Raw genomic sequence first — 62,109 nt, 5'->3', positions numbered from 1 at the left:
TTTGGAGGAGCTGGTCTACTGGAGGAGTCTGTAAGGGTGTCCCACAACAAGGCTGCTTCAACAAAACTGGGGTCTTGAGCTCCTACCAAACCTCTTCAGCATTCAGGGACAGTCTCCTTGACTAGTCCACTGGAAGCTAAACACGAGGACAGAAATGCAGGTAAAGCTCCCTGCATTGCCTTGCACACCCCTATACCTCCCAGTTGCACTGGAAGGGTTGCCTGATTCCATTGCTGATCTTCCAGTGACAGATTCAGTGCCTTCTTAAAGACTGATCTCAGGAGAGTCATATTCATTGAGTGTTGGGTTGTCAAAAGAGGCTGCACACCTCAGTAAGTGAATCTTGGCAGAGTAAAACACCTTGTGAGGAAATACAAGTCATCATGGACATCAAGATCTCTTATTCTTTCCTCCATTCTCTTCAGATCATTCAGTTTGTCCTTGAGGACTGTGTCAATGGCTTGATGACCCAGCAGTGCTCCCAAGAGGGTTTACCTGGAGAGAGTTTCGGGGGTCAACGCCCCCACGGCCCGGTCTGTGACCAGGCCTCATGGTGGATCAGGGCCTGATCAACCAGGCTGTTACTGCTGGCTGCACGCAATCCAACGTACGAGCCAAAGCCCGGCTGGTCAGGTACCGACTTTAGGTGCTTGTCCAGTGCCAGCTTGAAGACAGCCAGGGGTCTATTGGTAATCCCCCTTATGTATGCTGGGAGGCAGTTGAAGAGTCTCGGGCCCCTGACACTTATTGTATTGTCTCTTAACGTGCTAGTGACACCCCTGCTTTTCATTGGGGATGTGTTGCATTGTCTGCCGAGTCTTAGATAGGAGTGAATGGAGACGAATGGTATTTGGGACCTGACGAGCTGTTGGAGTGTGAGCAGGGTAATATTTAGTGAAGGGATTCAGGGAAACCGGTTATTTTTACATAGCCGGACTTGAGTCCTAGAAGTGGGAAGTACAATGCCTGCATTTTAAAGGAGGGGTTTGGGATATTGGCAGTTTGGAGGGATATGTTGTGTATCTTTATACGTATATGCTTCTAAACTGTTGTATTCTGAGCACCTCTGCAAAAACAGTGATTATGTGTGAGTGAGGTGAAAGTGTTGAATGATGATGAAAGTATTTTCTTTTTTGGGGATTCTCTTTCTTTTTGGGTCACCCTGCCTCGGTGGGAGACGGCCGACTTGTTAAAAAAAAAAAATGTGTAAATTATCCAGGATAACACAAAAAGTGAAATTAACTTATTTCCATTGGGTGTTATCTCTTGGGTTTAGGCTGTGTAGGCGCAAATTTGTCAACATACCTGGAGAGGGTTTCAGAAGTCAATGTCCCTGCGGCCCAATCTGTGACCAGGACTCATTGTGGATCAGGGCCTGATCAACCAGGCTGTTACTGCTGGCCGGACGCATCCCGATGTACGAACCACAGCCCAGCTGGTCAGGTACTAACTTTAGGTGCCTGTCCAGTGCCTTCTTGAAGACAGCCAGGGGTCTATTGGTAATACCCCTTATGTATGCTGGGAGGCAGTTGAACAGTCTTGGGCCCCTGACATTATTGTGTTGTCTCTTATCGTGCTTGTGACACCCCTGCTTTTCAATGGGGGGATGTTGCATCGTCTGCCAAGTTTTTTGCTTTCATAGGGAGTGATTTTCGTGTGCAAGTTTGGTACTAATCCCTCTAGGACTTTCGAAATGTATATAATCGTGTATCTCTTACCTGCATTCTAGGAAGTACAGGTCGAGGAACTTCAAGCATTCCCAGTAACTGAGGTGTTTTATCGCAGTTATGTATGCCGTAAACCTAGGTAGTAAGTTGGTAGACAGCAACCGCCCAGGGAGGTACTACCGTCCTGCCAAGTGAGTGTAAAACTTTCTAGGTAAGCAATTTCAATAAACTTGCAGTTTTTTCTGTGCAATAACTGGATTGTGTACATTTATAAAGTGCTAAACTCACAAAAGTCATGCAGCACCTAGGGGAATGTGACACATTCAGGTTACAGTTCAGTGGAGCCTTGGTACTTGGTACTCAAACTCTTTGTTCAGCAAATAAATCGCTCGGTAATCAACCATTTGCTCAACACTTGACTAAACAAACACAACCTACCAGAACATCGCTGTAAACTATTTTGTGTTTCCTCACATTTTTTTTTTTTTTATATTATTTGTATAAATAAGTCACCATGGGGCCTAAGAGGGTTAGTGATAACAGCCAGCCAAAAAGAAAATTGGTTGGGAAAAATTAGTTCGGTACTTGAACAGCCTTCTGGAACGAATTAAGTTCGAGTGCTATGAGGTTCCACTATACATGTATATCCAAGGTAGAGGGGGCAGGTCCAGTTCCTTGAATTAAGAGCTGTGTAATAACTAGAGAATGAATCATCTGGTCAGTTTCAAACATTTAGCACTGGTGTGTTCACCAAAGGGAAGGTTCACCTTGATTTTGGTTTGATTTTTAATTTGCCAATTTTATCATACAAATTCATTTTTTCTGGTTGACTCCAAACCAACAATCAGATTCAATCCTAGGAGACAAGATAGGTAAAATATCTTGGATCAAGAGCCCCTCCATCAAGACACCTTTCTTGAGGGGTCAGGCAAGTGAGACACTGTGTGGTGCATACCTATCTTCTGATTAATCTCTGAAAAGTACCACAAGACAATAATGAAGAGCACAGATATTACACTGTGCTTTAAGAGAAGTAGGTGGGGCACAAACCCATGAAACGCCAGTCTAAAAACCAACAAGCCAATACTCTCACCAATGGTCCACTAAGTGGTCCAGTAGCAAGAGTACTGGTCTGCTAGTGTTAGGACTGACTTGCAATGAATTTAAGTCCCCACCCATTCCCTGAGTTGTTTAACAGTGTTATTACAATTTTAGCAAAACTTAGTGACATAAGATGGATACTCAATAAAACCAATAAAAATTAGGCATAGCTTTTATCTGCCCCATGTTTTTGAGACTTCATTTTTTAAATCACAATATTCTTCAGATCACCAGACATATGAGCCATACAAATAATATATGAAAAAATAATTTGGGGAGGTGCCATGCATATGAAAATAACTGCAAGTAATACATTAATTATAAAACAATCATGATACTATGCTTCAATGCCCAGGAAACAAAATACAGCATTATTATATAGAAAAGTAATGCAGAGTAACTGAGGCATTGTACCTGTGATTTAAATTATGGCAGCTAGTTTCCTTTCCTTTGAGAGAACAGCAAATTTCAGAAAGCAAATAAGAATTTCACCAATGTAATACAACTACTATATAACCCAAAAAATAACAAAAAACAATTTGGTTGACAACAAATTTGCAACACAAAAACTCATAAAACTCAGTATAGTACTCATTACAGATGCTCCTCGCTTTATGATGGTTCGACTTATGATATTTCAACTTTACGATGGAGTGATAGCAATGCCCATTCAGTATTGTACAGTAGTGTACATTTATTGATAAGATAACCTTTTTTTATTTACTTATTTTTCAATACTGGTATTTAGTTACAGTAATTGTTTAATTATTCAGTGACAGTTATTTACTTAGTATTTTTGAAAAAAAAAAAAAAAAAAAAAAAAAAAAAAAAAAAAAAAACAAAAAAAAAAAAAAACTGACATATTTTCAACTTACAATAGGTTCATCGTAACATAACCCCCATCGCTAGTCAAGGAGCACCTGCAAAAATAATCATTAGTCAGAGAAGGGACAATTAGGCGAGTACAGTTAGGTAGAGCATCTCATGATTCACAGACGGAAGACTGATCCTCCACCACACCTTATTATGAATAACCCCTGTAGATTTAGTGCTTCACATAAAATAATATTAATAACTACACTCGGTGGGAGACGGCCGACTTGTTAAAAAAAAAAAAACTACACTCAGAATTCATAGCAGTAACAAGCTTAAGTTGACATTGCTAATAAAACTATGACATCACTGAGATGGAAAGTTAATAAAAATGTAGGGTGGGGGAAGGGTGCACATTGTCTAGTAAAATTCTTGAAAGTGAAAAACACACAATTGAAAATACTGTACATTAATACTGAGCAAAATTTTATTTATCATACTTTTTTTTTTTTGCTAAATTTATGTTTAATAAGTTGATTTTGCAATTTATAAAGCATTAACCTCCTTCTGCTATAACCTGTTTAAAATTTTACATTACCCTATACAGTACTGTATAATGTTTCTGTATGATTCTTAGTGTCACACTAACACAAATTCAGGAACTGAAATTTTATAGTGCATATAGGAACTGAACTCAGGTCAAGGGTTGATAAGTTAGTCATTACCACTGTACCATCGAGATGATGCAGTACAAATATTAGTTTGTAGGATAAGACCTGACTTTGAACCTCACAAGTACTTTACTCTAAAATTTCACGACTACATGTACATATAGAGAAAATAAGAGTCTCAGAGTGTCTTACCACTATTCCTTTTAAAAAGAATATATTAATCTTAAAGGTTATAAAAATATCTCAACATCACATACTGTACAAGATCAGATAATTATCTTTACAAATAAATTACAGAACTACTGAGAGAAACAAGTTTCATGACAATTTATGTAATACATTCCTTGGTCCTCTGGTGGGATACAGCCAGTTTGTTGAAAAAAAAAATTCCTTGCTCTTGCTGGAAATAAAAATTCATTACACTAACAATGATCCCACTCAATTATCTACAAAACATTCTCAAATCACAACTACACTGCAATTATTGTGGTGTCTCTTCTCTCAAATTTGTATACATCCCTGCTTAGAAACTTTCTTAAGGGATTGTTTTAACTCGTCTTTGAAGCCGTCAGTCTTTAGACAAATACTACATCCATATCTCAGTACAGTAGTATTTCAAAAGACTGATGATACTAAGATGTGTGTGAAATGCTGTATATACCATGTGAATTTAGGTGCTTGTTTTTTTTATAATCTAATATTTGATATGTACATAAATGCTAAACAAACAAATAGAATTATCAAGCAAGGTTCTTGTGTATTGCTGATGAAGCATCATAATTTAAATGAACACATACTGACTTCCTTGTTCTGGATGATAATACGTACTGTATATACCCAAGTAGTTCTCAGTGGTGTGCATAGCTTGATGCCTGATATTTTGCCAGCAGGTGTGCATGAGCGTGTTTGATAGGAGTGAATGGAGACATGGTATTTGGGACCTGACGATCTGTTGGAGTGTGAGCAGGGTAATATTTAGTGAAGGGATTCAGGGAAACCGGTTATTTTTATATAGCCGGACTCGAGTCCTGGAAATGGGAAGTACAATGCCTGCACTCTAAAGGAGGGGTTGGGGATATTAGCAGTTTGGAGGGATATGTTGTGTATCTTTATACGTATATGCTTCTAAACTGTTGTGTTCTGAGCACCTCTGCAAAAACAGTGATTATGTGTGAGTGAGGTGAAAGTGTTGAATGATGATGAAAGTATTTTCTTTTTGGGGATTTTCTTTCTTTTTGGGTCACCCTGCCTCGGTGGGAGACAGCCAACTTGTTGAAAAAAAAAAAATTATATACTGTACTTCATCTGATGTATAAGTCTATCCTAGGTCATGACAAAAACAGAGAATCAGCCCAAACACTCAATAAACATAAAATACAGGAGCACTGCAAAAGATCTACATCATACTAGACAGGTCCTACTTGCATCCAACCATTAGATGAGAATGCACAGAGGAGCACTGCAGTAACAATATTATATTCACAGAAGCACTAAACCCACATGGGGTCATTCAGTACTACAAGCACTGCAATAATAATAATTTTATTTCTTTTCTGCAGTATACAAGTAATGTAGTTTACGTGTAATCAAACTGGGATACTAACCCATGCTGCTCACATTAGAAATGTTTGTTTGGTATAGACTGGCACTGTAGATATATTATTTATGCTGCTCAGTTTGTTGGTACAATTACCCACATAATGAATTGGTGTTTGATGAGTGGGGGGAGAAAGGAGGGCTATCATTCAGGGATGAGGGGGTGACCCCCTCGCTTAACCTGGCCCAGTTTACTGTACTTGCCTTCTCTTCCCACACCATAATAAATTGAATAATATTTTCTTTACATTAGTCTATGCCACCAATGATTCATATTTCATATTAATACACTAAAAAGAAATAAAATATTGGTTAATTTTGAGGATGGTAAGTGGTCTCCCCCTTCCCCTGGCAACTCGAGAGTGATCCCCTGAATTATAAATAAACTGAAAAGGATGTTGTTTTCCACTGCATACATAGATTTGTTATGCTTTTTGTAAATTGCTGTGTTGTGAATATTTTAAATATAATTGACTTCAACTTTAAAAATTTAATCAAACATAAAACACCTGGTCTCCCTGGAGTCTGACAAATGAAACTAGAGGATATCATATTTATTTGTATATTTAAGGTGGATTATGGTTATCAAATGTGGTATTTTTTACTCTTGAAGCATCAAAAAATAAGAATTTAGCACACTATAGACCCTCAGTATATTAGGGCTGCAACCTCTCCAAAGTATTACGTACTCATGAATAGATCAACCCACTATTTTTGCTTAAAATTTAGGTCTTTATACCTTGACCTATACCCGAGTATATGCAGTATGTTTATTGTAAAAACAATGTAGACAAAATGAGAGCTTTATTAAGCTCTATTAGAAAGTTAAGAAAATGCAGTAAGCTGCAGGATTCAAATTTTCTTACTTTTCTGAATAAAGCAGAAGCTGCACTTAGGAGTAACTTTTTTCCTGAGAATCTTTACTTTTCAGAAGTGACCAGTACAGAGAATTTTTAAGCTAAAAGAAGTATTTTTCTTAACACGGTGTCTACAATATCCGTTATGACTTATATAATAGATTCCATATTAAAGCAATAAAAAATCAGGTACCAGGTAATGACTTAATAATACACTACATTCCTTTTAAGCAAATATAGCAAGGAAAGTAACTAGTTCCTTCCATTTTCATTATAATAAAGTAGTCAAGAAGTACAATTTGATCAGGTGAGTGCCAGCTGACTGACAATACCTCGTACTGTCTGGATAAGAGACTGGTGCTGCTGCGGATTATTGACGATGAGTGAATGAAGCTGTACCATGTAACTGTCGATGCTCTCTTCTGTTGGAGTTTCCTGGGTTCCTGATGGGTAAGGAAAGTAAGGTATAGTAGTGTCTTAAAACTCAATGTGTGCTCTGAGCCTACAGTTCAACTACAAGAGCCTCATCACACAGTTCAACTACAACAGCTTAATCATGCAGTTCAACTATAACAGCTTAATCATGCAGTTCAGCTATAACAGCTTAATCATGCAGTTCAGCTACAACAGCTTAATCATGCAGTTCAGCTACAACAGCTTAATCATGCATTCAGCTACAACAACTTAATCATGCAGTTCAGCTACAACAGCTTAATCATGCAGTTCAGCTACAACAGCTTAATCATGCAGTTCAACTATAACAACTTAATCATGCAGTTCAGCTACAACAGCTTAATCATGCAGTTCAGCTACAACAGCTTAATCATGCAGTTCAGCTACAACAGCTTAATCATGCAGTTCAACTACAATAGTCTTATCACACAGTTCAACTACAATGCCCCTGTCACACAAGGTAACTAGTACATGTACTAACAAATGTATAGAGAAACATGCAATTTATGTGACACTTTTAATTTGATAAGATATTTTGTTCACTAGGCACTTCTTCAATTCAATACAGAGTACATAAAATCTAAGAATATAGGTGAAGGAAGGTCAGTCATGAGAGAAGTGACTGTAAAATTAACTTGTCCAAAACTTTTGATATACTGTACAAAAGCTTCCAATGTTGTGCACAACTTTATTGCTAAGATATTTTATGATGAACTTAGCCTAGAGTCACTTCATAAGATATCTATTAGTATTTCTGCATATGATATAGGCATTATTTTTATCATCAATGTGCCATGCATAATTATGCTCAGTGATAGAAAATCTTTTTCTGAAAGTAATGACACCAAAAGTACAAAATTTGACAGCAAAGTTACAGAATTATGCAGGTGCAAAGCTGGCAAAATTAGCAAAATTTGAATATTCATGCTACTTTAAGCCCAATTTCTAGCTACTTCCAGTCTTGAAACCAATCAAAATCATCTGTGTCAGTAGTATATCTTCCATTATATCAACAATACCAAGAAACAGCTAATGAAGCCATAAAACCCATCCTAGAAAACACTCCAAAGTCACTATTGTAAACCAAACACATGGTCAGTTTTGCTTTTCCCATCATGCACCATGTGGAGCAGATGGGAAAAGTAAAACATATACTGTACGCACTCGCCACACAGACCCATTATCTTATATCTAGGCCAAAATTTACCGCTCACAAATTATCTGAGTGAGCAGAGCTCATGACATAGAACTATGTGAGAGACCCCAGCCTCAATGACATAGTTCTATGTAACGGCCACTGAAAGGGTTAAAAGGCATATGCAATCATCATTTCTGGGAAAAGGTGAGCTGATAAAATAACATTCCGATACAAAGACGTACTTTTAATACAAATATTCAAAGTTAGTAAGGCAGTTTTGAGAGGCAGTCTTATTGTGAAATCAGATCTTCAAAATATTCTTCAAAATATACCCACCTAAGCTCTATTGTATATTTTATGATACCGTCAGGAAAGAAATATATTGAGTCTTAACATTTGTCTACAACAGAAAACAAAATGAAGGGCCTATCTTACCAGGAAGAGGTAGGGACATAAAAGCTTTAGTAAGTGTTCGTCTGAGGGTTTCAATATGCTGCTGAAGTGCAGCATTGTTGCTGCGCTGCTGACTTGTTTCACATTCTAGTCTGTCCACTGTGCACCTGTAACATTGCCATCATCATAACATCTTTTTCTAGTCCACTGACAATATAAAATGTTTTAAAATGTTCTGGTAAGTAACAGAAGCTCTAATCTATACTGTTGTTTCACTGATAAGTTTAGTATTTTACTATGATTTTACTTGATAGGTAAAAGCTGAATAATTTATTGAGTAAAAAATACTGGGTACAGTAAATGATGAAATAAGTAAACAGTGGAAAATATTCATATTACTTGTGGGTTTTTTAATCTTACACAGAAAACATTTACCTAATTCATCAGATAAAAGAATGCAATTTTAATCTGTAGATTTGTATGGAGGGTGGTGACTAACCTAATGACATCCATATACAGTTACTTTTAGACTCAGTAAAAGACTGTAGCATATTCTGACAGAAACTTAAATATCCACAAGTACCTCTAGCCTGGAAGCTGTGTATTGACTCACCATCATTTCAACTTTTCAGGAAAAATACTCTTCACCTGAGCTTATAAGCTATTTTCATTAACTTAAATTTCCAACAGTAGACTGCCACCATGCAACACATTCTTCAAGTTATTATTAAACTGTTTCCTCTACCATCAGCAATTTCTAGATGAAGAAAGTTTCATCCCTATTATAAGGTTCACTCTTTCAAATTTAATGTACTAAGTTGCCTCCTCCATATGTCCTGCTTTACTGTAATTTCATATAAAGAACTTATTATTTTCTTTTTTCCATTCCCTCTTAAAATCCACTATCTACATTCCAAGGAATTTCACTCTCCATGAGCAAACAAACTATGGCACTTTGTATATGCCTTTAAGTATTTTTTATAACACATCCATAGCCGGACTCAAGTCCTGGAAGTGGGAAGTACAATGCCTGCACCTTAAAGGAGGGGTTTAGGATATTGGCTGTTTAAAGTGACATCTAAACTGCTGTATCTGAGTGCCTATGCAAAGACGGTGATTATGTATGAATTATGGTGAAAGTGTTGAATGATAATGAAAGATTTTTCTTTCTTTTTGGGTTACCCTGCATTTGTGGGAAATGGCTGACATGTTAAGAAAAAAAATCCAGTATATAATGATGAAAGTGGTTTAACAATAATTTGACAGCATTAATTAATGGCCAGTAGACATTCAAAATAAGTAAATCTTAGGATTAGAAAAACGAAGTATTAAAAATAAAATGAATAAAAGTGTCAAATTTACAGTTTGATGCTAATGGCTGGTCAATGTCCTACCACAAGATGTGCACAGCACTCTAAATCTACTGTTTATGCAGTTGCATTTAAAACTAATTAATATGGTATGTGGTTCATAATATAGCAACCATGGTGCATGCATTGTTGAAATAAAATTCAGTTTCTCTTCTGGAGAGAATCCTAGGAATGGAGCATTGGAGTTTTTTTTTTTTTCAGACAAGAGCCCCCACCTTAGCAGGAAACAGTCAATTAAATATTTTTAATAATGGGAATTAAAATATTAGGTGATTAGTGAAGGTATACCAGATGCTTACTTCATGCTTTCAATATGCTTCTGGAGGATGGCATTCTGTTCTTCGTAATCTGTATTAGACTTGCGCAGTTGCCTCAGCTCAGCTTCACGAGCTGGAGAAAAATGCACAGATTATTAGTTGAAAGACTCATGTCTGCAACCATACAAGATTTATATTTCAATTACAAAGCACAACATTTTCCTAACAATGAAACTATGCATTACTTAATATATGAAAAGAGGATTTAACAATTCTATATACAGTAGCATGAAACTGCACTTTCAGATGATCTTCAACAATCTAGAGTCAAATACATATGACCAAATTGTGAAACATGGTGTCAATTTTTTTTTAATTAACACACTGGCCGATTCCCACCAAAGCAGGGTGGCCTGGAAAAGAAAAACTTTCATCATCATTCACTCCATCACTGTCTTGCCAGAGGCATGCTTACACTACAGTTATAAAACTGCAACATTAACACCCCTCCTTCAGAGTGTAGACACTGTACTTCCCATCTCAAGGACTCTAAGTCTGGTCTGCCAGTTTACCTGAACCCCTTCATAAATGTTACTTTGCTCACACTCCAACAACATGTCAAGTATTAAAAACTATTTGTTTCCATTCACTCCTATCAAATATGCTCATGCATGCTTGCTGGAAGTCCAAGCCTCTCACACACAAAACCTCCTTTACCCCCTCCCTCCAACCTTTCCTAGGTTGACCCCTACCCCGCCTTCCCTCCACTACAGATTTATACTCTCAAAGTCATTCCATTTTGTTCCATCCTCTCTACATGTCTGAACAACCTCAATAACCCCTCCTCCTCAGCCCTCTGGATAATAGTTTTAGTAATCCCACACCTCCTCCTAATTTCCAAACTACGAATTCTCTGCATTATATTCACACCACACATTGCCCTCAGACATGACATCAAGTTTATTCTCTATAAGGGTTACAATGTGGGGTTTACAGGTTTTGGGTATTGTGTGGTTTACATGTTATAAAATACTAATTACAGAGGGGGCCACTAGGACACCTAGCATGGCTAGGCATTTCGAGCAGACTTAGATTAATTCTTAATATTAAATCCTTACAGATTATGGTATTAAGGCTAAGTGACTACATCATAATTTGTGAGTTTAGCAATGTGAATGCTTTTGTTTTGGCACAATACAAGGTGTCTATATTGGAATATCATAGGCAAACTTATGACTAGTTAGGATTTATTATTTTAAGATTAAGATTAGTATTTCTGGGTTTATAGTCAGTGGGTGAGTGAGTGTAATTGTGAACCACCAGGTGGTTATCATGTAGTTAGTTGTCGGGGTGGATCAGGGAGATAAGATGTTTTCTAACTGTAGTTTTGAAAGTGATGAATGTGTCTGCAGTTCTAGAGTTTTCAGGTAGGGTGTTCCAGATTTTAGGTCCTTTGAAATACATTGAATTTTTGTAAAGGTTTAGTCGAACACGGGGAATGTCATAGAGATGTTTGTGTCTGATGTTATGCCTGTGGATCCTGTCACAACTATCAAAGTGTTTTAGGTCAAGGTTAATATTGGAATTTAAGGTCTTGTAGATACAGATTGCACAGTAGTAAGTGTGGATGTTCTGAACAGGAAGTAAGTTTAGATCTTTGAAGAGTGGAGGGGGGGGGGTGTTGCCAGGGTTGGAATTTAGTAATTATTCTTACTGCGGCTTTTTGTTGGGTTATTATTGGCTTTAGGTGTGTTGTTGCAGTTGAACCCCAAGCACAGATAGCATAGGTGAGGTATGGATATATAAGTGAATGGTATAGTGTGAGAAGGGCAGTTTGCGGCACGCAGTATCGTATCTTGGAGAGGATCCCCACCGTTTTGGATACTTTTTTTGTTATGTGTTGGATATGGGTGCTGAAATTTAGGTTGTTGTCGAGGTATAGGCCAAGGAATTTGCCCTCATTATGTGCCTCCAGCCTTCTCCTTGTTGCAACATTCACCACCCATGCCTCACATCCATATAAGAGTGTTGATATAACTATACTCTCATACATTCCCCTCTTTGCTTCCACAGACGAAGTTCTCTATCTCCACAGACTCCTAAGTGCACCACTCACCCTTTTCCCCTCATCAATTTTTTTTACTACTGTACAAATTCAAACTTACTCTACTAAACTTCACATGCTGTGATGGAAAGTCTGAAATACCTTTGTTATGGTTTAGGAACTCCTCTGTGAAGATCGGTATCTCCAAAGCAGACTGGGGATTCATTGGTTCCTATAAAAGAAAACAATTATAAATTCAATAGCTATAACTCGTGATACTTACTAGGTAATCAACATCATTACATGTGCAGTAATCTTATTTAACCCTTTGACTGTTTCAGGCCCCTTTCTGAAACTGTCATTCTCTATGTCGCTCAATTTTTGAAAAAAAAAAAAAAAATTTCTTATGAAATGATAGAGAATCTTTTCCCGATGGTAATGACACCAAAAGTTCGAAATTTGGTCGAAAACTCATGGAATTATGCTCCCGCGAAGTTAGCGGTCTCGGCGACATATGCGTATCGGCGATTTCACCGACTTTGAGCCCTATTTTCAGCCAATTCCATTGTTCCAGTTGACCAAACTCATAGCTATTTCTTTAGAACTCCATTTTATCTATCAGCTGAGTACAAGAAACCTCCCATTTACTAATGTGGACTACCCAATATGGTGGTCAGAAATTGGCAATTTGGCCAATTTCATGCAAACTAAAAAAGATGCCAATTTCAAAATAGGGTCCAGAATAAACAAGGTAGACATTCGTGGCACTAAAATAACATATGCTCTGTTCATTAGTCACATCTCTAGGCCCCTCTTATATTATTATTGCTTTCTATTTTGATTTTTTATTCATACAAAAAAATACAAAATTTACTGTTATGCAGACTACTGCATTATTGTAAAAATGGTATAAATAATATCAGTGCACTAGTGAAAGAATATTAGACTCCCCAGTTGATGTGTATTGGACATGTGGTGTGATTTATTTACTCCTGAACATTGGTAAAAATCGAACATTTCCGCTACTTTGAGCTCAGTTTCAAGGTCGTTTTCATCATCAAAGTAATGAAAATCATCTCTATTTCTGTAATATGTTTTCCATTTTATCACCTAAGACCATGAAAACGCGAATACAATGATAAATACTATACGAAAACACACCTCAATGTCGGCGTTTTATTCCAAAAAAACGATCAGTTTTTTTTTTCTCATTACGCAATGTGCTGCAGGATTTTTTTTATGTGGTGCACACTGACCACACAGACCCATTCTCTCACATGTGGGCCTACCAGCTTTCTCCCGCTTGATTTGAAGCCGCTAGAATTATTGAGTATATTTTTTTTTTTTTTCAACAAGTCGGTCGTCTCCCACCGAGGCAGGGTGACCCAAAAAAAGAAAGAAAATCCCCAAAAAGAAAATACTTTCATCATCATTCAACACTTTCACCACACGCACACATTATCACTGCTTTTGCAGAGGTGCTCAGAATACAACAGTTTAGAAGCATATACATATAAAGATACACAACATATCCCTCCAAACTGCCAATATCCCAAACCCCTCCTTTAAAGTGCAGGCATTGTACTTCCCATTTCCAGGACTCAAGTCCGACTATATGAATACATATATGAATATATATACGTCAGAAACATTGGCTCGTAAGACGTATTTATACGTCGAAAACAGTCAAAGGGTTAATAACATAGAGTACTGTATATCTCTAATCATGTACTACTGCAATGAACACTGTGGGGCATCGGCACGCCTTGCCTCTGGCAAGTCAGCAATGGAATGACTCTTTCTTCTTTTTCGGGTCACCCTATGTTGGTGGGAAATGGGCGCTGTGTTAAAAAAAAAGTGGAAAAACTAAAAAGTTTCCTAACCTCTTCCTCCTCTTCTTTTCTTTCTTCAACAATTTCTTTCCTAGGTTTCTTTGGAGGTGGACTCTCTTCACTCCGCTGCTTCTGTACAAACTTCTTATATGCGTCAGTTTTCTGATATTCCTCTAATTCCTTTTGGTATCTGAAATTACCATAAAAAATTAGTGATAAATATTAATAAAGAGAAAGATTTAGTGAAACCCTGATTGATAATTTAACTCAGTTTCTGTAAGAATCTCTATTGTATGGTATGCACAATATACCCGTGTAATAAAAAATGACGTATTAAGGTCTCTTTCTAGCCAAAAGCAGATTTATTCATGCAGTTGCTGAACTTCACTGACCAACCAATGTGCACACATTCATTAGTGTAGTGCCTCTGCTTACACTTACTGTATCAATAAAAAGAGGTAGAGTACTTGATATCTTCTACTACATTATTTGCCATTGGAAAATGATTGATAGTGGTATGAACCTAAATAAGTTGCAATAAAAAAATTATATAGTAAAAACTGGATTATTAAGAGCTACCAATACTTAAGATTTAATACAGAGAACCTTTTTTTTAAAGACTTCAAATGTTAAAGACTTATTAAGAAACATGAACTATCTGCTGCACAATTCCATGTGTTGGGTTGACAATCACACATGTGAAGACTTGAGTAGGCTAAACAGAAAGAGTAAAGCTTGTTCAAAGCAGTGAACATGAACATTGCTGTGACAGGCTTTTCTTTTCCCATCTGCTGTAAGCCCATGAACAGTGGCATGTACATTCACTACTTGAGGAGTAAAAATGTTATCCTGTTACTGCATCAAGTAATAAATCACACAAGAATGCTAAGGAGGGGTGTTAATGTTGCAGTTTAAAAACTGTAGTGTAAAGCACCCTTCTGGCAAGACAGTGATGGAGTGAATGATGGTGAAAGTTTTTCTTTTTTGGGCCACCCTGCCTTGGTGGGAATTGGCCAGTGTGATAATAAATATAAATAAAGAATGCTAAATGCAGAGCAGGGACCTCCAGTTATGTAGTTTTCCAATATAACAATCTCATGAGTAACATGTGAGGGCACACAATGAGGCTTATATAGTACCAGCCAGCAGTGTACCACTGAGGTAACATGTTCTGGCAAACAACTCAGCAAATTAACAAGCAAGGGAGCTTTGACAGCACTAAGATTTCTTTGTAGTCATGCTATTATAGTCCCATTACTGTTCTAACTTGTTAATTACTAAGAAGCCTGTTGTTCACAATATGATTGATCTCACTTGTACATGGATGGCTGGTGCTATACAAGGGTTGCTGTTCTGGTAGTATTATTCTTCATTATTCCTGAGGAAAGTGACCTGGTGAAGTGTTGAAATTAAAATACAGCAGGTCCTGTTTTGCCTTTAACCTTTTTCCTCGAGCTATCACAATCCACTCTGTGTCTAGGAGCTAAAGAATCCACAACTTGCTTTCACCATGAAAAAAAGGTAAAAAATGAATTACTGCACAAACAGAGAGCGACTTGTTTTAATAATCACGTACAGGTGGAAAAACTGAAGACAATGACATGAATAAAACCATAGCAAAGTAGTGAATGGGACAACAATTTAAATGAAAGGCAATCTAGAGACCAGAATTACATATGCATGCGAGTAGTAAATGGTAATAAAAAAAGGGGGGAAAAAAAAAGAAATATGAATGGCATGAGAGAATAAAAATACAAATTTATTTCTTTTCTGCAGTAAACAATAATGTAGTTTACATGTAACAAAATTCTCCATGGGGAGGTGGAAAAGAAGTCTTCCTCCATAAGCCATGCATGTCATAAGAGGCAACTAAAATGCCAGGAGCAAGGTGCTAGTAACCCCCCCTGTATAAATTACTGAATTTAAAATGAAAAACTTATGTCTACCCTGCCTTGGTGGGATACAGTCAGCATGTTAAAAAATGTAATAAAACATTCTTAGGCACAAAAGAAAGTCACTAGCACGCAGCGCATTTCGTGTAGACTAATTCTAATGTATGTTTTTTTTATTGCTTCAAGAGACAGCTCAAATCAACTGGCCCATGCTGGATAATTCACTACATTTTCATTACAAACATTTCCAACCCTAAAAGCATATTAGCAGAACATCTGAACATTTCTGAACTGATACAACAATTACCTTTCCTTATCTGCTTCAGCAGCCTCTAAATACTTTGTCTTGGCGCTAGCATCAAGCTGAGCCCAGCGCTGTGCAACTAACTTGGTGATCTCGTAGAAAGCGAGGCCAGAATTAGTTTGTCGGATGATTTCCCGCTGATCGCTCATAAACAGCATGTAACCTGTAAAATGATGCACTTATCAATGATCTGAGCATGTTTACAAAAAATGAATAACTTAAAATGTGTGAAAGTGTATATGAAATTACCTATTTATAGTGGATTGGGAATTAGCCTCCACCATTCTTTGCATGAATAATACTGTGCTTATGGGAGATTCTAAAGAAAAATTGCAAAGGTTAGTAGATGAGTTTGGGAGTGAGTGTAAAGGTAGAAAGTTGAAAGTGAACATAGAAAAGAGTAAGGTGAAGAGGGTATCAAATGATTTATATAAAGAAAAATTGGATATCAAATTGGGGAGGAGGAGTAGGGAAGAAGTGAATGTTTTCAGATATTTGGGAGTTGACGTGTCAGCAGATGGATTTATGAAGGATGAGGTTAATCTTAGAATTGATGAAGAAAAAACGGTGAGTGGTGCATTGAGGTATATGTGGAGACAAAAAATGTTATCTATGGAGGCAAAGAAGGAAATGTATGAAAGTATAGTAGTACCAACACACTTATATGGGTGTGAAGCTTGGGTTGTAAATGCTGTAGCGAGGAGGCGGTTGGAGGCAGTGGAGATGTCCTGTCTAAGGGCAATGTGTGGTGTGAATATTATGCAGAAAATTCGGAGTGTGGAAATTAGGAGAAGGTGTGGAGTTAATAAAAGTATTAGACAGAGGGCTGAAGAGGGGTTGTTGAGGTGGTTTGGTCATTTAAAGAGAATGGATCAAAGTAGAATGACATGGAGAGCGTATAAATCTGTAGGGGAAGGAAGGCGGGGTAGGGGTCGTCCTCAAAAAGGTTGGAGGGAGGGGGTAAAGGAGGTTTTGTGGGAGAGGGGCTTGGACTTCCAGCAAGCATGCATGAGCGTGTTAGATAGGAGTGAATGGAGACAAATGGTATTTGGGACATGACGAGCTGTTGGAGTGTGAGCAGGGTAATATTTAGTGAAGGGATTCAGGGAAACCGGTTATTTTTATATAGCCGGACTTGAGTCCTGGAAATGGGAAGTACAATGCCTGCACTTTAAAGGAGGGGTTTGGGATATTGGCAGTTTGGAAGGACATGCTGTGTATCTTTATACGTATATGCTTCTAAACTGTTGTATTCTGAGCACCTCTGCAAAAATAGTGATTATGTGTGAGTGAGGTGAAAGTGTTGAATGATGATGAAAGTATTTTCTTTTGGGGGATTTTCTTTGTTTTTGGGTCACCCTGCCTCGGTGGGAGACAGCCGACTTGTTAAAAAAAAAAAAGTACATATATACTACATACACACACACATACAGAGTATATATAAAATATGTATACACCATATATACTGTACCAGTATATAAAGTATATTAAATACTGTATTAAAAATAAACAGCATATTGAACGTTAAATAAAATTTTGAGGTAGATTATTAAATGAATGAAAACACTGATAATCTTGTCAACAGAAGTACGTACTTTTATTATTTATTATTTTTATTTTTATTCAGGGGCAAGCACAAACTGGTAAGTCATACATTGCATGGTAGGTATGGAAGGCAATCAGGTTCCATTCAAGGAGAGGGAGGTTAAGTCCTATTCCTTAATAAGATAAAAGATAAAGATTTTATTTCTTTGTAAAGGTTACAATGTTTAATTACAACTTTGGTTTGCTGAGCACAAAGAAAGCCACTATCATGCCAGGGCATTTCACCAAGACTAATTCTAGTATATAATAACAACTTAAATCTAGACAAGATAAGAGTGGTTAACTTGTATTAATATCTTTATTTAATCTTAATACTAATGTGAGGTAGTCCAGGTGGACGTTTATACGAATAACAATCTTGAAGTTGCACATGATAAAAACAATATTACAGATAATGGTTCAAACAGTAATAATTCATGGATTGGCAGATGTTTAATAGACCAGAGGTCATATAATATAATATTTGGGAGAGTTGCTTCAAAATTATTAGAAGCTGTTTTGGTTGGTTTGGCTAGTATTGAGAGATGAGATGATTTTTAAGTAAAGTCCTAAATTTATAGGTAGTCATGGGATCCTTTACTGGTTCATGCAGTGAATTCCAGATCTTCGAGCCCTTTATGTGCATTGCATTTTTGCATAGTGTGTTACTGACACAAGGGATGTCGAAGAGTGCTTTATGCCTTGTATTGTGACTGTGTGTTTTGTTGTAGCTATCAAGGAGAAGTTTAAGTGGAGGGTTTATATTGGAGTTTAATATTTCGTATATGCAGTAGGCACAATAATATGAGTGTATGTCTCATATATTTAGTAAGTTCAGGCTTTTGAAAAGTGGTGGGGTGTGCTGTCTAGTACAGGAGCTGGTAATCACCCGCACAGCAGCTTTTTGTTGGGTTATTAAAGGTTTAGGTGGTTGGCTGTGGTTGATCCCCAGGCACAAATACCTTGGAACAACAGCCCTTCACTGGCATCAAAGCACCTTCATTGATGGGCACCTCCCGCAAAAAAATACAATATAAAGAGTATTTGTGTTTTGGCCTGCAACCTGCAATCTTTAACACTAGTTTTGTTATACAGTATCTCCTAAAACTACACTACCTTATTGATTTTACTCCTTTAATTTCATTAAATGACATGCATCACTGAGAGAAACGTGTCTTTCTCACCATTTACAGTTTGATCAAATGTGGAACTTCAAATGAAATATTTAATCTTGCTATTTTCCAGTACAGTATTTGGATATTTGAAAGACAACCTACCCGAAAGCGGTCCTTTCGGTGCATTAGAATCTTTAGGGAGTATCCTGCGCTTACGACCTTTTGGCCAGCCCTTCTTCTTTGGTGAATTGTCATTGCTTGTTCCTGCTGCTCCAGTTGTCATTATGCTAATGCAGCCACTGAAAATACATAACATGGTATAGTATGGTATTGTATACCCTGTTGGGGATATGAAGCCCATGGCTTATCATGATCCCACTAGCCAAGGATGAGGCTGTATCCATGCAGTTACCTATCCAGTTACTGGCCAGACCCAATGAAACTTATCCTGATTGACCAAGCAATGCATACATTATCCACAGAGCCATATCACTGGCTATATTAAGGAATATATATCTGTTTATCTGAGGCACTGTTTCATTTCCACTTATTCATCATAGGAAGTACTGGTTGTCACTTTAGTGCATAACTGAAGTTCCACAGTAATAAACTGTTTCCCTTTCTCAGTATTACCTTTTCCCTATTTTATAATACTAAAAACATAATATAAATAAAGAAATAAATATATATGTATATATTTGTAACTGCCTGCTTTTATTTTTTTTACTGGATACTGATTATCTATTGAAAAATCTTAATACCCATATAAAAATATTTTTGTGAATGAAGGCCAAATAATTAAGTTTTTAGTTATACTTTCCTATCCATTATAGAGTAGATAATGAATAAATAAGTACATTAACAAGACAGGGTCCACCTCGAGTGCAAATTGTGGGGACTTGTAGTCTATGAGTAGTGGATAAAAAGGTTAACTGTGTATAAGTGAATGAAAAACATCAAAAGAAAACTCAAATGCTGTAAGCACTGTCTGAAGAACTTCTAGGTACAATGTTGTAGTTTCAAAACATTTATATTTTAATACAAATACTTTTCTAGTCATAATATCAGATCATTAACATATGGACAGTGAAGCCTAAAGAAACCTGGCAACAAAATGCATTGCATACTAGTGGCTTTTGTTTGTGCCTAACAATGTTATATTACATGTACATTACATTATCTTTGTACCACATAAAAAGAAATAAAATTTGAATTTATATTAACTGTATTATGCTAATTTCTTTGTTTCAGCCTAAAATAGTACATGAAGACATGTAGTGGCATGAACTAAAATTCATTGAATATAATACTGAAAGTTTAGCATTGTACTACATGTACTGGTACTGTATGTCAATTTGTTTATATATGTAAAACAACCAAGGGGGATTTGAATGATAGCTCTAGGCCTTTCATGTTGCAATCAACACATCATCAGGAGCTTGCAATGATGCAGAAAAGAGGAGGTCCAAGCAAACACGGTCACAAGGTTTGTCTTTGCTGGACTCCAGAAAGGACACTTCCTGTGACCGTGTTTGCGTGGACCTCCTCCTCTTTTCTGCATCACTGCAAGCTCCTGATGTGTTGATTACAACATGAAAGGCCTAGAGCTATCATTCAACTCCCCTGTGGTTGTATGGCATCTTGTATCGCTTGTTTGCGATATCTGCATAATACATATACATATACACATATATATAAAAGAAATCACAATATAATGCATGATTGCAAATATAAAAAAAAAACGGTGAAAATGTATAGTTTCACCTAATTGTGGTTGCAGGGTCAAGTCATAGCTCCTGGCCCCACATCTTAATAGATCGCAACTAGTATCAGTAGTATTAGTTACCAGTAGTGTCAGTAGTAATGACTCATACCAACCGTTACTGATTCACCGCCTCCTATGTGAATCACTGTTATATCACTGACCGTTACTGCTCACCTAGTATGATTTGAATGCCCCTCGCCCTCCAGGCACTCAGCAGGGCGGTTCAAGTCAAGATGTAAGAGAGAAGGCAGGTCAGGCCTGGCACCCCCATATATTCCATCTAATATACTTACTAGAACATCCGACCTGAGAGTTTATTATCCAATCCATGTTTGAATCCCCAGGGGACACTAGGTCCTCTCTCTTCCCCTGCTCCATGAGCTTTATCATACCTCTTCTTGAAACTGTGTATGGTTCCTGCCTCCACTATTCCAATTCCTGACAACTCTATGACAGACGAAATACTTCCTAACATCCCTCTGACTCATTTGAGCCTTCAGCTTCCAATTGTGACCCCTTGTTTCTGTGTCCCATCTCTGGAACATCCCCTTAGTTCTGGGACTAGTCTTGTTGCAAACCACTGCACTTTCTTTAATTTCTTGATGTACTTGTGTGTGTGTGTGTGTGTGTGTGTACTTACCTATTTGTGGTTGCAGGGGTTGAGACTCAGCTACTGGCTCCACCTCTTCACTGGTCACTACTAGGTCCTCTCTCCCTGCTCCATGAGCTTTATCATACCTTGTCTTAAAACTATGTATGGTTCCTGCCTCCACTACATCACTTGCCAGACAACTCTATGACTGAAAAAATATTTCCTAACATCCCTCTGACTCATTTGAGTCCTCAGCTTCCTATTGTGACCCCTTGTTTCTGTGTCCCATCTCTGGAATATCCATTGAGCTCCAGGACTAGTTTTGTTGCAAACCACTGCACTTTCTCTAATTTCTTGATGTGTGCATGTGTGTGTGTGTGTGTGTGTGCTTAACTCACCAATTGTACTCGCCTATTTGCAGTTGCAAGGGTCGAGATTCAGCTCCTGGTCCCGCCTCTTCATTGGCCACTACTGGGCTTTCTCTCTCCCTGCTCCATGAGCTTTTTCATACCTCGTCTTAAAACAATGTATGGCTCCTGCCTCCACTACATCACTTACCAGATTATCCCACTTCCTGACAACTCTATGACTGAAGAAATACTTCCTAACATCCCTCTGACTCATTTGAATCTTCAGCTTCCAATTGTGACCCCTTGTTTCTGTGTTCCCTCTGTGGAACATTCTGACTCTGCCCACTTTATTTATTCCACGCTGTATTTTGTATGTCGTTATCATGTCTCCCCTAACCCTCCTGTCCTCCAGTGTCGTCAGGCCGATTTCCCTTAACCTTTCTTCGTAGGACATTCCCTTTAGCTCTGAAATAAGCCTTGTTGCAAACCTTTGCACTTTCACTAATTTCTTGACGTGCTTGACCAGGTGGGTGAGAGAGAGAGAGAGAGAGAGAGAGAGAGAGAGAGAGAGAGAGAGAGAGAGAGAGAGAGAGAGAGAGAGAATGAATGTGCACAGACAGACACACCCTGTCCCTGGGTTCCCATGTGGGGTATGGGGCCCTCCAAAGATTGCTGAGAAAGGTAAGACTGGCCATGCCTTGGACACCCATACATCTAAGAGAATCTTTCCCCTCAACCTACCTGTTGCTAGTCTTGCAACACTGCATAGCTCCTGACGAAGCACGAAAGTGTGAAAGGTCTTGATCTAGTGTTTTCCATTCCCATATGGCTTAATTTGCATTGAGTTACTTGTTTGTAACATACATATAATGTATATTTACAATAAATTTTATTAATAGTTGTAAATTTAAAGTTAATAAGTTTATTTAGATACAGTTTATACAAGCGTAATTACACAATTTTTTTTATTACAAATATTTTATTTTATTTTATTATCACACTGGCCGATTCCCACCAAGGCAGGGTGGCCCGAAAAAGAAAAACTTTCACCATCATTCACTCCATCACTGTCTTGCCAGAAGGGTGCTTTACACTACAGTTTTTAAACTGCAACATTAACACCCCTCCTTCAGAGTGCAGGCACTGTACTTCCCATCTGTTGGAGTGTGATTACAAATGTCTTACATATTATTATAATCATGGGGAGCGCTAAACCCGTAGGATTATACAGCGCATGTTGGGGAAAGGGGAGATGGAAGGTATTGAGGCTCAATCCAGGGAACTGGAGCACAGATTCAATTCCCTGAGGGGACAAATGTCTTACAAAATAACATATAAGTAAATTCCTAGTTACTTAAAAAGGTTGAAGTGACTTACACACAGAATACATAACAATAGTTCAGTAGGCCAGGTAGTTACACTGGCCTACTGAACTATTTATTACATGTGCAACTTTATGGTACTGGGAGGAAAAAAAAAAGGGGCATGTGGATACACTGGTCTAATAAACTATTTTAAAATCGATTACACCTTCATTATTATTATAATCATAAGTAAACGTTAAACCCACAAGGATTATACACCGCTGTATTACACTTTCAACTTGATGGTATTTGAAGGAAATGAAAAAAAAGGTCAGGTACAAGTGAGGAAATGTATGAGTGGCGGCGGTAATGGTGGTGCCATTGACCTTTGTGACGGGGAATGTTCTCTCTTATAACATATTTATGTAACATTTTATAACAATACCAGAGAGTTGTGAAGAAAATACAAGTGCTATATGCCGGCCCTGAATGTTGCTATACAAAAAAAGGTACAAATGGTAGGTACGTCATCAAGTGAACATTCTCAAGATATATATTTCATCGCTTTTAAAGTGATATAATTATTAAATGATAATTCTGCATGTTACTAAAGTAGTTATTAAGGTGTTTACTGGCTCGTCAGCTAGAGGATTCATTGTAAACTGTGTGAGAGCTGCTCCAGGGTAGCCAGGAGCAGCAACTGTTACCTTCCTACTTGTTAAATTAAAGTAAAACTGAAAGAAATAAAGGTGATGCTACTAGAGGGATCCCCTTGCCACACGCTCCCACACACCACCATATTAACAATATCACTCATTTACTGCTCTACACTACCAGTACACCATAAACAATGTCTGAAACAATAGCATAAGAAAAATCAGTGGGTGCTGAAACCGCGTGGATAAAACTAATGAGGAAAGTGACTGGTAGTGAACATAGAGGAACATTCTGACTCAAATAGGTAGCTTGCACCTGGCCTTGGTTATTGGATAGGGTGATTTTTGTTTTACTATTATTAAGAAAAGTACTGAGTCTATAAGCTCAAAACCCCTTCGGTGTGGCTTACAGTTACGATATATAGGGAGAAGGAACAGTTAGCCGCACCAGTTACTCATAATAAGAGAATGATTCATGAAAATACTACTGACCTCTCAGACAGCTTCTTAAGCGGATGGTAGATGTTCCAGTAATGTCTGGCCACTCTAGAATCCTCCTTTACCCTTTTATTTACCTTCCCTACACAATAATTACATGCATTACTCAAAGATAATTACACAGTTAAAGTATACAGATGATCATATCAATTAAAATAACGTAAATATATATGACTATATTGAATGTAGAAATACAGAATAAAGTCTTTTAAAATAATGCAAATATTTCTCCTTCAATATGTCGCAGTTTTGATTTATATAAAATCCTGCCAAATGTGTTTATTAAGCTTTGTAAATCACATCACATAAGCCTTCTGTATGTGAATAATGGTAACTGACAATATTTCGGATAAAAATAGGAACAAAAGAAGCAATAGTAGGAGATGCCAGAGGCTGACACTAATATTTCTCAGTATTATTCTCATCAATGTAATTTACATAATAAAAGCTTTAATTCGATTCATGATGTGGGTTTTTGAGAGCATATGTATATAGTGTCAGCTACCGAGGTATACTGCCTGCCATCCAGAAGGTATACATGCGTGTAGACCATGAACACATTACAAAAATCTGGCAGAAAAATGGAAGTTGGACAACACTGGTAATCGTTCACAGGGCTGACGTCCTGGCTATTGTATTATCTTAATTATTTATAAAACCCTAGCTCCGCCATTCTTCCCTGTGGAGCCCTAAAACTTTTATACATATGCATTAATATCTATAAATTAATGTACATTATTCCACAATCATTGTGCAAACTCTGTCCTAACTTTGAGAGCCCACCGGAAATATTTCTCATTATTTGGCTCTATTGGGTTATTCTAGGTTAAATGTATATAATTTAATATAAATGTGTGGCCACTACACACGTGTCTTCAAGACCATTGTAACAAAATAAACATATATTAAACTTAAATAATTCTTACTAGCCTCTACCGAGATTATCTGTTATGTGTTTATCGAATTAGATTAACTATGTTATGTATTATTATTGTGGTTACAATCATTGGGAAGCGCTAAACCCGCAAGATTAATTCGGCGCTTGGGAGAATGTAAGGTATTGAGGTTTAATCCAAGGAATTGGAGCTCAGACACAAATTCTAAGGAACTGGAGCTCAGGTCACTTACCACATCTTACATGGTCAAAAACCCTCCAGGGGGTTCCTTAATGCCGATGAAGGGCTCTTGATCTAAGGAATCAGATCCGACCTCCCCTTTCTTGGATCGAACCTGATTACATTTCACTTCCCCATGAATCTAATAATAATAATAATAATTACACGGCTCAAGCAAGAACTGTTTAGCTACTGTACTCTTCACACAGGACAATGTTTACTCTCATATTTCATCAGTCAATACACAGCTGTAAGAGTATATAAGGACCACGAGTACGGAAATCAGTGATTACGATCTAAGTAGTCTACGAGGAGGGGTCCAGGAGCCAAGTTTCAACCCCTAGATATTTTACACTATGTATGATAACTGCACTTACGTGTACCTGTGCCTAAATAATCTTAACTTACCGAGTACACAAGATATTCAAATTCAAATTTAAAATTTATTCTCTTTAAGGATTACAATGCTGAGTTTACAGAATTTGGTTATTGTGTGGTTTACATGTAGTAAAATAATAATTACAGAGTGTACCACTAGAACACCTAGCATGGCTAGGCATTTCGGGCAGACTTAAATTAAATCTTAAGTTTAAAATATTACAAAATTATGAGGTTAGTTCGTATTATGGCTAAGTGACTAAATACTAGTTTGTGAGTTTAGCAATGTGAATGCTTTTGTTTTGGCACAATACATAGTTTCAGTATTGGAGTATCACAGGCCAACTTATGACTAGTTAAGATTCATTATTTTGAGATTGAGATTGATATTTCTGTTTATGGTCAAATGGGTGAGTGAGTGTAAGTGTGAACCACCAGGTGGTATTAGTGTAATTAGTGTAAGATAGTTCTCATACCTTGTATAATAAAATTTGTGAGGCTGAGTAAGGAGACGTGGGTAGTTTTTTGGTATGTCATAACAAGAGTAATGACAAAGTAGAGAGGGTGAGGGTAGACTGGGAGAAGGGCGATGGAAGGTGAAATATTGAAAGTCGAGTGTGGGAAACGTAGGACCACCAATGTAAATAAATCACTTTGACATTTTTTTTTGGAGTTTTCCTAGGTAGTCTATACCTGCTATGTGTGATAATTTATGTAACTGTATTTATGTGTACCTGTCTCCCGAATAAATTTACTTAGGAGGAGGAAAATATGACTAGCATATTACTACTCTTGGTGGGGAGTAAGATGTGTCATATTAAATCATCAGTTTGGGATGTGAGTCACGTAGAAGGGTGGGTGGTTTAACATTCCTTCCCTGTAGAGAAGAACTAAACTAATTTTGTAGACTTCGATAAGGCCATGAGGATATTATGAAGCACCTCACCATGATTTCAGACGCTACGACAGCTTTAAAAGGCACGTAGGTCCTCCCCTCCTCCCGTCTTCTTGTAACATGTTCATAGTGTTGTAGAGGTCTGACCTTTATTCACACCTCTAGAACACAACTGTCCTTAAAGATTTGTTAAGTTATACCATGAATTAAGGAAAGATCCTGGACTTCACCTGATGAAATAGACAAAGCAAATACAATAATAATTATGGACAAGGTAGATTATAGTGGAAAAAATGAACATGTTATAACAAGACGGGAAAACTGACGTGCCTTTTAAAGGTTTCCTCACAGCATCAAGCTGGCAAAGTGAAAATACAAATTCTAGACCTCTAGAAATATTTAAGTAGGTAGGTAGGTAGGTAGGTAGGTAGGTAGATAGGTAGGTAGGTAGGTAGGTAGGTAGATAGGTAGATAGGTAGGTAGGTAGGTAGGTAGTTAGATAGGTAGCCCTTCACCAGTGCATCAAGGAACCTACAATAATTATGATCAGTTACTTAAATGCAACACAGTTGTAAGATGTGGCGGTGAAACAACCATGTCTGATGCTTAACTCTCTTAATACAAGAGTGGTATATTTGGAGATGCATTGTTTCTTCTTCCTTCTCCAAAGTTTTCTTATTTATTTCGAGAATGTCTTATTCTACCATACGTACAAACATGCATATGTACAAACACACATACTTTATATGTAAATTTATGCATACATATATGCGTGTATATGCAAACGCTTATATACACACATGTATATATATACATACATATACACGAATCGTATACAACTATATACATTAGGACCAGTACTGTTTCTGGTTTATGTGAATGACAGTCATATAAATCAGATGCTGCTGATGTAAAACTGAGAATAAAAAACAGATGAGGACAAGGAAAAGCTCTAAGTAGATGTGGACAAACTGCAAGAGAGAGGTCAGATGATGTAACGTAATGAAGATTGGGGAAGGGGCAAGAAGACTGGACACGGAGTATAGGCTAGGAGGGCAGAAGCTACAGATTTCATCCAAGGAAAACCAGGATATACCAGGATTATAGTTCCTGGTATATCGCCAGATGCTCACAACAGCCGAATAACCTTTGTGAACAATGCTTGTCAGGCAAACCTAAGAGTAACTTTCAGGAATCTCGACGAGAACCATTCTGGCCCCTGTATGCAACGTGTTCGACTCATCTTGGAGTGTGCAGCACCACTGTGGAACCCACACCTGAAAAGCATTTTAAGAAACTGGAGAAAGTTAAGAAGTATGCAACAAGGCTTGTCCCAGAGCTAAGGAGTATGAGCTACGAGGACAGGCTAACAGAATTGAGTCTAAAGTCACTGGAGGACAAAAGAGGCAGGGGAGACATGATAACGACATATAAATTACTCAGATGAAGTGACAAGGTAGACAGGAATAGGGTGTTTAAGAGGAGAGAAACAAGTACTCGGGGATACAGCTAGAAGTTAAAGACAGAACAGATACAAAAATGTCAGGATATAAATATCTCTCCAGTCTCAGAGTGGTCGAGAAATGAAATGGTCTCGAAGACGTGGCAGAGGCAGACTTTATACACAGTTTTACGAACAGGTACGACCGAGCGTGAATAACATTGGAGATTTCCATTACTTAAACTTCTTGCTATGAAGCCAATAATCTCATTAGATTTATTATGAACACTTACGCACTATTGGCTCTACAAAATAACAAAAATGTTTATATGTACATACATACAACACATATAATTTATATATTTTGCTGCATTAAAATTTTAATGACCACACTGCACTATTCCTTTAGCATGAATTAATGTAGAGGAGGCTGGGCTTACGAGATACAGGGATACCTTTCTGGGACAGCGCAGAGATTGTAATATATATTTTTTTCAAGATAATGAAACTGAGAGGCGATGGTTATGTAGTAATAATTTTAGTCAATAAATTTTCCAGTAAATTTGTCGCAATATATAAACAACTTGACAACAGTGTTAAAGAATATTATAATGAGTATTTATTTATGCAAAATTCACGGAACATATTCTATATTTTCTGAAAAAAAGTAGAAAAATACTAGTTTATAGTCATTGTGGAAAATTTCCTAGGGTGCTTAACTGTATGTTTACCGTAGTCACCCCGGGTAGACATGTGAGAAAACTTAATCACCCCTGGTCGCGGCAAGTGATTCCTTCGGCCTCACAATCTTATCCATATCTATCCGAGACCAGTATGGATTGGATAGCACCCACAAGTACGGGGCTACTAATTAATTGTGGACTGTATAGATTATATTAGTTTAACTGAATGAAGGGGGGGGGTAGGACACACATGGATACATCCGTCAAGGAAAACATTTGTACATAATCCCAATACTTACCAGATGTTCTCTGGTGGTCACTTGATGTAGCTGGATCACTCGTAACCTATCTAATCATAACATACCACTACTGGCCAGTCTAAGGTTGCTATAACTAGAAGGGTTACTTAACTGTGGGTGATGGATATTCCTCATTTCTTGATTCACCATCTCATTTTCGATGTCCTGCTACACCGACACGATTCTCATTCCCGCAGGACGAGGTATCCGCTGGTTTGTCCTGCTTTAGACATCGTGACTCAAGGAGTTTCCCTTTCCTCGTCTCGTTAACAACGAGGTCTAGCGTGTTCACTCGGAGCAAACGACTTATTTCACTTCACATATTCGCTTAACTTAGCGTTATTATCATTAATTACATTACAATTCACAAGACGATTTAACGTCTCATAACTATTATACAAACTAGAGGTCACTCCATTAAGATCTGAGACCGATGAGTGATGATTAATCCAAGGGTAATTTTCCCCAGGACACAGTCTATTGTGACGCGTCAGTCACCCGCTCCTTCTCTTATCACACTTTTACCACTCTATTACTGTGGTCCCGTAAATCCCGTTCCCTCACTCTCCACCAGGAACAATTACGACACTTCTTATTATGAAATGAGGCCTATATTAATCCTTAGGCCACCGTGAACGTCAATTTCGTGGTTCCATGTTTTCTCAGCTTCCTCACCACCATTCAAAAACAATACGCGCCCCCGCCTCCCCCGCACATCCGCGCATGCGCCAAGGGAACTCTTGGTTCTACTCCATTTTCAAATACATTTTGACTCCTATCGGCACATAAAACACCTATTAGGCGCTATAGTTTCGGAAAATTAAAAATTTTCCACACTGCGGCCGGGCGGAAGTCGTTGTTAGACGACTTAAATTGCGTCTTCCTCCAGGAGACGGTTCCAGCCCTCTCTAGATTGCACTGCTGTTTTCCTAGTGGGTCTTACTACGGTTTCTTCTTGCATTACCCGGTCAGTGTCTTCAATATCACTCGTGTCACTGTCCCTTAGGTTTCCATCTGCACTGGATTGAACACCATTTAATTCCAAGGGAATTAATTTATTAATGGTACGTAAACTTTCTTGACCACGACACAACACTTTGACGTTTCTGACAACACCTTGTGCATCTGGGTATAATGTAACTACCTTGCCCAGAGGCCACAGTGTTCGATGTTGTTCAGTATCAATTAACACAATGTCACCTGGTTGAATGTTCTGTCGGTTTACTGCCTCTGGCGCACCATAAAAGTGTTCACGTAGTGTAAGAAGATATTCTTTACGCCACACATCAGACCAATGAATAATTACCTTATTTAACATTTTGAACTTGTCACTCAACACAGTCACGTTATTATAATCCTCATCACTTCCCTCGGGATTATCTCTATAGATAGGCGCAGCTTCTAACCTTTGTCCACATATTAGGTGAGAGGGAGTCAGTATCTCCGCGTCAGGAGTGTCGCTCATGTATGACAGAGGGCGATTGTTCACTCGATTTTCTGCCTCCACCAACACTGCCCGGAACTCCTCCAAATCAATTCTCTTCCTGTGTAGCACCTTACGAAGACATCTTTTCACTGTACCTATCATTCTTTCGTACAGTCCTCCCTGCCAGGGGGCTCTGGGAGTAATAAATTTCCAGACACACCCTCGCTGGGTCAACAAAGACTGTACATCATCACTCTTATTTAATTTCATCAAGTGTTGAGCACCCGCTACAAAATTGGTGGCATTATCTGAGATCATCAATCTTGGACAGGATCGTCTAGCTGCAAATTTCCGGAACAGCTGTATGAACTGTTCTGCAGACAAGTCCTGAGCCACTTCTAGATGAACAGCCCTAGTAGCTGTACAAGTAAATAGACATACATACACCTTCAAGGGGACACCATCTGAAGTACCTGTCAAAATGATTGGCCCACTATAGTCCACTCCGGTCACATCAAATGGTTTTACCAACTGCACGCGTTCCTTGGGCAATGGTGGAGGACCTGGGTACATGTAGGTTCTGGCATCCACCCGGCGACATATTACACACGACTTAATAACCCCCTTTACACTTTGCCGTCCTTGTGGAATCCAGAAGGTTTCCCGAATACAGTTTAAGGTATCCTGTACCCCACCGTGCATCACGTTATTATGGGCATTAAAGACAATCAAGGTTGTCAGGTGATGAGTTTTGGGCAGCAAGATAGGGTGCTTAGCATATTCCCCCAATTCAGCATTCTGTAACCTGCCTCTGCACCTAATTACATCATCCTCTAAATACAGCCCCAGCTTTTCTATTATTGAGCCTTTCACAATTTTTCCGTCCATCATGAATTTAATCTCATCCCTGTAGGTTTCTTCTTGTACCCTCTGTAGCCAGTATTTCAGGGGATGGGGAAAATTATGTGAGATATTCATCTTACTTATAAATTTAAACACTAACCTGGTCACACTAATCAGCTTAGGTAAGGAAGAATACCTGTTCATATCAATGGCTAAGGAGGGACTACTGACCGGAGCGGTGCTCACCGTAATTTCGACAGGAGCAATATGTGCCTTTTGCACCGGCCAGTTAATTTTGTCCACCAGCCAACTTGGCCCTTTAAACCACGATAAAGCACTCACAAATTTTCCATAAGTCAAGCCTCGAGACAAGAAATCAGCTGGGTTCTCGTCACCAGGAATGTGATTAAAGGTTAACATATGCTGACCCAAACTGTTATGTTTCTCCTGCATTTGATGGATTTCAGCGACTCTGTTTTGTACATACACAATCTTACTGTTACCATTACGAATCCATTGTAAGGATACCTCGTTATCAGACCAAATTACGGTGTCGCTGATATTTATCTCTCGCAATTTATTTCTTATATAATTGGCTAATTTGACACCTACATAAATGGCCGTTAATTCCAACTGAGGTAAGGTGCGTGATTTGATTGGAGCCACCTTAGCCTTAGACATAACAAGAGAAATGGCACTATTACATTGAAGGTAAGCGACTGCTCCATATGCTAATTTCGAAGCATCGCAAAAAATGTGGAGTACATTTTCTCCCTCTTGACTGGCCACATTACGGGGGAACTTCAACATTGGTAATTTTACATATTCCCCTATTAGTTCTTCCCACCTTTCAACAAATTCCTCAGGTAGGGTTTCATCCCAAGCACACTTAAGCTTCCATGCTTCTTGTATCAACAATTTTCCTCTTATGGTAAGTGGGGACACTAAGCCTAGTGGATCGAAGCATTTTGAAACTTCTGCAAGCAAGACTCTCTTGGTTAATTTATTGGGCATGCTGTAGTCATTAGACTTTAACGATAACAAGTCTCCCTCTGTGTCCCAAGTCAGTCCCAGCACATTACTATATTTGGACACTTCAACTCCAGGGTTGTCTTTATTTATTTGAGCTCTTAAGCTGGACGAATTACTGTTCCATTCCCTCAGGGGCATATTTGCACCTTGCATTATTTCATTAGCCCCTGCATATATGCTCATTAGTTCCTCTTCAGTAGACGTCACCCCCAGGAAATTGTCCACATAAAATTGTTTACCCATTACTCCACTCAGTGGACCACCCGTACGCTTAAGGTGTGCATTTATCGTTGCCTGGAGTAGGAACGGACTGGAGGTAGCACCAAACAATACACTCCTGAAGCGAAAAGTCTTCAGGGGACTAAGTGGGTCACTAGGATTCTCGGGCCATAAGAACCTAGTGCAATCCCGGTCAGCCTCCTGCAGACCCACTCTCAGGAAAGCTTTACTTATGTCTGCCGTAAAGGCATAATTCTTAACCCTGAAGTTTAATAGTATGTCTCCCAGTTTTTCCGTCAACGACGGACCTGTCATCAAACAGTCATTCAAACTAGGTACACTTTTATTACTCCTGGCACTACAATTAAACACAATCCTCAGAGGAGTGGTCTTAGAATCTTTCTTCACTCCGTGGTGTGGCAAATAGTGACCATAAATCTGGGTTTGCTCGGGAGGTACCTCCTCTATGAATTTATTATTTAACTGCTCATTAATTATATCATCGTAAGCAGTCAACAGTTCTGGTGTCTTGCTCAGTTCGTGGAGCTGAGCCTTTAATTGTCCATACGCCATCCGGTAATTAGTTGGTAGGTCTGGATGGTTCAGCTTCCACGGAAGTCTCACCCAGTATTGTCCAGATTCAAATTTAACATCCTTCTGGTATTGTTCTTGAGTAAAGGAATCATCTGGACTTTCTTCATTTACATTGATCCCTATGCTGTCCAATTCCCATAATTTATACACAGGTTCAACTTCATCCTCTATTGAAGTATATTTATACTGGGGTGATACTTCATGAGTAAGACACACCGTAACTGTATTTATGGATTCCTCCAGTCATTCATTTTCGGTACGAGGAAGCCTGCCATACATCACGTGACCTCCGGCGGTCCTTAGAAGGGTGACTCCGCACTTCTTTGTCATACCCTTTACAAAGGTGGCATAATGGTCACTACCTATCAAAATATCTATTGGCCCCACCGAATCATTATTTATACCGGAAGGTGCCAAATCTACCTTGCTCGAAAGCCTTTCAGTAGCGTTACCAAGCCCTATTGTAGAGATTTTCTCTGGGAGTCTATCCACAATTACGGCATTAATACGTTTTCTCTCATTGCCCAGCCGGACAGTTACATAAACAGTGTCGTATGACTGGGCCTTCTTATTCGAGAGAAAGCCAGATAGCTTGAGTATAGCAGGATCTCCCATTTGTACCTTCATCCCATTAAGGCAGTTACGTTTGATGAAGGTACGTTGTGATCCCTGATCCAGTAATGCTGTTACAGTTTTGGATTTACGCCGTTTATCATTAATCACCACATCCAACACAGGCAAAGCTACCTCAGCTAGGCCATCATTACCGACGTTAGCTGCAATCTTTACGTGGGCTACTGTTGTGTCTGGGTTATTATCACTATCAGTACTATTGTTACCATCATTACGATTAGATCTGCCCTTACACATAGCTATGTGGTGTCTTCCCTTGTTACACTGATAACAATAGTGCAAGTTAGCACGGCAATCCCTTACATTATGACTTCCTAGACACCTGATGCATCTAGCAAGCTCTTCCAATCTTTCCATTTTAACATCCCATGAATTATAAGCATTACAGTTCTTAGAGAAATGAGCACCGTTGCAGAAGATACAATCTCTCCTTTCCTTGCCTGACCTCTTATCAACTGGGCTACCCTTATTGTGGTACTTCCTCCTCTTGCCTGGAGGTGGAGAACCACTATAACTGGCACCTGTCACTTGATACGTGCCTACGTAACCCCGTGTAGTAGGTGGCTTAGGATTATTGATATTAGGATAAGGTTTCCCTTTGTGGAACTTGGCAGGAGCACTGGGGTCTGTAGACGTGGTATTCCTAGAGGTAATGGGTTGGCTGGTCTGCAGTTGGACAATTAGCTCTTGTAGTCCCACTCTTATTTCTTCCAACCTGAAGTAACCCTTGTGATATCTGTTAGATAACCACTCTATGGTCTTGTGGTTCAATTTATTCTGAATCAAGGCACTCAACAACCACTCTGCTCCCTCCAGATCATATTTATTACTCAAGGTCTTAAGAGTGCTTTCTAGTTTGATCCTAAATTGCTGTAAACTGGTGCGGTTGTGATCTGGAGTCTTCAAATTAGCCAAATTAGCTACTAGGTCCAGCCTACTTTGCTCCAAGTTACCGTAAGTGACCTCCAACAAGTCAACTGCCTCACTATAGGAGTCATCTACATTTGGGAATGCTTGTATGAGAACATGCGCATCTCCCCTTACCTGTCCCTTTAAATAGCATAATTTGGTAACACTTGCAAGATCACTCCTATCATGTACGACTGCTTTGAAGATAGACCAAAACTCCTCCCAGTGTTCTCCCGGATTAAACACAGGCATACATAATTCTGGGAGTTTTGGTAGATGCCTCTGACTTTCCTTACTAGGTTGACCAACAACATTGTTTACACCCTTTACCTTCTCCAACGCCTTAGTTTTGCAGGACACAATGTTGTCCTCCACTTCATAATGTTGATCTAGCAGTCGCTCCCTTTCAGCATCATCTGCACAGTTCTCTAGCAGCTCCTTTTCATAGTCTTTAAACCACAATCTATATGACTCATGTCTATTTCCTAAGGCATCTAGGTGTAGCTTTAATTCATCAGGGTTTACCGTTTCTTGTTTCATTAACTCCATACACCTCTTGTATGATTTAGTAACATGACCCTTCCGAGCTTGTAGTGACGCTTTCTTTGCTTTGGCATCCATGGACTTGCCAGTCGCACTAACTTCCTCAGACCCAGCCATGGTTAGGGAATTAATAATCACCCATTATACTACTTAAGTAGACGCCTTATAAGAGTAATTCTTGCACTTTACTCTTGTATAAATCCTAGCCACCCATGTGCTAGCAATTTATTGGGCTAATTATCATCCACCACACGATCGATTAAACTTGTGTACCCTATACCCACCTCCTTCAATCAGTCACTTAATTATTAAGTAATTAATTCAATTAATTTTTTCACTGATTGCATCCGGTTCACGAGGACCAGCGGGCAGATGTGGAAAATTTCCTAGGGTGCTTAACTGTATGTTTACCGTAGTCACCCCGGGTAGACATGTGAGAAAACTTAATCACCCCTGGTCGCGGCAAGTGATTCCTTCGGCCTCACAATCTTATCCATATCTATCCGAGACCAGTATGGATTGGATAGCACCCACAAGTACGGGGCTACTAATTAATTGTGGACTGTATAGATTATATTAGTTTAACTGAATGAAGGGGGGGGGTAGGACACACATGGATACATCCGTCAAGGAAAACATTTGTACATAATCCCAATACTTACCAGATGTTCTCTGGTGGTCACTTGATGTAGCTGGATCACTCGTAACCTATCTAATCATAACATACCACTACTGGCCAGTCTAAGGTTGCTATAACTAGAAGGGTTACTTAACTGTGGGTGATGGATATTCCTCATTTCTTGATTCACCATCTCATTTTCGATGTCCTGCTACACCGACACGATTCTCATTCCCGCAGGACGAGGTATCCGCTGGTTTGTCCTGCTTTAGACATCGTGACTCAAGGAGTTTCCCTTTCCTCGTCTCGTTAACAACGAGGTCTAGCGTGTTCACTCGGAGCAAACGACTTATTTCACTTCACATATTCGCTTAACTTAGCGTTATTATCATTAATTACATTACAATTCACAAGACGATTTAACGTCTCATAACTATTATACAAACTAGAGGTCACTCCATTAAGATCTGAGACCGATGAGTGATGATTAATCCAAGGGTAATTTTCCCCAGGACACAGTCTATTGTGACGCGTCAGTCACCCGCTCCTTCTCTTATCACACTTTTACCACTCTATTACTGTGGTCCCGTAAATCCCGTTCCCTCACTCTCCACCAGGAACAATTACGACACTTCTTATTATGAAATGAGGCCTATATTAATCCTTAGGCCACCGTGAACGTCAATTTCGTGGTTCCATGTTTTCTCAGCTTCCTCACCACCATTCAAAAACAATACGCGCCCCCGCCTCCCCCGCACATCCGCGCATGCGCCAAGGGAACTCTTGGTTCTACTCCATTTTCAAATACATTTTGACTCCTATCGGCACATAAAACACCTATTAGGCGCTATAGTTTCGGAAAATTAAAAATTTTCCACAGTCATGATTATTATTATTATTATTATTATTATTATTATTATTATTATTATTATTATTAGAAAAAGAAGCGGTAAACCCATTAGGGTCATACAGCGGAGTTATAGTTGATTATTATTATTATTATTATTATTATTATTATTATTATTATTATTATTATAATCAAGGGGAAGCGCAAAACCCGTAGGATTATACAGTGCTTGTGGGGGGATGTGGAAGGCATTCAGATTTAATTCAGGGAACTGGAGCACAGATCCAATTCCCTAGATCAAGAGCCCCTCACCAGCGGAGTTATAGTTGAGAGGATCAGGAAATTTTAGGCTGGTTACTAGGATTCAAAGTTCATAACTTTTTCGCTATCTGCCAAAAAAATAATTGTATACATTGAGAGACATATATATGCCTCTGGGTGAATGTTCTTGTTGTTGTGGAATTTTTAACTTCCAAATAATATTTATTTTATTCCTTAGAATCGCTCTAATAGGTTGCACTATATCGACATGTGGTAATTTCAATGACATTTTTGGAAGGGAAAAACACTTATTATACAACGTTTCACCCATCCTGGAGCTTTATCATGTGCTTAATAAACCCCCCATTATAAGTGAAACGTCTTAAAATAAAGACTTTTCGCTGAAATAAATGTTAGTGAATTCAAATTGCGATTCTTAAAGCAGCAGGTAAGCGTTTACTTATTTATTAGCTCCAGGATCTCTAAAATACACAAATAACATTTATTTTGATTGTCTAAATAGTAATGAATAATGAGAAGGGGAATATCGAGGAAGAAGGCATTAATTTATTTTATGGCGGGAATTAAAGAACCGAAAACGTGAAATGGCGGGAAAGTAGGAGGTGCGCGCGCGCGCGCCAGCCTCAGTGTTGCAGTGCAGTGTAAACTTGCAGGCTGTGTTGCACGTTGCTCTATTTCCTCAATTTCCACCCCTCTGGTGCAATTTTTTTAGGTACGTGCATAGTATTTCAACGAGTTAGGTTACCCAAGTGATTTTTATTCGTTTCAAATTTTTTTTTTAGCCACGTTTTTGGTAGAATTATTTAGGAATGTTGGAATATTGTGTTGGGCCCCTCAAGGTGCCTTGATGCTGGTCAAGAACTTTTAATTTAAGGGACTGGACTTGTTCTATTTCTTGGATCGAACCAGGTGCTGTGTGCCCAAGGGTTGAACACTTCCTATTGCTTAAAATAAATCATATTTTCACCTATTTACCCAAGCTTAAGGGGCACTTAAGTTCCCCTAATATGTTATTTTTTCCCACTATAATCTACCTTATCCATAATTACTATCGTATTTGTCTTCTTTCGTAATGTGAAGTCTAGGATCTTTCCTTAATTCTTAGTATGACTTAGCAAATAAGGGCTAAAATATGCTAATTTCTCAATTAAGGACAACAATGTAAACAAACATAAAAATACAGTGTGGAATTACTCTTTGAAGAATCAATTGTATTTTTCACTAGGCTAGGTAAGTTTTGTCAGGAAACAGGACAAGTGTTTCCTGACGCGGGTCTTGTACGATGACCCACAGCTTTTGGTCATCTGACCGAGGCCTTACACTGGCTTACCCCTCCACCTCTTTAAAAATTATGGTTATGATTATAATCATTTTAGCTTATTTGTCACTAGAATGAACCTTCCTTAGTAATGGTTTATCATTTTTTCTCATGAAACTCGTTGCAACTTAAAACTATAGTTATTTTGTAGTACATTAGCCCCTTTTACTGTAGACTCAGTCTACAGTAAAAGGGGCTAATGACCATACATTGTTCATCAGCGATGTTTCTGTCCAAGAGAAAATACCAAACTGACCGGGACTTCGGGACAAGACTTTCAAACCGGGAGAATCCCGGTCAAAACGGGACGTATTTATAGCTTTAATTAGGTAAGCCTAATTGAAGTTATAAATGGACCAGTTCATCCATGGTAATTCAAAAGTTATCTAGCCTCATTATCCTTATTAAAGGATTTAAACTTATTTAAATTAGATACCAGCGACCTTGCTAGGTTTTTATTTATTTATGTCTTTGCAAATAGTACATTGAGATTTTGTATTTACAATAGTGGGTTGCAGTACAAAGAGAGCCTCTATTATGCTTAGGCATTATGGACCAACTTAATATTATTGGCTTTCAGTCTACTTAACACTAAGAATTATATCATAGTTGTACAGCAGAATATTAATTATATCATAGTTGTACAGCAGAATATTAATTATATCATAGTTGTACAGCAGAATATTAATTATATCATAGTTGTACAGCAGAATATTAATTATATCATAGTTGTACAGTAGATTATTAATTATAAGTGAATCTAATTTATATAAAACAAAAGATATATTCATATATTTAAAAAAGTTTTTTTTTGTGAAAATAATGAATCAAAAATGCTTTTGTGAAAACAATGATTCAATTATATTCCTGTCAACAATGGATAAAAGGTTCAAAGTAATTGTTGAAATTATGATGTGGGAATAACATAAGTATTTAGCATTTAGTCTAGGGTGATTAAGTGGCTTTTGAGAAGAGTCTTAAATTGATTTTCAGACCGGGTTACTTTAATATCTTCTGGTAATGAATTCTGAATTTTGGGGCCCTTTATGTGCATAGAGTTTTTACATAGTGTGATATGGACACGAGGTATATCAAAAAGAGATTTGTGTCTTGTGTTATGGTCATGTGTTTTGAGCAGCAGGTGAAGTTAAATTGTGTTAAAGAGAGCTAAAATGTTAACTCTTGAATTCTTTCCATCAGGTTTTTGTCTGCTGAATCTGGGAAAGATATTGACAGCTGTTTAACATACGCGCCATCAGGCTTTCTCAACTGATCTGGGAAAGATGTCAACAATACCTTGTTTACACAGAGACATCAGAATTTCTCATCTGATCTTGGAAGGATGTCAACAATACCTTGTTTACACAGAGACATCAGAATTTCTCATCTGATCTTGGAAGGATGTCAACAATAGATTATTAACACAAGAGCCATCAGAATTTCGCACCTGATCTTGGAAGGATGTCAACAAATAGCTTGTTAATAAAAGAAACATCAGGATTTCTGACCTGATCTGGTAAAGCTGTCACCATCAGTTTAATATCAGAGACATGAAACAAATTTTGGCCAAGCTTAAGAAATGAAAAACTGTTATGAAGTAGGTTGTAATTGCTGTTAATATTGCTTAGTAATACCTCTTCAGCCGTATTATTATTATTACATTCCTGGGAAAGCACTAAACCCATAGGGGTTCATACAGTACCTCAGGGAATGGAAGGCATTCAGGTTTGAGTCAAGGAATTGGTGAGAGGCTCTTGATCTAGACAATTGGATTTGCGCTCCAGTTCCCTGAATTGGGCCTGAATACTTTCCATCCCCCATGGGCGCTGTATAATCCCTTCGGGTTTAGCCTTTCCCCATGATTATAATAATAATCAAGGAATTGGATTTATTATTATTATTAAAGATTCGCCGGTATTCTCCCGGCCCGGGCCTTTTCCAAGTGGTGGCCCGGCCTTGGCTCCCTCTTTAGGGAGTGTCTGAGACCTAAGTCTGCCATGGGAGGAGGCACAAGTACCTCCTCATCTTTGGGACCAACTGTCCCCAGGCCTAGCCACAAGCTAGGCCTCTCTGGTCTGCCATCCCCGCCCCAAGTGGACTAATGGAAATGACAGTCTTATGAGCTAAAGGCTCGGGCTCAGGCACCTACCCTACCCTAGAAGGGTTAGGCATGGTGTCGATCAAGGAATTGGAACATTGGTCCATTGTTCAGCCGCAATACTTTGTGTTTATTTAACAGTTGTCTATTTCAATGTTACTATTGAACAAGATAAATGCTTATTAAGACGCACGTCAGTTTCCCCGTCTTCTAATAACTTGTTTATTTTTCGACTATAATCTAATAATCTACCTTTTCCATAATTACTATCGCATTTGCTGTTTCGTAAGGTGAAGTCCAGGATCATTCCTTAATTCATGGTATAACTTAACAAATCTTTGAGGACAATAGTGTTGCAGAGGTGTGAGCAAAGCTCACTGGTACTGCTGGGAGTCTAAAACCTCTCTTGTGAGTGGAATGTTTTTACCATATGAGCTGATACTAGCCTTCATCTTCCCTTTAACCTCATGTGGGCCTCCAGTAAAGGAGCCTCTAGCTTCCTGTGGGCCTCCAGTAATGGAGCCTCTAGCCTCAGGTAGGCCTCCAGTAATGGAGCCTCTAGCCTCAGGTAGGCCTCCAGTAATGGAGCCTCTAGCCTCAGGTAGGCCTCCAGTAATGGAGCCTCTAGCCTCATGTGGGCCTCCAGTAATGGAGCCTCACGTGGACCTCCAAGAATGTAGCCTTCACACATTTAGATCCTCGAAGTCGTTTCCTTTCCTATATAAATCTCTCTATATGTTCTTCTATAGTGCTGGACTGATTGGTCTGAAGGTGATCATGACACCGATCATTGTCCTCTTCTTAGTCTTACACTTGACCTTCCCTCGTCACTTCCATTTGGCAATTTGAGCGGGTATATTGGACACCATACAGGCCATGCCTCTTTTTTTTTTTTTTTTTCCTGATGTGCTTCCTACTCCGTCCTCTTCAGACTAGTTTTGAAACTTTTTACCACCTCTGTTCCTGCTGCATTCGTTTTGATTATAATAATAATAATAATAATAATAATAATAATAATAATAATAATAATAATAATAATAATAATAATAATAATAATGTCCCTGCTGCAGCAACGATTGGAATTCTCTGAAGGCATCGATTGCAGTCCCCCCAAACTTCGGGAAAACATTAGAGATGTATTCCCTGGTGGTCAGAATATGCTCGCAATGTGCTTTTGCAACGCGCTGCGTGGGGCCGCTACCGTTACAACAAAACTGTGGACTAGTGCCTAGCTTAAACAGGCGGAATGTTTGCCTTTCGTGTTATCGAAGCAGTAAAGCGTACTTGTTGGCATGCTTGCGTGTCCACTGTCACTACTGTTATGTGTGCAGTCTAATAAAAGGTACGGAAGTTGACTGGCAAGAACTCTTGAGACCTTGTTCTCGTTTTTACTGTTGGTGGCGGTAGCGTGACAAACTCTGGTGACGTTGCTCACGGCAACTGGGCATCACCTTGTACGTGTATCCCAGGGGCTACATATCTTCCCCTCATTTCCTTAAACCCTGAGAGGGTGTCGGCTAATATAGGTTCTACTGCTAACATTGTGGAACCCTTATAACATGCCCAACGTATACGTTCCGTGAACTCACATTAACACTATCCACAAACAACCGGGCCTGATGGCATCAGTGTTCGTATGCTTCAATATTTACACCCTACGGCGCTCGTCGTACTTTTACATCTTTTCAGTTTCGTTTGGTTCCAAGGAGTTCTTGCTCTAAAATGGAAAACCGCCATTGTCTTACCTTTTCGTAAGCCAATTGCACTAGTGCATTTTGCAAGGCGCTGGAACTCTTGTTTATCAAACAATTAGTATGGCACTTGAAAACCCGAAATTCTTTCCCCTCTTCAATTTGGCTTTCATATGGGAAGCTCTCCCATTGACCCCTCAGTCTGCTTGGATACCTACGTTTGCGTTGCCTTCGAGCCTTCGCTAATTATTAATCAGTCTGTTATAGTTGTCTTTTATTTTAATCTCGAAGATGTTGGTCTACAACATCTTAGACCAGGTTCGTTCCTCAATCCTCCAAGGTAATCTACCACCTTTTTTTTAATGATTTCTATGATTTCTTACTGGGGAGGAACTACTTGTTAAGGTAAAGAATAACTTTTCTCCTGACTTTGTCCAGGCTGAATGCGTACCTTAAGACTTTGTTCTTAGCACTACCCTCTTCCTGCTTGCTATTAATGACCGTATCTCTTCTCCCTTCCAATATTTGGTAGTCTCTTTATGTTGACGATTTTGTTATAGCATATAGGTGCTGACTCGCCTTGTAGCAATCTCTTGGCTGGGTCACTTCTCATGGGTTTAAATTTTTTGGTTGCTAAAACACATCGGCTTTGTCCCTCAGACTGTTTTCTACCTGTATGTTCCTGACCTCTGACTAAGATTCGGCCAAATTTCCCTCAAACCGTACTCTCTGCAACATAATCGAGAAAGATGCATCGTAATTTACATTTAGAAAACTGGAGTAATTGGTCCCAGATTTGTACACCGAAATCATTCCTGCAATAGCAAAAGGCACGGTAAATGGTGCAAGATACTTTCAAAAAAAAAAAAAAAAAAAAAAAAAGGATGTCTTAAGTACACAAGAGAACTCGATAAGTGTAAGGGATCAAGACTTCAACACCCATCCTTTATCCATAAGGGGAATTATCGACAAGCCCGTGGCTGTCTTCAAGATGGAACTTAATAACTTCCTCAAGTAATTTCCTCATCAGCCGGACCGTGGTTCGTATGTTAGGATGCGTGCGACCAGCAACATGGGCCGGTTGATCAGGCCATCAACCGGGGGCAGTGATCCTTGGAATCATCTTCAGGTAAGTTTCAGGTATACCGCACAGCTGAGGACGTGATCATGAAACCCCATGACATCACCAGCAGTCGGCATGGCAACGTGCTGCGTCTGGGGTGGTTGCCAGGGAGACGGACATCCGACCTTTGTATCGTGACTGGCTGCTTCTGAATCACTATCTGCTGATACCAGGTGTTTTAAGCGCTGAATGGTCGCTGCCAAGACTTACGAAAAGGTAGTCTGCCGCGTTATCATTTAAAGAAATTTACATTTTGTATTGTTTTCCATGAATTTAACAATAATGTTTTAAAGTTTATATATAGTATATATATATATATATATATATATATATATATATATATATATATATATATATATATATATATATATATATATATATATATATATATATATATATATATATATATATATATATATATATATGTCGTGCCGAATAGGCAAAATTTGCGATCTTGGCTTAAATAGCAACGTTCATCTTGCCATATAGGACAAGTGAAAATTTGTGTATGCAATAATTTCGCCAAAATCATTTTGAACCTAACGAAAAAAATATATTTCACTGTGTTTGTTTAGTATTAAATTACTGTAAACAAATCTAAAATATATTTAGTTGGGTTAGGCTAAAATAAATTGCTCTTGTTATAATAAGGTTAGGTAAGTTTTCTAAGATTCTTTTGGTGCAAAATTAAAATTTTTTACATTAATATTAATGAAAAAAATATATCTTAAAACGTATAAGAGAAAATTTTAGAACGGACTTAATTTTAAATGAGTTCTTGCTAATTGACCAGTTTTACATATTCGGCACGATATATATATATATATATATATATATATATATATATATATATATATATATATATATATATATATATATATATATATATATATATATATATATATATATATAGGCCTCAGCGCTAAAACAAATGCTCAATCCAGCACTTGGTGATGTTTCAGAGAAGTTGCTATCTGAACTCACCAAATTTTCCAACCTGTGCCTGGCTGGCAGTGTCCCAGAGGCCATTAGACCCCTTTTCTTTGGTGCCTCATTGTGTGCCCTCCGGATAAAGGATGGAGGAAACAGGCCCATTGCAGTGGGCAATACCCTTCGGCGCCTAGTCGCCAAGGCTGCAGTAAGAAGGGTAATCAAGAAGCTGCTGCAGTGTTGAATCCAACTCAGCTCGGTTTTGGTGTTCAACTAGGCTGTGAAGCAGCTTCTCACGCAGCACGAGTATACATCAACAACATGTCCGATGAAAAAGCTTTGATCAAATTGGACTTTGTCAACTCTTTCAATTCATTCAGAAGGGATGCTGCTCTTCGAGCAGTTTCTAGAAACTTCCCTTCCCTCTATCCCTTCACAGAATCGTGTTATAGTGTGACTTCTAAACTATTGTTCGGGGACCACGAAATTGACTCATGTGAGGGTGTGCAACAGGGGGTCCTAAGGTCTCGCCCCCTTTCTATTCTGTTTGGTCATCAAGGAAGTCACAGAACCAGATATTGAGCTCACTCTCCAGTGAGCTCAATATCTGGTTCTTGGATGATGGTACCCTAGCTGGCACAACAGAATCTCTCCTAGAAGATATCAGTAAAATTAAAGACATGGGAGAAAACCTGGGCCTTTCTTTAAACCCTAGCAAATGTGAAATAGTTTCTGCGAATCCACAGATGATCCAGAATATTAGTGCCGTTTTACCAGGAGCACGAGCCATTGATCCAGCCAATAGCACTCTCCTTGGTGCTCCTCTTGGGTCCAATGCCATCGATCTGATCCTAGAAAAAAAAATCTCAGACCTCTGGATGATGGAAGGCAGGATGAAAGACATTGATACACATGATGCCTTCTACTTACTCACCAGGTGCCTGTCAATCCCAAAACTTACCTACTTTCTGAGATGCTCCCCAGCCTTCAGCAGTCCGAAACTCGAAGAATATGACTCCTTAGAAACATGCTAGAGAGTGTATTGAATCTTTTCCTTGAAGATGGACAGGGGTTGCAAGCCTCACTTTCGGTCAGACTTGGGGGGCTGGGAGTACGCAGATCCTCCCAGATTGCCCTACCAGCTTTCTTGTCCTCTTCCATAGCATCAAACGAGTTAATAAGACAAATTTTTCCTAATAACCTCAGTGACTCAGCAGGCATACAGGACCCTAACTATGCCAGTGCCATCATTGAATGGGAGACTCTTGCTGCTCCAGCACCAAACCCTAGTGCAGCACTGGCTTACAGTCAAGCTGGGATGGCCCAATCGCTGAAAAGGTGCTTGCCAATATGCTCAGGGCTGCAACATCAGACAGGGAGATTGCTCGTCTCCAGGCTGTGAGTGCACATCACTCCGGGGACTTCCTCCAAACAGTTCCCATATTGGCAATGGGAATGTGCCTCGACCCTAAGACCCTCCGTATTGCAGTGGATCTGCACCTTGCTGCCCCAATTCACACGGCATACGTGCATTTGCGGCTATACGCAAGCCGACCAATATGGTCTACATGGTCTTAACTGTTCCAAAACCAAGGGCTGGCATGCAAGACACAATGAGGTCAACGACATCATAAAGAGAACCCTTGCTACAGCTGGAGCCCAGCTGAGAGGGAGCCCCGATCACTAGCAGCCAACAATACCCACAACCCAGCAAACCGCCCCGACGGGATCACCATCTATCCTTGGAAGAATGGCAAGCTCTTAGCATGGGACTATACCTGTGTGTCCACACTGGCAGACACCTATATCCATCACAGTGTCGGACGACAGGGAGGAGCTGCTGACCACAGGGAGGAGTACAAGATCAGCAAGTACAGGGACATAAGCCAACAATATCAGTTTGTCCCAGTGGGATCAGAGACCTTGGGATCATGGGGAAAACATGCCACATGTTTCCTTAAAGAACTGGGTTCCAGACTCATCGACACCACCAGGGACCCAAGGGCAGCCACTTTCATATTCCAGCGCCTCAGCGTGGCCATCCAGAGGGGAAATGCATGCTGCATACTGGGCTCGCGTCCAGCTTTGGAGGAGCTGGAAGAGATTCATAACCTTTGATATATTGTACCAATGTATTCATGTCTGTGTTTTCTATCAATGTATTCTGTCTATTAATAAAATTCACATGTAGTTTAAAAATATAGGGGGTTGTAGGAGAAGAAAATATTCAAACAGCTCCGGGGAGAACCTTTAGTTTTCCCTGAGGTACGTTTATTGTCTTCTCTGAGGATGAGGGTCCCCAGCCCAGTTCTAGAGGTGGTACCTCCCTATATATATATATATATATATATATATATATATATATATATATATATATATATATATATATATATATATATATATATATATATATATATATATATATATATGTCGTGCCGAATAGGCAGAACTTGCGATCTTGGCTTAAATAGCAACGTTCATCTTGCCATATAGGACAAGTGAAAATTTGTGTATGCAATAATTTCGCCAAAATCATTCTGAATCTAACGAAAAAAATATATTTCACTGTGTTTGTTTAGTATTAAATTAGTGTAAACAAATCTAAAACATACTTAGTTGGGTTAGGCTAAAATAAATTGTTCTTGTTATAATAAGGTTAGGTAAGTTTTCTAAGATTCTGTTGGTGCAAAATTAAAAATTTTTTCATTAACATTAATGAAAAAAATATATCTTTAAACGTATAAGAGAAATTTTTAGAAAAGACTTAAATTTAAATGAGTTCTTGCTAATTGACCAGTTTTACATATTCGGCACGACACACACACACACACACACACACACACACACACACACACACACACACACACACAAATATATATATATATATATATATATATATATATATATATATATATATATAGGGCAAGGAGGAACAACATATTGTAGGAGTGAGGAAGAGCCAGTTGTGAGTGTGGGGGAAGTTCGTAAGGCAGTAGGTAAAATGAAAGGGGGTAAGGCAGCCGGGATTGATGGGATAAAGATAGAAATGTTAAAAGCAGGTGGGGATATAGTTTTGGAGTGGTTGGTGCAATTATTTAATAAATGTATGGAAGAGGGTAAGGTACCTAGGGATTGGCAGAGAGCATGCATAGTTCCTTTGTATAAAGGCAAAGGGGATGAGAGTGCAAAAATTATAGGGGGATAAGTCTGTTGAGTATACCTGGCAAAGTGTATGGTAGAGTTATTATTGAAAGAATTAAGAGTAAGACGGAGAATAGGATAGCAGATGAACAAGGAGGCTTTAGGAAAGGTAGGGGGTGTGTGGACCAGGTGTTTACAGTGAAACATATAGGTGAACAGTATTTAGATAAGGCTAAAGAGGTCTTTGTGGCATTTATGGATTTGGAAAAGGCGTATGACAGGGTGGATAGGGGGGCAATGTGGCAGATGTTGCAGGTGTATGGTGTAGGAGGTAGGTTACTGAAAGCAGTGAAGAGTTTTTACGAGGATAGTGAGGCTCAAGTTAGAGTATGTAGGAAAGAGGGAAATTATTTCCCAGTAAAAGTAGGCCTTAGACAAGGATGTGTGATGTCACCGTGGTTGTTTAATATATTTATAGATGGGGTTGTAAGAGAAGTAAATGCGAGGGTCTTGGCAAGAGGCGTGGAGTTAAAAGATAAAGAATCACACATAAAGTGGGAGTTGTCACAGTTGCTCTTTGCTGATGACACTGTGCTCTTGGGAGATTCTGAAGAGAAGTTGCAGAGATTGGTGGATGAATTTGGTAGGGAGTGCAAAAGAAGGAAACTGAAAGTGAATACAGGAAAGAGTAAGGTTATGAGGATAACAAAAAGATTAGGTGATGAAAGATTGGATATCAGATTGGAGGGAGAGAGTATGGAGGAGGTGAATGTATTCAGATATTTGGGAGTGGACGTGTCAGCGGATGGGTCTATGAAAGATGAGGTGAATCATAGAATTGATGAGGGGAAAAGGGTGAGTGGTGCACTTAGGAGTCTGTGGAGACAAAGAACTTTGTCCTTGGAGGCAAAGAGGGGAATGTATGAGAGTATAGTTTTACCAACGCTCTTATATGGGTGTGAAGCATGGGTGATGAATGTTGCAGAGAGGAGAAGGCTGGAGGCAGTGGAGATGTCATGTCTGAGAGCAATGTGTGGTGTGAATATAATGCAGAGAATTCATAGTTTGGAAGTTAGGAGGAGGTGTGGGATTACCAAAACTGTTGTCCAGAGGGCTGAGGAAGGGTTGTTGAGGTGGTTCGGACATGTGGAGAGAATGGAGCGAAACAGAATAACTTCAAGAGTGTATCAGTCTGTAGTAGAAGGAAGGCGGGGTAGGGGTCGGCCTAGGAAAGGTTGGAGGGAGGGGGTAAAGGAGGTTTTGTGTGCGAGGGGCTTGGACTTCCAGCAGGCATGCGTGAGCGTGTTTGGTAGGAGTGAATGGAGACAAATGGTTCTTAATACTTGACGTGCTGTTGGAGTGTGAGCAAAGTAACATTTATGAAGGGGTTCAGGGAAACCGGCAGGCCGGACTTGAGTCCTGGAGATGGGAAGTACAGTGCCTGCACTCTGAAGGAGGGGTGTTAATGTTGCAGTTTAAAAACTGTAGTGTAAAGCACCCTTCTGGCAAGACAATGATGGAGTGAATGATGGTGAAAGTTTTTCTTTTTCGGGCCACCCTGCCTTGGTGGGAATCGGCCAGTGTGATAATAAATAAATAAATAAATATATATATATATATATATATATATATATATATATATATATATATATATATATATATATATATATATATATATATATATATATATATATGCAATAAGACCACAGTAAACAGGTGATTTCAGAATATGCAAAAGAACCACTCTGAAAGAATAAAGAAATTCCAAGCGCTTTCGTGACTACTCACATTATCAAGGAACTATGAAAGTGAAGCATCCAAGGAAGCTATATAAGGGGTCTGGCCAGCACCTCACTATCAGATCCCACAACGGTTAAACACCTGACGCGCGCCGACCCAACTTGGATATGTCCTTTGCACAACTCACCCACAAACTATTCTACCCAAGAAAATTTAAAAATTATTATTTGTCCAGTGTATTATTAAATTCTTCCCAAATTCTGTTAATTATAAATGGATCTAATTTATATAAACCAAAGGAAATATTCATATTATTGTCAAAACTGCTTTTTATGAAACAAGATTCAATTATATTCCTGTCGACCATGGACTTGCTTGATACTACTTTCTCAACTTTTTGAAAATCAATTCGATGGTTAAAATCTCTTACATGAATAAATAGAGCATTGGAATCTTGTCCAGTTCTAATGCTATATTTATGTTGTTTTAATCTTAGTTCGAGATTTTTACCAGTTTGACCGTAATAAACTTTATCGTGGTAATGATCTCTGTTTTTTACCTGGAAATGTTTACTCAGCTGATGTAGTTTTGGCGGGAACCATCACTGACAGATGAGACTTACGTCTGAGTGATTGATGTAGCTCCTGCGTGATTGATGTAGCTGCTGTGTGATTGATGTCGCTGCTGGGTGATTGATGTCGCTTCTGGGTGATTGATGTAGCTGCTGGGTGATTGATGCAACTGCTGTGTGATTGATGTAACTGCTGTGTGATTGATGTCGCTGCTGGGTGATTGATGTAGCTGCTGTGTGATTGATGTCGCTGCTGGGTGATTGATGTCGCTTCTACGTGATTGATGTCGCTGCTGGGTGATTGATGTAACTGCTGTGTGATTGATGTAACTGCTGTGTGATTGATGTCGCTGCTGGGTGATTGATGTCGCTGCTGTGTGATTAGTGTAGTTGCTGGGTGATTGATGTCGCTGCTTGCTGACTGATGTCGCTGCTGTGTGATTGATGTAGCTGCTGTGTGATTGACGTCGCTGCTGTGTGATTGATGTAGCTGCTGGGTGACTGATGTAGCTGCTGTGTGATTGATGTAGCTGCTGGGTGATTGATGTCGCCGCTGTGTGATTGATGTAGCTGCTGGGTGATTGATGTCGCTGCTAGATGATTGATGTCGCTGCTGGGTGATTGACGTAGCTTATGTGTGATTGATGTAGCTGGTGAGTGATTTATGTAGCTGTTGTGTGATTGATGTCGCTGCTGTGTGATTGATGTAGCTGCTGTGTGATAGATGTAGCTGCTGTGATTGATGTAGCTGCTTTGTGATTGATGTAGCTGCTGGGTGATTGATGTAGCTGCTGTGTGATTGATGCAGCTGCTGGGTGATTGATGTAGCTGCTGGGTGATTGATGTAGCTTCTGTGTGATTGATGTAGCTTCTGTGTGATTGATGTAGCTGCTGTGTGATTGATGCAGCTGCTGGGTGATTGATGTAGCTGCTGGGTGATTGATGTAGCTGCTGGGTGATTGATGTAGCTGCTGGGTGAGTGATGTAGCTGCTGTGTGATTGATGTAGCTGCTGTGTGATTGATGTAGCTGCTGTGTGATTGATGTAGCTGCTGTGTGATTGATGTAGCTGCGGTGTGATTGATGTAGCTGCTGTGTGATTGATGTAGCTGTTGTGTGATTGATGTAGCTGCTGTGTGATTGATGTAGCTGCTGTGTGATTGATGTAGCTGCTGTGTGATTGATGTAGCTGCTGTGTGATTGATGTAGCTGCTGTGTGATTGATGTAGCTGCTGTGTAATTGATGTCGCTGCTGTGTGATTGATGTCACTGCTGGGTGATTGATGTCGCTTCTGCGTGATTGATGTCGCTGCTGGGTGATTGATGTAGCTGTTGTGTGATTGATGTAGCTGCTGTGTGATTGATGTAGATGCTGTGTGATTGATGTAGCTGCTGTGTGATTGATGTAGCTGCTGTGTGATTGATGTAGCTGCTGTGTGATTGATGTAGCTGCTGGGTGATTGATGTCGCTGCTGTGTGATTGATGTAGCTGCTGTGTGATTGATGTAGCTGCTGTGTGATTGATGTAGCTGTTGTGTGATTGATGTAGCTGCTGTGTGATTGATGTAGCTGCTGTGTAATTGATGTCGCTGCTGTGTGATTGATGTCGCTGCTGGGTGATTGATGTCGCTTCTGCGTGATTGATGTCGCTGCTGGGTGATTGATGTAACTGCTGTGTGATTGATGTAACTGCTGTGTGATTGATGTCGCTGCTGGGTGATTGATGTCGCTGCTGTGTGATTGGTGTAGTTGCTGGGTGACTGATGTCGCTGCTTGGTGATTGATGTCGCTGCTGTGGGATTGATGTAGCTGCTGTGTGATTGACGTCGCTGCTGTGTGATTGATGTAGCTGCTGGGTGATTGATGTCGCCGCTGTGTGATTGATGTAGCTGCTGGGTGAGTGATGTCGCTGCTAGATGATTGTTGTCGCTGCTGGGTGATTGACGTAGCTTATGTGTGATTGATGTAGCTGCTGAGTGATTTATGTAGCTGTTGTGTGATTGATGTCGCTGCTGTGTGATTGATGTAGCTGCTGTGTGATAGATGTAGTTGCTGTGTGATTGATGTAGCTGCTGTGTGACTGATGTAGCTGCTGGGTGATTGATGTCGCTTCTGCGTGATTGATGTCGCTGCTGGGTGATTGATGTCGCTGCTGGGTGATTGATGTCGCTGCTGTGTGATTGGTGTAGTTGCTGGGTGATTGATGTCGCTGCTTGGTGATTGATGTCGCTGCTGTGTGATTGATGTAGCTGCTGTGTGATTGACGTCGCTGCTGTGTGATTGATGTAGCTGCTGGGTGACTGATGTAGCTGCTGTGTGATTGATGTAGCTGCTGGGTGATTGATGTCGCTTCTGGGTGATTGATGTCGCTGCTGTGTGACTGATGTCGCTGCTGGGTGATTGATGTCGCTGCTGTGTGATTGGTGTAGTTGCTGGGTGATTGATGTCGCTGCTTGGTGATTGATGTCGCTGCTCTGTGATTGATGTAGCTGCTGTGTGATTGACGTCGCTGCTGTGTGATTGATGTAGCTGCTGGGTGACTGATGTAGCTGCTGTGTGATTGATGTAGCTGCTGTGTGATTGATGTAGCTGCTGGGTGATTGATGTCGCTGCTGTGTGATTGACGTAGCTGCTGGGTGATTGATGTCGCTGCCGTGTGATTGATGTAGCTGCTGTGTGATTGATGTAGCTGCTGGGTGATTGATGTCGCTGCTAGATGATTGATGTCGCTGCTGGGTGATTGACGTAGCTTATGTGTGATTGATGTAGCTGCTGAGTGATTTATGTAGCTGTTGTGTGATTGATGTCGCTGCTGTGTGATTGATGTCGCTGCTGTGTGATAGATGTAGCTGCTGTGTGATTGATGTAGCTGCTGTGTGATTGATGTAGCTGCTGTGTGATTGATGTAGCTGCTGTGTAATTGATGTCGCTGCTGTGTGATTGATGTCACTGCTGGGTGATTGATGTCGCTTCTGCGTGATTGATGTCGCTGCTGGGTGATTGATGTAGCTGTTGTGTGATTGATGTAGCTGCTGTGTGATTGATGTAGATGCTGTGTGATTGATGTAGCTGCTGTGTGATTGATGTAGCTGCTGTGTGATTGATGTAGCTGCTGTGTGATTGATGTAGCTGCTGGGTGATTGATGTCGCTGCTGTGTGATTGATGTAGCTGCTGTGTGATTGATGTAGCTGCTGTGTGATTGATGTAGCTGTTGTGTGATTGATGTAGCTGCTGTGTGATTGATGTAGCTGCTGTGTAATTGATGTCGCTGCTGTGTGATTGATGTCGCTGCTGGGTGATTGATGTCGCTTCTGCGTGATTGATGTCGCTGCTGGGTGATTGATGTAACTGCTGTGTGATTGATGTAACTGCTGTGTGATTGATGTCGCTGCTGGGTGATTGATGTCGCTGCTGTGTGATTGGTGTAGTTGCTGGGTGACTGATGTCGCTGCTTGGTGATTGATGTCGCTGCTGTGGGATTGATGTAGCTGCTGTGTGATTGACGTCGCTGCTGTGTGATTGATGTAGCTGCTGGGTGATTGATGTCGCCGCTGTGTGATTGATGTAGCTGCTGGGTGAGTGATGTCGCTGCTAGATGATTGTTGTCGCTGCTGGGTGATTGACGTAGCTTATGTGTGATTGATGTAGCTGCTGAGTGATTTATGTAGCTGTTGTGTGATTGATGTCGCTGCTGTGTGATTGATGTAGCTGCTGTGTGATAGATGTAGTTGCTGTGTGATTGATGTAGCTGCTGTGTGACTGATGTAGCTGCTGGGTGATTGATGTCGCTTCTGCGTGATTGATGTCGCTGCTGGGTGATTGATGTCGCTGCTGGGTGATTGATGTCGCTGCTGTGTGATTGGTGTAGTTGCTGGGTGATTGATGTCGCTGCTTGGTGATTGATGTCGCTGCTGTGTGATTGATGTAGCTGCTGTGTGATTGACGTCGCTGCTGTGTGATTGATGTAGCTGCTGGGTGACTGATGTAGCTGCTGTGTGATTGATGTAGCTGCTGGGTGATTGATGTCGCTTCTGCGTGATTGATGTCGCTGCTGTGTGACTGATGTCGCTGCTGGGTGATTGATGTCGCTGCTGTGTGATTGGTGTAGTTGCTGGGTGATTGATGTCGCTGCTTGGTGATTGATGTCGCTGCTCTGTGATTGATGTAGCTGCTGTGTGATTGACGTCGCTGCTGTGTGATTGATGTAGCTGCTGGGTGACTGATGTAGCTGCTGTGTGATTGATGTAGCTGCTGTGTGATTGATGTAGCTGCTGGGTGATTGATGTCGCTGCTGTGTGATTGACGTAGCTGCTGGGTGATTGATGTCGCTGCCGTGTGATTGATGTAGCTGCTGGGTGATTGATGTCGCTGCTGTGTGATTGATGTAGCTGCTGGGTGATTGATGTCGCTGCTAGATGATTGATGTCGCTGCTGGGTGATTGACGTAGCTTATGTGTGATTGATGTAGCTGCTGAGTGATTTATGTAGCTGTTGTGTGATTGATGTCGCTGCTGTGTGATTGATGTCGCTGCTGTGTGATAGATGTAGCTGCTGTGTGATTGATGTAGCTGCTGTGTGATTGATGTAGCTGCTGTGTGATTGATGTAGCTGTTGTGTGATTGATGTAGCTGCTGTGTGATTGATGTAGCTGCTGTGTAATTGATGTCGCTGCTGTGTGATTGATGTCGCTGCTGGGTGATTGATGTCGCTTCTGCGTGATTGATGTAGCTGCTGGGTGATTGATGTAGCTGCTGTGTGATTGATGTAGCTGCTGTGTGATTGATGTCGCTGCTGGGTGATTGATGTCGCTGCTGTGTGATTGGTGTAGTTGCTGGGTGACTGATGTCGCTGCTTGGTGATTGATGTCGCTGCTGTGGGATTGATGTAGCTGCTGTGTGATTGACATCGCTGCTGTGTGATTGATGTAGCTGCTGGGTGATTGATGTCGCCGCTGTGTGATTGATGTAGCTGCTGGGTGAGTGATGTCGCTGCTAGATGATTGTTGTCGCTGCTGGGTGATTGACGTAGCTTATGTGTGATTGATGTAGCTGCTGAGTGATTTATGTAGCTGTTGTGTGATTGATGTCGCTGCTGTGTGATTGATGTAGCTGCTGTGTGATAGATGTAGTTGCTGTGTGATTGATGTAGCTGCTGTGTGACTGATGTAGCTGCTGGGTGATTGATGTCGCTTCTGCGTGATTGACGTCGCTGCTGGGTGATTGATGTCGCTGCTGGGTGATTGTTGTCGCTGCTGTGTGATTGGTGTAGTTGCTGGGTGATTGATGTCGCTGCTTGGTGATTGATGTCGCTGCTGTGTGATTGATGTAGCTGCTGTGTGATTGACGTCGCTGCTGTGTGATTGATGTAGCTGCTGGGTGACTGATGTAGCTGCTGTGTGATTGATGTAGCTGCTGGGTGATTGATGTCGCCGCTGTGTGATTGATGTAGCTGCTGGGTGATTGATGTCGCTTCTGCGTGATTGATGTCGCTGCTGTGTGATTGATGTCGCTGCTGGGTGATTGATGTCGCTGCTGTGTGATTGGTGTAGTTGCTGGGTGATTGATGTCGTTGCTTGGTGATTGATGACACTGCTCTGTGATTGATGTAGCTGCTGTGTGATTGACGTCGCTGCTGTGTGATTGATGTAGCTGCTGGGTGACTGATGTAGCTGCTGTGTGATTGATGTAGCTGCTGTGTGATTGATGTAGCTGCTGGGTGATTGATGTCGCTGCTGTGTGATTGATGTAGCTGCTGGGTGATTGATGTCGCTGCTGTGTGATTGATGTAGCTGCTGGGTGATTGATGTCGCTGCTGTGTGATTGATGTAGCTGCTGGGTGATTGATGTCGCTGCTAGATGATTGATGTCGCTGCTGGGTGATTGACGTAGCTTATGTGTGATTGATGTAGCTGCTGAGTGATTTATGTAGCTGTTGTGTGATTGATGTCGCTGCTGTGTGATTGATGTCGCTGCTGTGTGATAGATGTAGCTGCTGTGTGATTGATGTAGCTGTTGTGTGATTGATGTAGCTGCTGGGTGATTGATGTAGCTGCTGGGTGATTGATGTAGCTGCTGGGTGGTTGATGTAGCTTCTGTGTGATTGATGTAGCTTCTGTGTGATTGATGCAGCTGCTGTGTGATTGATGTAGCTGCTGGGTGATTGGTGTAGCTTCTGTGTGATTGATGTAGCTTCTGTGTGATTGATGTAGCTGCTGTGTGATTGATGCAGCTGCTGGGTGATTGATGTAGCTGCTGGGTGGTTGATGTAGCTTCTGTGTGATTGATGTAGCTTCTGTGTGATTGATGTAGTTGCTGTGTGATTGATGCAGCTGCTGGGTGATTGATGTAGCTGCTGGGTGATTGATGTAGCTGCTGGGTGATTGATGTAGCTGCTGGGTGATTGATGTAGCTGCTGGGTGATTGATGTAGCTGCTGGGTGATTGATGTAGCTGCTGTGTGATTGATGTAGCTGCTGTGTGATTGATGTAGCTGCTGTGTGATTGATGTAGCTGCTGTGTGATTGATGTCGCTGCTGTGCGATTGATGTAGCTGCTATGTAATTGATGTCGCTGCTGTGTGATTGATGTCGCTGCTGTGTGATTGATGTAGCTGCTGTGTGATTGATGTAGCTGCTATGTAATTGTTGTCGCTGCTGTGTGATTGATGTCGCTGCTGTGTGATTGATGTCGCTGCTGTGTGATTGATGTAGCTGCTGTGTGATTGATGTAGCTGCTGTGTGATTGATGTAGCTGCTATGTAATTGATGTCGCTGCTGTGTGATTGATGTCGCTGCTGTGTGATTGATGTCGCTGCTGTGTGATTGATGTAGCTGCTGTGTGATTGATGTAGCTGCTGTGTGATTGATGTAGCTGCTGTTTGATTGATGTAGTTGCTGTGTGATTGATGTAGCTGCTGTGTGATTGATGTAGCTGCTGTGTGATTGATGTAGCTGCTGTGTGATTGATGTAGCTGCTGTGTGATTGATGTAGTTGCTGTGTGATTGATGTCGCTGCTGGGTGATTGATGTAGCTGCTATGTGATTGATGTAGCTGCTGTGTGATTGATGTAGCTGCTGTGTGATTGATGTAGCTGCTGTGTGATTGATGTAGCTGCTGTGTGATTGATGTAGCTGCTGTGTGATTGATGTAGCTGCTGTGTGATTGATGTAGCTGCTGTGTGATTGATGTAGCTGCTGTGTGATTGATGTCGCTGCTGGGTGATTGATGTCGCTGCTGGGTGATTGATGTAGCTGCTGTGTGATTGATGTAGCTGCTGTGTGATTGATGTCGCTGCTGGGTGATTGATGTCGCTGCTGGGTGATTGATGTAGCTGCTGTGTGATTGATGTACCTGCTGGGTGATTGATTTCGCTGCTGTGTGATTGATGTAGCTGCTGTGTGATTGATGTCGCTGCTGGGTGATTGATGTAGCTGCTGTGTGATTGATGTAGCTGCTGTGTGATTGATGTAGCTGCTGGGTGATTGATGTAGCTGCTGGGTGATTGATGTAGCTGCTGGGTGATTGATGTAGCTGCTGGGTGATTGATGTAGCTGCTGGGTGATTGATGTAACTGCTGGGTGATTGATGTAGCTGCTGTGTGATTGATGTAGCTTCTGTGTGATTGATGTAGCTGCTGTGTGATTGATGTAGCTGTTGTGTGATTGATGTAGCTGCTGTGTGATTGATGTAGCTGCTGTGTGATTGATGTAGCTGCTGTGTGATTGATGTAGCTGCTGTGTGATTGATGTCATTGCAACACTGTTATTTTATACTTAACAAAAAACTGTATTAAATCCATCAAAAATAATAATATTTCATAAGCCTGCACTATTTTTTTTTCATTTTACATTCAACAAAATTTTTAATTTTTAAACCAACAAGAAATTAAAAATTTCTGTATTAATGACGTATGAATAGTGAGTGTGTGTGTGTGTGTGTGTGTGTGTGTGTGTGTGTGTGTGTGTGTGTGTGTGTGTGTGTGTGTGTGTGTGTGTGTGTGTGTGTGTGTGTGTGTGTGTGTGTGTGTGTGTGTGTGTGTGTGTGTGTGTGTGTGTGTGTGTGTGTGTGTGTATGTGTGTGTGTGTACTCACCTAATTGTACTCACCTAATTGTGGTTGCAGGGGTCGAGACTCAGCTCCTGGCCACTCCTCTTCACTGATTGCTACTAGGTCCTCTCTCTCTCTGCTTCCTGAGCTTTATCATACCTCTTCTTAAAACTATGTATGTTTCCTGCCTCCACTACTTCACTTGCTAGGCTATTCCACTTCCTGACGACTCTATGACTGAAGAAATACTTCCTAACGTCCCTGTGACTCGTCTGAGTCTTCAGCTTCCAGTTGTGACCCCTTGTTTCTGTGTCCCCTCTCTGGAACATCCTATCTCTGTCCACCTTGTCTATTCCCCGCAGTATCTTGTATGTCGTTATCATGTCTCCCCTGACCCTTCTGTCCTCCAGTGTCGTCAGTCCGATTTCCCTCAACCTTTCCTCGTACGACATTCCCCTGAGCTCTGGGACTAGCCTTGTTGCAAACCATTGTACTTTCTCTAACTTCTTGACATGCTTGACCAGGTGTGGGTTCCAGACTGGTGCTGCATACTCCTGTATGGGCCTAACATACACAGTGTACAGTGTCTTGAACGATTCCTTATTAAGGTATCGGAACGCTATTCTCAGGTTTGCCAGGCGCCTGTATGCTGCAGCAGTTATTTGGTTGTGTGCCTCCGGTGACGTGCTCGGTGTTATGGTCACCCCAAGGTCTTTCTCCCTGAGTGAGGTCTGTAGTCTTTGTCCACCTAGCCTATACTCTGTCTGCGGTCTTCTTTGCCCCTCCCCAATCTTCATGACTTTGCATTTGGCAGGATTGAATTCGAGAAGCCAGTTTCTGGACCACATGTCCAGCCTGTCCAGGTCTCTTTGCAGTCCTGCCTCATCCTCATCCGATTTAATTCTTCTCATCAACTTCACATCATCTGCGAATAGGGACACTTCAGAGTCTATTCCTTCCATCATGTCGTTCGCATATATCAAAAATAGCACTGGTCCTAGAACTGACCCCTGTGGGACCCCGCTCGTCACAGGCGCCCACTGCGATACCTCTTCACGTACCATGACTCGTTGCTGCCTCCCTGTCAGGTATTCCCTGATCCATTGCAGTGCCCTCCCTGTTACATGCGCCTGATCATCCAGCTTCTGCACTAATCTCTTGTGGGGAACTGTGTCAAAGGCCTTCCTGCAGTCTAGGAAAACGCAATCAACCCACCCCTCTCTATCGTGTCTTACTTCTGTTACCTTGTCATAAAACTCCAGGAGGTTTGTGATACAAGATTTGCCTTCCATGAACCCATGCTGGTTTTCATTTATAATCTTGTGTGTGTGTGTGTGTGTGTGTGTGTGTGTGTGTGTGTGTGTGTGTGTGTGTGTGTGTGTGTGTGTGTGTGTGTGTGTGTGCTCACCTAATTGTGGTTGCAGGGGTCGAGATTCAGCTCCTGGCCCCGTGTGTGTGTGTGTGTGTGTGTGTGTGTGTGTGTACTCACCTAGTTGAGGTTGCGGGGGTCGAGTCCGAGCTCCTGGCCCCGCCTCTTCACTGATCGCTACTAGGTCACTCTCCCTGAGCCGTGAGCTTTATCATACCTCTGCTTAAAGCTATGTATGGATCCTGCCTCCACTACATCACTTCCCAAACTATTCCACTTACTGACTACTCTGTGGCTGAAGAAATACTTCCTAACATCCCTGTGATTCGTCTGTGTCTTCAGCTTCCATCTGTGTCCCCTTGTTACTGTGTCCAATCTCTGGAACATCCTGTCTTTGTCCACCTTGTCAATTCCTCTCGGTATTTTGTATGTCGTTATCATGTGTGTGTGTGTGTGTATGTGTGTGTGTGTGTGTGTGTGTGTGTGTGTGTGTGTGTGTGTGTGTGTGTGTGTGTGTGTGTGTGTGTGTGTGTGTGTGTGTGTGCACTCACCTAGTTGTATTCACCTAGTTGAGGTTGCAGGGGTCGAGTCCAAGCTCCTGGCCCCGCCTCTTCACTGGTCGCTACTAGGTCACTCTCCCTGAACCGTGCGCTTTATCATACCTCTGCTTAAAGCTATGTATGGATCCTGCCTCCACTACATCACTACCCAGACTATTCCACTTCCTGACTACTCTGTGGCTGAAGAAATACTTCCTAACATCCCTGTGATTCATCTGTGTCTTCAACTTCCAACTGTGTCCCCTTGTTACTGTGTCCAATATCTGAAACATCCTGTCTTTGTCCACCTTGTCAATTCCTCTCAGTATTTTGTATGTCGTTATCATGTCTTCCCTATCTCTCCTGTCCTCCAGTGTCGTCAGGTTGATTTCCCTTAACCTCTCCTCGTAGGACATACCTCTTAGCTCTGGGACTAGTCTTGTTGCAAACATTTGCACTTTCTCTAGTCTCTTTACGTGCTTCGCTAGGTGTGGGTTCCAAGCTGGTGCCGCATACTCCAATATGGGCCTAACGTACACGGTGTACAGGGTCCTGAACGATTCCTTATTAAGATGTCGGAATGCTGGTCTGAGGTTTGCTAGGTGCCCATATGCTGCAGCAGTTATTTGGTTGATGTGCGCTTCAGGAGATGTGCCTGGTGTTATACTCACCCCAAGATCTTTTTCCTTGAGTGAGGTTTGTAGTCTCTGGCCCCCTAGACTGTACTCCGTCTGCAATCTTCTATGCCCTTCTCCAATCTTCATGACTTTGCACTTGGAGCCAATTGCTGGACCAGGTCTGCAGCCTGTCCAGATCCCTTTGTAGTTCAGCCTGGTCTTCGATAGAATGAATTCTTCTCATCAACTTCAGGTCATCTGCAAACAAGGACACCTCGGAGTCTATTCCTTCCGTCATGTCGTTCACAAATACCAGAAACAACACTGGTCCTAGGACTGACACCTGTGGGACCCCGCTGGTCACAGGTGCCCACTCTGACCCCTCGCCACGTATCATGACTCGCTACTGTCTTCCTGACAAGTATTCCCTGATCCATTATAGAGCCTGCCCTGTTATCCCTGCTTGGTCCTCCAGTTTTTGCACTAATCTCTTGTGTGGAACTGTGTCAAACGCCTTCTTGCAGTCCAAGAAAATGCAATCAACCCACCCCTCTCTCTCTTGTCTTACTGCTGTCACCATGTCATAGAACTCCAGTAGGTTTGTGACACAGGATTTCCCGTCCCTGAAACCATGTTGGCTGCTGTTGATGAGATCATTCCTTTCTAGGTGTTCCACCACTCTTCTCCTGATAATCTTCTCCATGACTTTGCATACTGCACATGTCACTGACACTGGTCTGTAGTTTAGTTCTTCATGTCTGTCTCCTTTTTTAAAGATTGGGACTACATTTGCTGTCTTCCATGCCTCAGGCAACCTCCCTGTTTCGATAGATGTATTGAATATTGTTGTTAGGGGTACACATAGCGCCTCTGCTCCCTCTCTCAATACCCATGGGGAGATGTTATCTGGCCCCATTGCCTTTGAGGTATCTAGCTCACTCAGAAGCCTCTTCACTTCTTCCTCGGTTGTGTGTACTGTGTCCAGCACTTGGTGGTGTGCCCCACCTCTCCGTCTTTCTGGAGTCCCTTCTGTCTCCTCTGTGAACACTTCTTTGAATCTCTTGTTGAGTTCCTCACATACTTCACGGTCATTTCTTGTTGTCTCTCCTTCCTTCCTTAGCCTGATTACCTGGTCCTTGACTGTTGTTTTCCTCCTGATGTGGCTGTATAACAGTTTCGGGTCAGATTTGGCTTTCGCTGCTATGTCGTTTTCATATTGTCGTTGGGCCTCCCTTCTTATCTCGGCATATTCGTTTCTGACTCTACGACTGGTCTCCTTATTCTCCTGGGTCCTTTGCCTTCTATATTTCTTCCATTCCCTAGCACACTTGGTTTTTGCCTCCCTGCACCTTTGGGTGAACCATAGGCTCATCCTGGCTTTTTCATTATTCCTGTTACCCTTGGGTACAAACCTCTCTTCAGCCTCCTTGCACATTGTTGATACGTATTGCATCATCTCATTAACTGGCTTCCCTGCCAGTTCTTTGTCCCACTGAACCCCGTTCAGGAAGTTCCTCATTCCCGTGTAGTCCCCTTTCTTGTAGTTTGGCTTCATTCATCCTGGCCTTCCTGCTTCCCCCTCCACTTGTAGCTCTACTGTGTATTCGAAGCTTAAAACCACATGATCGCTGGCCCCAAGGGGTCTTTCATATGTGATGTCCTCGATATCTGCACTACTCAAGGTGAACACTAAGTCCAGTCTTGCTGGTTCATCCTCTCCTCTCTCTCTTGTAGTGTCCCTTACATGTTGGTACATATAGTTTTCCAGTACCACCTCCATCATCTTAGTCCTCCATGTATCTTGGCCACCATGTGGCTCTAAGTTCTCCCAATCGAACTCCTTGTGGTTAAAATCGCCCATGATCAGGAGCTTTGCCTTGCATGCATGAGCTCTTCTGGCCACTGCAGCCAGTGTGTGT

The 62,109-nt window shown here is 40.5% G+C and overlaps 1 protein-coding gene across 5 annotated transcripts; it reads right to left on the bottom strand.

The window, feature by feature from the left end:
* Nucleotides 1-3,576: 3,576 nt before the first annotated feature.
* LOC128698761 (high mobility group protein 20A) lies at nt 3,577-25,488 on the bottom strand. Of its 5 annotated transcripts, none has more exons than XM_053791121.2 (8): nt 25,381-25,488; nt 19,250-19,386; nt 16,392-16,551; nt 14,244-14,382; nt 12,523-12,592; nt 10,359-10,449; nt 8,732-8,856; nt 3,577-7,148 (listed from the first exon to the last, which is right to left on the bottom strand). In XM_053791121.2, the coding sequence occupies exons 1-8, from the start codon at nt 25,383-25,385 to the stop codon at nt 7,009-7,011; spliced, it is 867 nt and encodes a 288-aa protein (XP_053647096.1). In that variant the 5' UTR covers nt 25,386-25,488; the 3' UTR covers nt 3,577-7,008. The 5 variants fall into 5 exon arrangements, with proteins under 5 accessions (XP_053647096.1, XP_053647097.1, XP_053647099.1 ...); XM_053791122.2 differs by lacking the exon at nt 25,381-25,488 and adding an exon at nt 24,247-24,354; XM_053791124.2 differs by lacking the exon at nt 25,381-25,488 and adding an exon at nt 24,165-24,203.
* Between the last annotated feature and the right edge of the window lie 36,621 nt (nt 25,489-62,109).

This window comes from Cherax quadricarinatus, chromosome 59 (genome assembly GCF_038502225.1).
Source record: "Cherax quadricarinatus isolate ZL_2023a chromosome 59, ASM3850222v1, whole genome shotgun sequence".
NCBI lineage: Eukaryota > Metazoa > Arthropoda > Malacostraca > Decapoda > Parastacidae > Cherax > Cherax quadricarinatus.
Note: the sequence above shows the minus strand (reverse complement) of the source record. Positions and strands in the feature narration are given on the sequence as shown.

Bases quoted from the DNA above. Each gene is read 5' to 3' on its own strand.
- LOC128698761 (XM_053791119.2), bottom strand. From the start codon at position 22,561: ATGCAGTGTTGCAAGACTAGCAACAG. The intron at 12,593-14,243 runs GTTAGGAAACTT...TTTCTTTTATAG, and splicing joins GAAAAGAAGAGGAGGAAGAG to GAACCAATGAATCCCCAGTC. The intron at 10,450-12,522 runs GTATTTCAGACT...ATTTTTCTCCAG, and splicing joins GTTCCTAAACCATAACAAAG to CTCGTGAAGCTGAGCTGAGG.